This window comes from Giraffa tippelskirchi, chromosome 14, assembly GCF_054371585.1.
Source record: "Giraffa tippelskirchi isolate mGirTip1 chromosome 14, T2T-mGirTip1v1.2.pri, whole genome shotgun sequence".
Taxonomy (NCBI): Eukaryota; Metazoa; Chordata; class Mammalia; order Artiodactyla; family Giraffidae; genus Giraffa; species Giraffa tippelskirchi.
In genome coordinates, this window is record NC_137288.1 from 19,580,535 (window position 1) to 19,652,623 (window position 72,089).

At 42.0% G+C, this 72,089-nt stretch overlaps 3 long non-coding RNA genes across 3 annotated transcripts; 2 read left to right on the forward strand and 1 right to left on the reverse strand.

The window, feature by feature from the left end:
• Positions 1-361: 361 nt before the first annotated feature.
• Positions 362-42,323, forward strand: LOC145534720 (uncharacterized). Its single transcript, XR_014074901.1, has 2 exons — positions 362-506; positions 42,051-42,323. It is a non-coding gene; the product is annotated as an uncharacterized LOC145534720 (long non-coding RNA).
• An 11,426-nt stretch (positions 42,324-53,749) lies between these two features.
• On the reverse strand, positions 53,750-55,802 carry LOC145534722 (uncharacterized). The gene is made up of 2 exons (XR_014074903.1): positions 55,331-55,802; positions 53,750-54,268 (listed from the first exon to the last, which is right to left on the reverse strand). It is a non-coding gene; the product is annotated as an uncharacterized LOC145534722 (long non-coding RNA).
• Positions 55,803-55,876: 74 nt separating this feature from the next.
• LOC145534721 (uncharacterized) lies at positions 55,877-64,673 on the forward strand. Its single transcript, XR_014074902.1, has 3 exons — positions 55,877-56,074; positions 63,012-63,219; positions 64,455-64,673. It is a non-coding gene; the product is annotated as an uncharacterized LOC145534721 (long non-coding RNA).
• The last annotated feature ends 7,416 nt before the right edge of the window (positions 64,674-72,089 follow it).

Genomic DNA, 72,089 nt, shown 5'->3' on the forward strand with positions numbered 1-72,089 from the left:
ACACAACATTTTACGTATGTCTGCACCCATACAGCCTCTACTCAGGTAAAATACAGAGTTTCCAGCACTCTGGATGGCTCTCATACCGTCCCAGTCAGTACCCACCACCAAAACCAAACTCGTCATCTCACGTTAGTTTTACATTATTTAAAATTTTGTGTAATTGGAATCATAGATTAAATGCTCTTTTGTTTCTTTTACTCATATCTGCAAAATATTGTGCTATGCTATGTATGTGTGCTCAGTCATTTCTGACTCTGCCACCCCTTGGACTGTAGCCCACCAGGCCCCTCGGTCCATGGGATTCTCCAGGCAAGAATCCTGGAGTGGGTGGCCATTTGCTTCTCCACTCTTACCATAGGATCCAGAAATCACACTTCTTGATATTTACCCAAAGGAGTTGAAAACTTATGTCTGCATAAATTAAGCCTGCATGCGGATGATGTTTACAGCAGCTTTATTCATAATTGCCAACACTTGGAAGCAACCAAGATCTCCTTCAGTAGGTGAGTAGATACATAAACTGTGGTACCTCCAGACAATGGAATATCATTCATCACTAAAAAGAAATGAGCCATCTAGCCATGAAAAGACACAGAGGGACTTTAAATGCATATTGCTTAGTGAAAGAAACCAATTCTAGAAGACTGTATAGATTCCAAATATATGACATCCTGGAAAAGGCAAAACTATGGAGACAATAGTTTGCCCAGGGTTGCTAGGATAAATGGGTGGAGCATAGAGAATTTTTAAGGCAGTAAAACTACACTGTAGGATACTATAATGGTGAACACAAGCATGTGTGTGTGCTCAGTCATGTCCGAATCTTTGTGCCCCCTTGGACTATACCCCACCAGTCTCCTCTGTCCCTGGAGTTCTCCAAGTAAGACTATGGACGTGGGTTGCCATTTCCTATTCCACAGGATTGTCCCAACCCAGGGATCGAACGTGCATCTCCTGCATTGGCAGATTCTTTATCACGGAGGCCCCTGGAAGCCCATAATGGTGAATACATGCTGTTATATTTTGTCCAAATCTATAGACTGTACAACACCAAGAGTGAGCTGTAATGTAAATGATGGACTTCAGGCAAATGATGTGTTGATGTAGGTTCATCAGTTGCAACTAATGTCCACTCTGGGGTATGTGGACGGTGGGGGAGGTTGTGCTCGTGTTGGGGCAGGAGTGCATGGGAAACGTCTGTACCTTTCACTGATCTCAGTATTTTCTGTTACGTGCATGTCAGCTCTGGGTTTAGACTGGAGGGTCGTACTTAACGTTCCTGCACCAAGCATTGCTCTCCAAAGTTAACGGTGGCATAACTTGACACATTTCTGATAAAGCATCAGCTTACCTAAGTATCATTTTAAAAATAAGGAAAGTAATTTAATTGTCTATACATTTGTAAAATGGGAAATCTAAAGAAGTTTGATTAAAAATCATATTCTATTAAAAAAGATATTTAAAGAATGGATGGTTAAAATTTCCTCATGTTTGAAATCAGATGTTCCATGAAAGTTCCAAGATGATCTGAGAAGGAGCTAGAATGGTTGGTGCCCTGGTGAAGGATGTTCTCGTTTGAGAAGTTCCCCTGTTCTCAGCCCAGAGTTGTTTCTCCTATGTAAGCCCAGCGCTGGAAATCCAGTCTTTCACACTCAGAATGTACGTGGAAAAATAGATTCTGTAAAACAGATTGGAAGGGACCAAGAAGGAGTGCTTTTTTATTCAAATGACTTGGCCTTAAGCATCATGAAAATAAACGATAGGGTTTTAACTCCTTTTTCTTTTATACATCTATGCTATTGATCTTTTGCTTTCTCTGTGTTAGGAGCGGAAGTAATCTGTAATTCTTTATCCCTCGTTAATGAAACCATAAGACTTCCCTGACATTTCAAGCTGTCTGAGGTCCAAGGTGAAGCCAGCTCTCTCTCTATCCCCTGCTTGCTGTGAATAAATAATGAAGCATAAAAATCGTCTAGTGCTCCAATAGGAAGTGCTGGCTGGGATCTGTCTTATCTGTACTTGTATGTAATGAGACTAGCATCCCCATTTTCTGAAGACATGCCAATTTGTCACAGATCAAGTTTAATGGCATTTTTGTGGCCCATGTTATATGAAATTGTTTAAATGCTTTTAAATCTTTAGACGGTTGTCTTTTTAAGAAGGCTCGTTTTTGTTTTGCACTGTCTTTACTCTGCACAGCCTTCCTCACAGATTTTATTACAAATTAGATCCTTCCAATCAGAAGATAGTTTTAACTATTACTTAAGGTTTTAATGGCGTGGGAGAAGTGAAAAGAATAGCGAAAGGCAACTTCATTTTATTTAAAATTTAAATAGTGTCAAGAATCTTTGCTGAAGAAAGTCAGTTCAGATGGCATAGGGTCCAAAAATAGGAACATACCTTTTCCTTTATACTTTTTATGCCTGCAGTAACTTGCAACCTGCTAGGCAGGTTCTTTTCTAAGCCCTCTCTAGGTCTAAAGCACTTTCCTTGCAAAAAGTTAAAATAGATGCTAAAAAAGTAAACATTGTATTTTTTTCTGGAGAAATTTATATTTCTAACAAAAAAACTTCCTACTTTGTTTTAGCTAAAATTCTGATCTTCATAATGCAGTTAAGAACTAACAAGAACCGTGAACCTTTCATATAATCATATACAAATTATACTATTTATAAAAATTTTTATAGACTGTCTCTTCTCTTTGCTATCTGCCATTTCAAACCTGTATTAATTAGCCAAATGAGGAATGTAAATGCTATTCTGAGAATGATCGGTGGGTGATACATATATCCCCAAACCAAAGAAATTCTACATCTGATTATTATTTAATTTTTATATAATTTGGAATTTTAAAACTCATCTTTATCTTAAAGTTTATAAGATATAGGACTAATGAATGAATGACACAAAATCTTATTCCCTCCAGGTCACTCAGAATTGGAAAAACCAGCTAAACTGGTATTTATTTACTTATTTTAAAGCCCCTTTTTTTGTTGTTTGTGCTTTTATTTTTTGGCCACATGGCGTGCAGAATCTTAGTTCCCCAGCCAGGGACTGAGCCCTGCAATGGAAGTGCAGGACAGCCAGGGACGTCCCTAAACTGGCTTTTAAATATTATATATATATTTACCAATTAAATAAATGTCATATATATATTCTACTGATTAAATAAATGTTTATTGTTTTGAGCAGTTGGATTTGGGGGATGGTTCGTCATGTTCCATCACTGTTATGACCGATAACTGATACAGAATAATAATCACAACAATGGCCCCTCCTGAGGACTTACTACGTGCTGGGCTCAGCACTGAATCTTTTTTTAAACATCAGCGTTTCTTGCTGACACACCTGGGTAGAATCACCCAAAAGCTTGTCAGAATGTCCCAGAGCCACAGTTTAGCTTTACTTAGTGAGAAAAAACCCTAAGGGACCTGGGAACCTGCATTTTAACCATCTCTCCCTTGGGTCTTGTGCACCCTGACATCTGGGACCTGTTGGCACACTAAATGTCATATTTTTTTCTTTAAGAATAAAGAGACTGGGTATTACCATCCTTGTCTTCCTTCCCAAACTGCTAAGCATAACTTGGACACCTGCTGCGAGTCTGGGATGCAGAGAGGTGTGAGAGAAACTTCATCGTCATTGTAATGACAAGCACCAGGGTTGGCTCTAGGATGCAGATAACAAGGCAGCTCCCTATGGCCCAAAGGTGAAGAAGTCAGGAAGCCCAACCATCAGATAGACAGTAGTCACTTTCCTCATCCAGTCCCCACCCTGCTGAGAACTCACTATCAGCAGGGTCCTGTTCTAAGAACTTTATCTGTATTTCTCCTATAGTGATTTTAATAACCTGCTTAGGAAGGTACTGACCCCACTGCAATGAGGGAGTCACTGATGGCCAAGTCCACACAGTCAGTAATCAGTAGGAGTAGAACTGGGACTCAGACTTTATGTTGGAAGTAGAGTTTTCCCTTTAAGAAATGTAGTGTGTCTAGCGTGGGTTGGCTGGAGTCACAGCTGTGCAGAGGTCAGTAGAAGTTGTGCTGCTTCAATGGATGAATGGATGGAGAAAATGTGAGGTATTTATATTAATAATTCAGCCTTAAAAAAGAAAGCAATCCTGTCTTTTGTAGCAACATGGATGATCCTGAAGAACATAATTCTAGGTGGGATAATTCAGACCCAGAAAGATGAATACTGCATGATCTCAGTTATATGTGGAATCTGAAAATGCTGAACTCATAGAAGCAGGGAGAAAGAGGTGGCTGCCAGAGGCTGGGGTCAGGGAGATGCTGGTCACAAGGTACAAAGATTCAGTTGTTCAGGATGAATGGATTCTGGGAGCTGAGGTCCAGCAGGGTGACTGTAGTTAGCAATACTGTGTTATGTACTTGAAATTTGCTAGGAAAGTAGGTCTTCGGTGTTCTCACCATAGAAAGAAAGAATAGGAAGGAAGGAGGAAGGAAGAGAGGGAGGGAGGAAAGAAAGAAAAGAATGAAAGAGAAAGAAAGAAACGAAGAGAAAAAGAATATGACGTGATAGGTATGTTCATCATCAGCTTGACTCTGGTGATCATTTCACCATGCATTACATATGTGACGCATATGAAAACATCAAGTTGTACAAAACAATTCCCATTTGTCACATATTCCTCAATAAAGGTTAAAAAAACAATGCTTCTCCTCTCAAAGACACTGCATCTGCCTTTAAGGGTGGATTCTCATGCACTTTGGTGTGAATTGTGTCCATCTGACCACTCAGAGAACTACTGACCTGGAATCACTTGTTCTCTTTTTCTCTACTCTGTTAAAAATCACACCCCTGTCTTTCCCATTGCTCTCTAAATAAAATATCTGCCTTCTTACACCTTTGAATGAATGTAAACTTCTTGTCTTCCAGCTCCCTGTCTGCTTTAAAATAAAGGCACAAAAAGACTGAAAACAGGGTCTTACATGATTACTTCTGTCCATCTTGAGGATGCTTGTCAAAGTAGAACATGGAAAAGAAAGGTCAATTTTCAGGAACTGAATGCTCTACTTAAAAGAATAAAGAGCAAAGGAACTCTTGTGTTTTCCTTCTGTGCAATTGCAGCATTTGAACATTATTATTGACTTTTTTTCCTTTGAGGGAACATTGTGATGAATTGAATGATTAAAGAAAACCGTTTCCGTTTGTTCTGTTTTGCTCCTGATAATGCGAATCAGGATTGCATTCTGTAATAGCAAGGCTTAAAGGAATGCATTCTGTCTTGGCAATTGGTAGACTTCTCTCTTTTTTTCTTCCTAAGGAAAAACTTACCTAACAGCTCAGAGATAATGAGACAAAAGACCAAGGAGAACAATAGTGCTAATGTGTGTCTCATCCTTCACACTCTCCGTTCAAAGCTCCTGCCATCATGTGCTATTATCCTTGCTTTGCTGATGAAAAAATTAGCCTCAAAGGCACAAATGAGCCTCTCACATCAGTTTTCCTTTAAGTGATTTCTCTTTCTTCTGAAGTATAACAAAAGCATAGGAAAAAATGTTTGCAATTACCCTTATCCTCAAAATGCCAGATTTAGTCAACAAGCATTTACTGAGTATGCACTAAATTCTGAGCGGAGATAATTCATATGTAGATTGGAAGGAACTAGATACAGGGAGGTGAAGTGATGCACGGAGTGGAGCCGTGTTGGGGTGGTCCTGGGAAATTCTAGCTGCACCAGTCTGTCCTCCCTCGGCCCCTTGTATGGCTGAGACTCACAAACCATCAGGATGTCCTTGGAATACTGAACACAGAATGCTGTGTTCCGATTCTTCCAAATATTGCTGAGAAAGGGTTTCTTTTCTCCCCATCGAACCAGTGAAATGTAATTAAAAATTATCACATCACATTTAGACTGTGTGGGACAGATGAAAGACAAGGAGATTTGGTTCCAATTCTTACTCAGCCTACTGAAGCATGTTTTCAGAAATAGGCTGGACTCAGTGCTCTCGACTGTACAACCAAATGCTGATAATAGTAATAGTGGATTTTTTCATGGGTTGTGGGTTATGGTGGTTGTTATGTAAGATCAATGTTCATGAAAGTACTTGTAAACTCTACATCTTTAATGTTTTTATTACAGTTGCTGTTATTTTATTATTAAATTATGATCTAAAATCAACCTCATCAAAAACTCACTAAAGGGGTAAGAGGGCTTCCCTGGTGGCTCAGTGGTCAAGAATCCACCTGCCAATGCAGGAGACACAAGCTCAATCCCTGAGTCAGGAAGATCCCCTGCTGAAGGAAGATGGCAACCTACTCCAGTATTCTTGCCTGGAGAATCCCATGGATAGAGGAGCCTGGCGGGCTATAGTCCACAGGGTCGCAGAAGAGTCAGGTATGACTTAGTGACTAAAAACACCAAAGGAGTGGGAAGATTAAAGATGTGAGTTTTTTCCTGTTGGTGTGGATGCTAACAGTTGATTCTATAGAAATAGTTAGCATTGGGGGTTTTGTAATTTAAAGACATCACTTTACCTGTATTATCCCACTTCAATCTCACTTAACATCCAGAAGCAGATAAGAAAAGTACTATATGTTTAGCCCTATTTTGTGTGATTGAAAAATTAGGCTCCTAAAGGGCTAGTCTAAAGGAGTTCAATTTATAAATAACTGGTGAGTGCCCCCTGCCCAGGTTGGTTTTATCCACGTACATGCCAAGCTCTTCTCTAGGGTATCTGGTACCCTGTGGCTGACTTCCGGTGGCCATCTTGGATTCAAGAGGCTCTGAGGGTGTAGTCTTATTGGTTCTATTCGGCTCCCCACCTGGTCCGAGTGTCTCTGAAGGTAAACTGGATCTGGTTTTCAGATAACCAGTAGTGGAAGTTGAGTATATTCATAGGAAATTTTTTTAAAGGAATTTGTATGTTTGCTAAAACGAGGAAGAATGTTGACTCTTATTTGCTAAGAAAATTAGGCACTTAAAAATAGCATACTTTCAAAAACAGCTTTTTGCTTTGTTTTTTAATTTTTTTCATTTTTTTTTCTTTTTGTTTTTGCCATATAACAACGTGCATCAGCTGTAATTATACACACGTCCCCTCCCTCTCGAGGCTCCCTCTCTTTTCCCACTCCCACCCCTCCAGGTCACTACAGAATGCCGGACTGGGCTCCCTCTGCTATACAGCAGCTTCCTGCCAGCTATCCATTTTACACGGGATAGTGTGTATGTGTTGATGTCGCTTTCTCCAGTCGTCCCCCTCGCTCCCTCCTCAATTGGGTCCATACTTTTGATGTACAGAAAATTCTTTCATTAGTCCTTTAAAAAGGCACATCTATCAGTTGGGTAAATTAAATCACTAAGGCTTATGGTATGGATTTTATTTTCTGTTTTATCTCAAAGTGAGTTCTGCAGGCTTGAAGTCTGAAGTCAAGATGTCAGCAGAGCTGTGCTGTCTCTCAGGTTTCTAGTGAATGATACTTCCTTGCTTCTTTCTAGACTCTAGTGGTTCTGGCAATCCTCACTATTCCTTGGCTTGTTGCATTATAATTCCAGTTTATGTTTCTGCCTGCACATAATCACTTTCCCTCTGTGTGTCTGTCCAGATTTCTTTTTCTTATAAGGACACGTCACTGAAGTCGGGCCCTCCCTGACCCTTTATGACTTCATCTTAACTTGATTACATCGGCAAAGGCCCTATTTCAAGTAAGGTCATGTTCACAGCATCTGACACTTAGCACACAATTTAACCCATAACAGCTACAGTGTTAGAATTATCATTTTTTCCTATGGATTTTTAATATAGCCTCTGTATTGCAACCTTAACATCACTATTGTGATACTATATCTGTACATAAATATCCTGATTTTTGTAGCTCCAGGAATGTCAATTTAGGCATCAATAAATTCTCCATATTTAAACAGCTATTTTTAAGTTGTGCCTGTTATATAACACATCAGCCATCACGATGGAAGCAAGGAGTTAGTCACTCTGAAAGTGCATTTCCAGCCCTGATAATTTTCAGTTGTTTCCCATGGAGCTTTGTATTTCATTGTCAGAGTGCAAAAAACATCTTCATTTCCATCAGAGAATGAGTCTGTGTTGTGTTTACCAATGTGTTTTATTGGAGTCCCGAGGTGCTATAAGCAGCAGTGAAAGGAAAGGAACATGATAGCTGTTCTTACAGGAAGCAAAGAGGTGAAGAGACATGCTTCCATCAGCCAACCACACACTTGTGTGTGTATTAATACATGTCTACAGACTCAACCTTCAGCTCGAGAAGAGTCTCATACGCTCATACGACTTTTACTCTGTACCTGTACTCGTGAGTATATATACATACATGGTGGCTCAGATGGTTAAGAATCTGCCTGCAATGTGGGAGACCCAGGTTTGATCCCTGAGTCAGGAAGAGCCCCTGGAGAAGGAAATGGCTGCCCACTCCAGTATTCTTGCCTGGGAAATGCCATGGGCAAAGGAGCCTGACAGGCTATACCACGGGGTCACAAAGAGCTGGACACAACTGAGAAAGTAACACTTTTTAAAAATAGTTTAGTATAAGTATATAAAAGGCATAGTGTAGTTATACTATATATAATTATATATATAATATATGATAGACATATGTACATATATGTGTATATTATGTATAGTATATTGTATGTTATATACTATATTATGGGCTTCCCCGGTGGCTCAATGGTAAAGAATTCTGCCAATGCAGGGGATGTGCATTTGCTCCCTGGTCCAGGAAGATTCCCTGGAGAAGAACCCACTCAAGTATTCTTGCCTGTGAAATCCCATGGACAGAGGAACGTGGTGTGCTATATAGTCCCTGGGGTCACAAAGAGTTGGATATGACTTAGTGACTGAACAACAATAACAATACTATATTATGTATAGTATAGTGTATATTATGTATGTGTAGTATAATAGTGTAGTTGTACTAAATATATAATATACATCTGTATATATACAAATGCTATAATAATGCATAATAAACATATATATATGTCTAAGTATAGCATAGTTATACTGTATGTATGTGTATTATAATACCATAATATATAACAGCCATACATAATATATATTATATACTTATATATAATATATACTTATCCTATATATTATACTATTTATGTTGTAATTATATGGGTGGATTTTGAAATTAATTAATCTTTAGGACTTTGTAAAGCAAGATCAGCTGTTAGCAATTTCATTTAAACCATTTTTACCCACAGATTTTGAAGACCTAACCCAAAGCACTTTCAAAATTCGATGTATCCAATAATATTGTGTCTCCTCTCCCTTTATAATATTTGCTCTTCAGAGTCCTTTGGAAAATGTCATAAGTGGATTTTACCCATCCTATCTCCTGTCTTTCATGTCATTGATTCTCCCAGTAAAGTCAGCTAAGTACACAACAATATCAGAAAGATGTGATTTTTTTAAAGCTTTTACAGCTAATATGATGCCCTTTTCTAGACACCTTGGTGCACATTTTAGAGTATTCACATTTTTCTCAAAGGCAGCTTCCCAAATATCACTTATTTGTGATTTGTGCATTTCATAGACATATAATTTGGAGCTGGAAGGGGCCCCCATGATGAGCATGGGTAAGCAGTCTAGGTGCCCACTCGGTGGTGCCAGCCTGCAGTCCTGCATGTTATCTGCCAGGGACAGTGACATCATTCAGGCACTCAGCTTCACTTGTCATTGCTGTGGTCATTTTCAATGCTATTTTGTAAAATAAAAATAAAACTGGGGAGGGGGATCAGGGTAAAGTAAGGAAGGGATTAAAGCTGGAGGCTGACGGGCACTCTGGGGTCTGGGTTTGCCCCACTTCTGCCGCCTGTTTGCTGTGCCCGGTCACATGACATCTGTGAGCTTCTGCTCACATCTGTAGATTGTTGATGAGAATGGTCCCCACTGCCCAGGGGCCTAGGGAGTATGAATGCTGGTATTGATACTTCTGTAGTATTCAGAGCAGTGCCTGCCACATTGGAAACACTATATAAATGTTAGTCATTGCTATTGCTATTGTGTTATCACTGTATCTAAGAGAGGTAATGTTGAATAACTTAAAAAAATAAACACAGAAAAAATAAACGCTAAGTTGTCATTATAAACATTTCCAATGGTGACAGCATGTAAGGAGTGTGCAATGTATAGGGGGTGGTTTCTTTCTTTCTGACCACTCCTTACAGACAGAAAATCTCATTGAAACACTTGTACCACAGTTAACTGGTAACAACCACATCCTCCAAGGATGAACAGGACACTGGATTGAAATTGTCTTGGACAGAAGGTTTTATCCTGATGCTTTATTGACTGTTAAACATCTAGATCTGTTTTAATTCTTTAGTTATTGATTCTAACCACTGGTTTGGAAAACAAACCCCACCTTATTAGAACTGAGTATGTGTAATATTCATTCAAGGGAGAAATAATGATGGGCCACAGGACTCACATCTGTAAACTACAAATACATGCAGGTGATACATGGGCTTCCCAGGTGGTGCAGTGGTAAAGAATCCACCTGCCAATGCAGGAGACGTAAGAGACATGGGTTCAATCCCTGGGTTGGGAAGATCCCCTAGAGAAGGAAATGGCACCCCACTCCAGTATTCTTGCCTGGAAAATCCTACGGATAGAGGAGCCTGGCAGACTACAGTTCGTGGGGTCACAAAGAGTGGGACATGACGGAGCATGCATGCACACTTAAACCAGAGTGGTGATCTAAAGCAGAGATGGTCTATGAGGGTATGTAGGATATGTGACCTTTCAAGGAAGGCAATTGAAATGAAAGGTTCTATTGGATCAAGAGAAATATGTACTTGTCACATTATTAGATAATTAAAATCTTTTCCATCCTGAAAAGAAAACCCTATCATAGAAGGACAAAGTTTTGAGGTCTGCAAAGGAGAGGAATTCCCTGGCAGGGATAAAATGGACTCTTGCTGCTGGGGAAGCATGAATGTGCCCCACCCGAGGAGCGTGGTCATCTAGTTTATGACACACTCAGCATCGTTTCTGTGGCATAAAAGGCACTAATAATAGTAATGGTGATGGTACTCTAACCTGTGATGGTGCAGATGACTGAGGGGCTCTATATGTTTGAAAAAATCTAGAGAGGCAAACACTTGGCAAAGTGCCACTTCATGTTAAATATCCAGACTGAATCCAGATGAGTTTCAGATGACAGAACCTTCCAGAACCATGGCTGGGCATTGGGATATACTGATCTACTGTGAACTTAATTGAAGGAGAAGCAGCTACATAAACAGGATGCAATATTTCCAGTTCCCTCTCTGGTGATTTCTTTTTCTTTAGATGACTCACTTGATTTTGGGTGTCTGTGAAAAGTGTTGGGTAGTCATAGATGCTATATAAATTTTACACAGCTTCCTGGATTGTTATAAAAGATGCAGTACAGTTACAAAGACCATATAAAGCAGATTTTCAATCCCCATAATTCCCTTTATTCACTGGATGACCTTGGACTTCCATCAAGTGCCCCCTAAGTTCATCAGAATTGTACCTGGTTCTTCTTCCTCAGAAATGTGGGAAGTAGACAGAGGATGAGATGGTTGGATGTCATCACCAACTCAATGGACATGAGTTTGAGCAGGCTCTGAGAGACGGTGAAGGACAGGGAAGCCTGGTGCGTTGCAGTCCACGGGGTTGTGAAGAGTCAGGCACGACTTAGAGACTAAACAACACAACTTTGAATGGAAAGACATAACATGTACAACTCACAGGAGATTTTTAGCCAGATCTTTATATATGGATGAAAGAGAACTGAGGCGGGCCGTGTTAAATATCCTCTTGCAGTGAAATTTTCATTTAATGCATCATTGTGGTCTCCGACCCTGAATGGGGCAGTTATGAATACATTCTGTTCATGTCCATTTTTGCTGCTCCCAAAGGCAGACTCAGTCCCATTATTATATTTATTATGACATTACATAGTATAGTTCCTTCTATGCTCTCAAGGAATCAAAGGTTTCATTTCCTTTAGGGTGAAGCTAATTATGTTGGAAGTTTTCCATTCAAATTATTTTTAAAAGGATGATCCCTTATGACTTGCAAGGTGTGACTTAAGGAATAAAAAGCTAAGTGAGAAGAGATCCCATCCACGTGAAGGGAAGATAACTGCCTTTTTAGTAGCTGATCCTCTGATATATCTCAAGCACAACATTAGCAAAACAGACACTGGATTTTCATCTCCTAAACTGTTCTTTCTCAGTTTTCTATCATCCATCCCTTTATTCAATTTTTACTCTGAAATATGTACTGAGTACCTACTATGTGCCAAGACACAAGACAAACCTGTGTCTTCATGGAGCTTGTTTACTGACGCCGGAAACCAAGGAGTATACAGATAAATATAGCCCATAATGCTGAAGAGTGATAGTTACTCTGAAGAAAAATAAAACCATGTCAAGTTTCCTAGAACAGCATCTCTATAACCATTTGCTATTATAACATGGACATCTCTTTTTCTTAAATTCTCCAATGACTTCTTATAATCCAGAGCAAAAAGAATCCAGCATCTTTGTGATTTTGCCACATTTGGTATCAAACTCTACAAACTCCCTGCACTCGGTGGGTTCCAGCCACACTTTCTTCTTCCTGCTCCTTGACTTTTCCAAAGGTTTTCCTGCCTCCCCACCTTTTCTGCTGATTCCTCTGTCTGTGATCGTGTTCTGCACATTTTCACATGATTGCTTCCTTTTTGCTTTCAGGTCTCAGCTCCAATGCTGCCTCAAAAGAGGGGCATTCTTGACATCCTTGCTAAATTTACCCATCTCACCATGCTTACCTTTTTCTGTTTCACGTGTTGCTCATAGCTCCTGTCGTCTTGGCTTTCTTGTTTACATTGTATTTCCTCCCACCAGGATTTAGCATCGTGATCAATAGATCTCACCTGTGTTTATTCACTGCTGAATCATTCTTGCCGAGAAGAGTGCCTGGCATACAGTAGGTAATCAGCAGATATTTGTTAAATAAGTGAATATACTGTTTCTTTGAAAAATCTGGGTAAAATTTAAGAAGGTAAAAATCAAGTCCCTTCTGAGACCCAACTGAGAGGAATTTTATTATTTGTTAGACGATATATCAATTACACAGCATTGCTGTAGCATATCATCAAAGACGGATAAAGTTATTAAAATCAGGGAAGGTGTCTAGGGCACTGTTCAAGTAATGATTTAGGGGCTGAAGGTGCAGTTACCATCTCATACTGCACCTTAAATGCTTTGCACCTGAAGACTGGAATTGTGAAATGACTAGCTGGAGAAATCTAATTTGCTAGTTGTGTTGCGTTGTCGATACCAAAGACAGTTGTGCGAACACACATCTTCAATTCGTTCCAGTATTTGCGTTTCAAATGAAAACATGAAAAGACAGGTTGGAAGCAAATATTATTCTGAGAAAAGAAAAGGGAAAAAAAGATTTCTCAGAAAAAATTTTTTTTCATCAAGATCTTTGTGTAGAAAAAATGGTGCCATCATCATATAAGTGCCACTGGTTGTTACTACAAATGCGTTTTACATATTAATTTAAAATCAGCTCTAAGTTTGCCCTCAAAGCCGTATTTCCTTCTGCAAGCATGCGCAGGTAGTGGTGGTATTTTTAGACCCTAAGCGTGGGACTTGTGTGAAAACCTGGAGTGTGTCATGAGGTCTCTTGTGCTCTGGACACCTGACTGCATAGCAGGCCATATGACACATCTCAGAGGAAGCTTCTGGGCTCAAGAATCCAGGAGCGAGGAGTAGCCAGAGAGAGAATTAATATCTTCCGAGAAGGTGAGGCCTCCTTTGTTCTAAATCTTATCAAAGATCACTCTTCCATGAGGTTCCTTTGAAGCCTTGATTTCAGGACAAATGAAAGCTCATCCTTAGAAACCACAGAACCTCACTCAGTCACAGTTGGAGCTCGGTCGTTCGGTGTCCTTCCAAGACAGCCGTCTGTAGAGGAAAGCTTTGGCATCTGGATCATTTGTATCTGTAAGTCTTGAACATTCAGGCAAATAAGAGCACCTTCCCCTCCCTCAATGGCAGTTTCCCTGTTCCTACAGCTTGGACGTCTTATCCTCCTTTGAGAGAGCTCCTGTCTGCACATTTTTGCCCATACTATTGAGTCCCGGCCTGAGGACAGCTGGGTTCAAAGGCTTCCCAGGTGGCTCAGAGGTAAAGAATCCACCTGCCAATGCAGGAGACACGGGTTTGATCCTTGGGTCAGGAAGATCTCTTGAAGAAGGAAATGGCAACCCACTCCAGTGTTCTTGCCTGGAGAATCCCCATGGACAGATTCCCATAGACATGGACTACAGTCCATGGGGTCACTAAGAGTTGGATGCCACTGAGCGACTAAACCACTGAGGTCAGCTGGACCCCTGGGTGGAGATGCCTCCCTGGCTTACAGCACCGTGGCCCCGTGAAACCCCTGGACCCTAGGCAGGCTTTTCTCACCCCCCACACCCCGACTTATCGTGGGTCTGTGTTCCTATTAAACCAGGCTCTTGCTTCGGTTCAGTTCAGTTCAGTTGCTCAGTTGTATCTGACTGTTTGCAACCCTATGGACTGCAGCACTCCAGGCCTTCCTGTCCATCAACAACTCCCGAAGCTCGCTCAAACGCATGTCCATCGAGTCAGTGATGCCATCCAGCCATCTCATCCTCTGTTGTCCCCTTTTCCTCCTGCCCTCAATCTTTCCCAGCATCAGGGTCTTTTCCAATGAGTCAGCTCTTCGCATCAGGTGGCCAAAGTATGGGAGTTTCAGCTTCAGCATCAGTCCTTCCAATGAATATTCAGGACTGATTTCCTTTAGGATGGACTGGTTGGATCTCCTTGGAGTCCAAGGGACTCTGAAAAGTTTTCTCCAACACCATAGTTCAAAAGCATCAATTCGTCAGCGATTAGCTTTCTTTATAGTCCAGCTCTCACATCCACACATGACGACTAGAAAAACCATAGCTTTGACTAGAGACCTTTGTCAGCAAAGTAATGTCTCTGCTTTTTAGTATGCTGTCTAGGTTGGTCATAGCTTGTCTTCCAAGGAACGTCTTTTAATTTCATGGCTGCAGTCACCATCTGCAGTGATTTTGAAGCCCCTCAAAATAAAGTCTCTCACTGTTTCCACTGTTTCCCCATCTATTTGCCACGAAGTGATGGGACCCGATGCCATGCTCACAGTTTTCTGAATGTTGAGTTTTAAGCCAACTTTTTCACTCTCCTCTTTCACTTTCATCAAGAGTCTCTTTAGTTCTTCTTCATTTTCTGCCATAAGGGTGGTGTCATATGCATATCTGAGGTTATTGATATTTTTCCTGGCAATCTTGATTCCAGCTTGTGCTTCATCAAGCCTAGCATTTCACATGATGTACTCAGCATATAAGTTAAATAAGCAGGGTGACAATATACAGCCTTGACGTGCTCCTTTCCTGCTTTGGAACCAGTCTGTTGTTCCATGCCTAGGCTCTTGCTTAGAATCTGCATTTTATCTGTTAGGTGGGAGTTTGGATGCTGGGGTGCTTTTCTCTCTTTTAAAAAATATTTACTTCTTTATGTATTTGCTTTGCATTTTTTGTCTTAACTGCAGCATGCTGGATCTACTTCCCAGACCAGGGACTGAACCCTGGACCCCTGCACTGGGAGTGTGGAGCCCTAGCCTCTGGAACACCAGGGAAGTCCTGGATGCTTGTTTCTTAGCTTCTGTGATTCCCCCCTCTCCCACCTTGCACAGCCCTGTCCTTGCTCAGACGTTCCTCCTTCATATCAACCTGCTGGGCTCCAGGTGGGAGAGGGTGCACCATTCCCAAATCTCCCAGCACCTCCAAGGCACACTGTTTTTCAAGACACATTGGCTCTCTGGTTTTTCTTTCCCCACTTCCACTTCCTGTGGCTCAGCTGGTCCCCCACTCCAGGCTCTGCCTTGTTACCTCCGGCCGGGGCTCCCCTGCGGATGTTTCTCCTCTCCTCTGCCCCATCCTGTCTCACTTCTGCAGTTCTGGCTGCTGCAGCCACACCCTGCTGCCACCTTGTCCCTAAAGCTCACAATGGAACAGGGGGAGCTCTTCCAGAATGCGCAGCCAGGTTCCAGCTGCAAGTTCAGTCTTCCTGATGAGGATCCAGTTTTCCTTTTTGGAGATGAGGCTACAGATGGTTGCCAGGCCTTTTTCACTGTGAGGTGAAAATGAAAAAGAAGTCTGCCGACTTTAAATAATTAGAACATAAAGACATATAATTTCCAAAGCATTAAGATCCTGTTAATAAATGTTTCATATTCTTTTATAATTTACACATTCTCTGTAGATGAAATTGGTGGAGTTGATGACTTTAAATATAGACAAAGAAGATACAAGGCTATAAATCTGAAAATCTAAAATGGGCAAAACAATGAAGACAGTTAGAAGTTAGCTAATATATTTTTATTATAGTTCTGAAAAGAAAGTACCTGATACCTAATGCCTGATTTCTGTTTGAAGATTTTAATATAGACATTAAGCTTCATTATATGTGTTTCTAAGTAACAATCTACTTTTACCATTTTTTCAATCTAATTTCTGGAATTGAACTATAATTTTTGATAATTATGACATATATGCTTGAATATTACATTAAAAATGACTTGATATAAACTGAAACATTCCTCAGAGTCTATGTTTTGTCAAAGAGATGCTCTTATAACTAGAAGGAGGCCACAGATTCATGTGTCTCCAGGGGTTTTGCAAGAGCATAAATTGGAACCTAAGTACTTGGCTGTAGTGACCCAATATTGGGTCATTGTTGTTGTTCAGTCATTAAGTCCTGTCCAAATCTTTGCAGCCCATGGACTGCAGCACACCAGTTTTCCCTGTCCTTCACTATCTCCTGGAGTTTGCTCAAACTCATGTCCATTGACTTGGTCATGCTATCTAACCATCTCATCCTGCCACCCCCTTCTCCTCCTGCTATCAGTCTTTCCTAGCATCGTGGTCTTTTCCAATGAGTCAGCTCTTCACATCAAGTGGCCAAAGTATTGGAGCTTCCTCTTTGGCATCAGTCTTTCCAATACTGTAGTGACCTAATATTGGGTCATAGGGAGAGGTAAGAGCTTTGACAAACTAGAGGATGAATAATTTGTCTAAATGCTCAAATTAAATAAATTTTAAAACCCACCTGTTTGTCCTTGTTAAAAAAATATATATGAAAGATGCATCAGGCTAGGAGGTCACCTGTTTGCAAAAACTTTCTATTTTCAAAGCCACACATGATATAAATTTAAAATGTAAATATTTAAGACAAATTCTATCTAAAGCAATATTTTAAATAAGGTGAAGTTGAGAATGTAGCCAAATCAAAGTTTAGCATACTGTCAATATTTGTAGGAGAGGTGAAGGTATTTTATCTTTATTTGTACAACAAAAATAATCATGTTAGTTCTGCAGAGCTTGGAGAGTGTGCATGTGTGGAGAAAGAGAGAGGTTGATTTGGATGTACCGTTAATATTTGCCCGTAGTAGAAATGTTAAGGGCTTCCCTGGAGGCTCAGATCATAAAGAGTCCGCCTGCAATGCAGACCTGGGTTCAATCCCTGGGTCAGGAAGATCCCCTGGAGAAGGGAATGACTAACCATTCCAGTACTCTTGCCTGGAGAATTCTGTGATCAGAAGAGCCTGGTGGGCTACAATCCACGGGGCCCCAAAGAGTCAGACCTGACTGAGTGACTAACACATATACACAGAAGTGTTAAATTTCAGAGAAATTTTGGTGGGAAGCACTAATGGTCTAAAAAAGTGTCATAAAACACCTAGTGTGTAAATAAACAATTTGCTATTAACACCCGGTTTTCTGAGATCAGAGTTTTGTCCAGTCTCAAAGCATAATGGCTCTCTAGGTATTGGGCAAACCATGAGAGATACACCTTGGAACGTTAAAAACAAACACACAAACAAAAAACTCAGTACGTGTTTATTGCCTCCATTTCTCAGAGTTGGTTAAAAAAAATTGGCTGAAGACCAGAGTCAGGTTCAGCTTGTTAAAAGGTAGTATTGAACAAGTCTGTGAATTATTGAACAATTATGTGAATGTGAGTGCTGTTTTACATATGCAAATGAAGAAGAGAGACAGGTTAGAAATGTTTTGGTGCTCACAGTTTCAGAGTAAAAGTTATCCCTCCAAGAAATCTTTTAACATAGCAGAGTAGGTGCTGCTTTGTGAGAAGAAAGGAAATGGAAGAGGTTTCTTACTGTCAGCTTTTTAGGGTAGGGAACACTGCTTCCTACAGCTCCCATAGGCGGGAGAAGTTGTCTGTGAGGCCGCCCCCACCCCTTCTGCATTGTCCAGATCCCCTTCTAAGCCACAGCTCTTTATCTGGTTTCAGACTTTCTGGCTGTGACTGAGTCCCAGGTGAAAATTAGCAGCAACATCAATAACTCATCTCATGTGTATCTAGTCTGGAGTCAGGCTGCTTGGATTCAAACCCCGGCTCAAGTGGGTGCTTCTGAAAGCGTTCTGACCCCTCCGTGACGCCAGTGCTTAGTCTGAAAAATGGGAATGACAATAACTCGGTTGTTGTGAGGGTTAAATGTGTTCACTGAAGGCAGTGTGCAGAGTAGCTCCTCCTTGAGTATCAGCCATGGTTCTGTGCTTTTCGGATAAGATGTTTATCTTTATTTACTGGAAGTATCGTTCATGACCAGTGACCATGGATGCTAGAAAGGTGTTAAAGCAACTCTGTGGTTAAGAAACAAGCAAGGCACAATCATGTACCTTCCAGTTTTTGGTCATGTCAAGAACTGAGCTACTTTCTTTTTACAGCTCTAATAATGTGTTTCTTTAGCTTAGAATCCATAAATCCTGCTGGTTTTGGATAGCATAGGGCTGGCTTGCTGGAAGTCTATGACCAGATCTCACATCATTTCCTCTTGTGAGTTTCTTTCACTCTTTACTATGGCCACTGGATTTTTCCTGCACATCTAATATCTTCTTGGAATGGAAGACAATGCTAGGGGACAGGGTTCTGAGCCTTTCTGAAGAACCGAAAAGATGACGGAAGTGAAAGAGAAGAGAAAGCCCTTCTTGCTCTGTCGATGGAAATGATGAGGTGACTTTTGACAGGTTGCAAAGGTCACCTGAGTGGGAGGATTGTGCTGGGCTGGCTTAATAGTGTTCTAGGGACCAGGCTGTAACGTGAGTGGACTAACTCCACTCCAGGAAGGTAAGTTTGGCCTCAGAATGCTTCTGTGGCCTGAAGCCTCACTAAAACGACCAAGTGTAGCTTTAAGGATCTTAGTTGGGGTGCTGCTGGCTTAGCTGTGATGGTTGGGAGAGGGCATTGAGACCTGAGACTGTGGTCCTTAGAAGATCGGTGTAGTAGTGGGTGCTTTCGAATTGTGGTGCGGAGAAGACTCTTGAGAATCCCTTGGACAGCAAGGAATGAAACCAGTACATCCTAAAGGAAATCAACCCTGAATATTCATTGGAAAGTCTGATGCTGAAGCTGAAGCTCCAATACTTTGGCCACCTTGTCAACTTAAAAATTAGTCACAGCCTGAAAGCAGAGTGTTTCATTCAGTGGGAAAATCTTAGGACTTCAAGCCTGAGAGACAGCATCTCAGGTAGCCCTGAGAGACTGCTCCCAGGAGGTGGGAGAGGGAGTCAGGCTATACACAAGTTTGCAACAAAGGGGGCAGGCAGTCTGAACATCAAAGGTTATTGTTAATAAGGAAAACCAGACATCAAGTTAAAGAATTTAGTGTTCTATGTATGGGAAGATGCAGGAGTCTGGGATTATTGAAATCATTTCTTTCATATACATCTCAGCTATCTGGGGCCAGAATCCTGTTTTGTTTTTTTTTTATTTCTCACATCTCCTTCGCCCCACCCAGCTCCTCAGCAAGCACCATCTAGGGGTGGCCGGCATCTGCTGGATCGCGGGTATTGTTTTCCCTTTTGAGAGACTTCATTCACATTTGGAGGCCGGAAATTGCTGAAGGCTGTTACATCCTTGTGAACTGATATGGCAGGGGATGTTGCACTTCACAACTTGCTGTAAAGAGCTGACTCACCGGAAGAGACCCTTATGCTGGGAAAGATTGAGGGCAGGAGGAGAAGGAAAAGATGGTTAGATAGCATCACCGAGTCAATGGACATGAGTCTGAGCAAACTCTGGGAGATAGTGAAGGACAGGGAAGCCTGGCGTGCTGCAGTCCATGGGTCCCAAAGAGTCAGACACGACTTAGACTGAACCACAATAACAACAACAATGTAGCAGTGGGTGAGGCTGAGATAAGAATTTCCTGGATTTTGTAGCATTTCCTGGACGAAAACTGAAGTCTTCTTTTTACCCAGCACCTGTCCTGAATAGCGTGTGCGGGAAGGAGAAACGCTTGGCAAGGTTTAAGACTGAATCTCATGAGCACAGCATAATAATGATGTTCACAATCAGTGCACTTCCCTTGTTTAATTAGATGATAACCATATCTATTTAGTTTCAGCTCTTGTGTCATCAGCATTTCAGGTGGAGATACAGAAGAAGTAATTGGTCAAGTGGTCATTTTCATTTTTTCTACATTGTCTAGGAGCCAAGACCTTGAGGCAATTTCTTTTAAGTGATGTCCCAGATTCTCAGGTCTGCATTTGTAGCTGACAAGTCCCCACCATGGCCAGTGAGGTAAAGATATTCCTCCAGACTTGTGCCTTTGTCACTAGCCTTCCATGTCAGCAATTAAGAAGTACAGGGCGTAGTCTAAGCTTATAAGGAGTTGAATTTTCCTGGATGTGGGAAGCATATGTGTCATTTTGGAGCACATTATTTTAAATGATGGACAGGTCACCTCTGAGTCCAGGAAGGAGTTGAAAGAATTGGCAGCTAAGGCTGTCAATTGAAAAACGGACAGATTTCAACATATAGGACAAACATAGGTGAAATTAGCTTTTTTGCTAACCCAAGAGACTCAGTATCTGTTGGTAAATTCGTCCTAGTTTACGACTGCAGCACTAGAAACTAATGTGCATATGATGAAGTTTACGTTGCCATGTCAGGTAAATCGAGTGCATTAGAACAGGCCTAAGACCGATCCAGGATGGGTGTCTGGGGTGGACTCTAGAATGAGAAGGAGGAACATTTACAGAAAGACAGGTCATGGATGCATTCCAAAAGGCAGGGAGCAATGTATGAGAAGAAGAGAATTCACTGATGGGTATTTGATGTTAAAAATTGTTGAAATTGAGTGTTATGCATAGAATGTTGTGTGGGTACCAATGCCTTTTGCTCAGAGGGAGTCTTGGAGTGACCTTTATTAATTAATGACCTTTATGCAATATAAACGAGGTGATTTCCCTGGTGGCTCAGATGGTAGAGAATCTGTTTGCAGTGCAGGAGACCTAGGTTCAATCCCTGGGTCAGAAAGATCCCCAGGAGAAGGGAATGGGAATCCACTCCAGTATTCTTGCCTGGAAAATGTTATAGACCGAGGAGCCTGGTGGGCTTCAGTCCATGGAGTCCCAAAGAGTCAGACACAACTAAGAGACTAACACTTTCACTTTCATAGTTACTTTTAAGCCACAGAGGTTCTTATTTATTGAACTGAAAGGAAAGGGGGCCAGCATATCAACAGAGAGATGATTTTTTTCATCCAATCTGGAATAGTCAAGTAATTCAAACAGATAATACAAATCATTTAATGGATTCAGTTAAACATTCTCTAGTAATAAAGGCAATTTTTCCATCTGTTGATTCTTGTCATTCCAGAATGGAAGGAGAGTCTGGGAAACCTGGTGTCTCAAAGAATCTGAAGTGGATTGAATTTTAAATCCTACTCATCTTCCTACTCCATTGCCTTAATGTTGTTTGGGTTGGGGTGAGGTTTTAGAGCAGCAACTTATCAAAAATATTGCATTAGACCTCAATCATCTTTTCCTTCCTAGTGACTTATTCCATAAACTCTTAAATCACCTGGAAAAATGTGGATCTTGACATCCTTCTGATACAATTCTCCCAAATATTAATAATAAAACAGGTAGTGGTGGGAGAGTACAAGAGCTGCCATTATAAATCCAGCCAGGTGAGAAAGGACGCCGTGATTAACTGCCTGGCACCCAGGTGGATCTCTTGGGATGGCCATCGTGTGCAAGGTGAAGCGATTTCTCATGACTTCCTCATATTTATCTCCATAGATCAGAGTGTGGAGCCATCAATCCTGCGAAGGTTAAAAGGAACATTACTCAAAAACTGGCATGGAGAGGCATCGTTTCAAGAGGGTGTTATGTCATTGGGTTTGAAGCTTTAAAGGGGAGAGGAGATAGTTGTTTTAAATTTGATACCAATTGTCTCCCTTGTCGTTCCCCCCAAAGGTTTTATAATTATGGATCCTAATTCATCTGCTGGATCCTCTTTTTCATTTCCCAATTTTTATAATGAGTCCACAGAAGTACAAGTCTTTTTGTTGTTGTTTAGTGGTTCTTATAGAATTATATCCCTGTTTGAAATGGAAATAACAAGTCTTCAACTTCTTATATGCATTTGGTTATTTCTGATCAAATTAACATCGCAAAAAAGTCTGCACATAATCTACAGCAAATATTCTTCTCATCCAGGAATAAATTACAGTGGCTACTAGGCGGAAAGTTGTTTTGTTGTGCTATTTCCCCAAGAAAGGTCCTTAATGGAGAAGAACAGCACCTTTTGGATCCTTTGGATCCAGAGTTATTTTTTGATCTTTAGCCTTTTTACCGAATCAATGAACATGATTTTGATCACACTCTGGGAGACTGTGAATGACAGGGAAGCCTGGCATGCTGCAGTCCATGGGGTCGCAAATAGTCAAATGTGACTTTGCAACTGAACAACAACATTGTGCTTTACAGTTTAAACAGACAAAGGCTTCATTAATAAATATTCTTTGTGTCATCAGCATTGAGTACTTGTCTATAAACTTTGTTCTCAGGTTTTCTGAGAGTCTCTTGAAAATCTTTGCTGTTCTCTCTGGTTCTTGAAATGCCACCATTAGCACTTTGCTTGAGGCTCTTCCTCTGCTTAGAATGCAAATAACCTGACTATGCTAATACTTTACTCCTTACCTAGTCTTAATATGCAAGACTTTAAGGTGAATTAATCTATGAGATCATCTAAAACACATTTTAGTAAGAATGAGGTTAACAGCACAGGGTGGGCTGTGGAGTGAAGGACAACTTCATTTTGAAAAACAAGGTGGGGGTGGGGGGCAGAGCCAAAGAGAACCTGTTGCATTTGGTTATTTTTCTAGGAATTAGCCCTGCTTTGAAAATAAATGCCCTGCTTTACTCCGTAGTTTATCCTTTCTTTGCAGACAATTTATAGGATATTCTGAATGAATGAATGAGTGAGTGAATGAATGAAATTACCTTGACAGGCACCAGTTAAGAAGTTAGGGATTACCCTGATAGCATTTTGATTTTTTTTTTCTTGGAATGAGAAAAGAAGGTTTCCCTTACAATGAGCTCCTCTCTGATATAACAAGTCTAGAAAGATAAGAACTGTTTCCTATGGGAAGCATTTCCAAAGATGAAGTCAGGCTGAACCTTCTATCTTTCTATTTATGTTTTTTACAATTGCTTTTATTTCCACCCATTGCAGTTACTGCATTGTATAGTAGCAGGCTTGTCTCTCTTGTCTCTTTAAGCTTCTCTTGCTTATTTTGGTTTTTACACAAGTCTGAATTTCCTCTTCTGCATCCCTGGGTATGTGAGCAACAGTGGAATGTTTAGCTTTATTTCCAGACTATTATTTGTACCTTAAACTAAATTAATGCCCATTCTGCCACAACTGGAATACAAAGGTGAGACTTTCACCTGTTATTACCTGAACTGCAAAGAATCAGAAGCACGCTTGATTAGGGTTTTTCAGCTAAGTTTTAATTTTCAAAGTGTGGATTCCCCATCCCCGACACTTTAAGTTTTATCCAGAGGATTGCAGATTTGGGGTAAAGACTAGAATTTGGCAGAATTTACAAAGATTTAGAACAATAAAGTTCTAAAACCTGTAAAAATTATGAAGATGAACTACAGAACTCAGACATTGCTGAAGGTGGTTAGGAGACCTTTAAGAGACATCATAAGTATAAATTCTCTCCTGAATTGTTCAAGAAAAAATAGATCACTAATACGAAAACAGTATGCTATACTTTCTTTGGAGATAGTATGCTATATGGGAAATTTGATAGACTGGTAATGATCATATGCTGGGTACATGTTTTTCCTCCTCTCTCTCCACTGTGCTGTCTTGGACCATAAAGAGGAATCTCTTATGTGTCTCTGGGAAGCACTGAGGTGGACCCTTCAGTGCATCTTGTCTGCATCCTCCCCGTCTTTTCCCCCTCGGACAGCTGCTGATTTAATTGCCTGGCCTGACTCCCTGTCCTCCTCTCCCGGCAGCCCCTCTGCACCTTGTAGGTCTTGTTCTTTCCAACCTGTGGCCCCTCCATCCCCACCCCACCCCCAGGGCTGACCCTGTCCCCACAGCCTCTGTCTGCCTGACCTGGCAGGTGCACCCCTGGGGCAGGACATCTAGCACATGTCAGATGACCTGATTAGCTCCTGTAGAAGAAATGTTCCCTGAACTTCCCCTGATGGTGTCACGTCGCCTGATGCTGCTTAAAGGAAATGTAGGGGCTGGGTTCCGTGTCACTCAGCAGAGGTGACAGCCAGCTTTTCAGGGGCCGACAAACCACATGAGCACAGATGAATGGCTATAATGAGAATGCCTATTTACTTCTGATGAAAAATACTCTTGTAAAGACACTGGATGAATGTTTGTGTGGATTTACACGTTCTTTCACTTCGGTTGTGTTAGAATTCAGAGGTTGCTTGGGGAGAGAAGGTGAGAATCAACAGACTTGACTCGTTGTTCCGAAGGTGTGCGTCATCAGGCAGACGGTTCCATATTGGCGTCGGGGCCCCGGCCATGACCTTGGCAGTGAGTTGGAGGCTCAGGGTCAGGCTGGAGGAGCTGGGACAGCCTTGCCTTCCTAGCTCTCCTTCCATCACTCAGCGGTCATTCTCTCCTGTGGGCACACCCTTTGGGCTTTCGTGTGAATACCTCCAATCAGGAGAGTCAGGGCCCCGTCAGGGGACTTTCTACCTTTTTTGGGACACTGTATGAGCTCTGATCCAGCTATTGGAGGGCAAGGTTCCCCTCAATACTCCCCATCAGGAGGCCTTTTCCACTTTTGTGGACATCAGCTTCTGCTGTACTTGAACTCCCAGCAGCCACCACTTTTGGCTCTTTGAAGGGTAACAGCCACATATGTAAAGTTCTAGAAGACTCTGAGAGTCTAATTACTCCCTTCTCAACCAGTCGTGATGGGTGTGGACCGATCTTCTGTGGGCACCAGCCTCGGGTGGGACCTACACTAACTGCAGGGTCTCTCTGGCCGGAGCCAGCACTGGTCTCAGAGGGACTTTACCTAAAATCCCCCCGTGGCTCAGCCAGCCTCTGTTCCTTCTGGGTCTGGTTCCCCCTTCCCCAATCCTGACTGACTCTTCCTGGGACACATTCTCATAAATCGCTTCTGCATAAATCAGAACCTCATGCTGGAAAACCAGCCTAATTCAGACAGTATCCATAGTCCTTATAACTCGCTTTGTCGTGTCTGCAGTGGAGAGATCCCCTAGATTTTTTCCCCCATGTCTCTAAAGATCCTCTATAAGCCAAGAGGATTAGTAAATTGATCGCTAAAACATCCACTAATTAGCCTGATGCCTTTGTGTAGTTAACCAGAGTGGGAAGCGCATGAAAGCTCCCTGTGATGTGATGGATCAAGGATGTGGATCAGGGGGGCGGGTACCATGAGCCCAGGGCTGGGGTAAGAGGCCTGGGTCTCACCTCTGCTCTGAGTCCTACTAGTGTGGCCCTGGGCAAGCAGACTCAAGTCTGGGGGTGGGGGTAGTTCATTCAAATAAAAATGACAGGATGGGATTAGAAAATTTCTAAGCTTTCCTTGGTTGAAGAGAAAATAAAGCCCCTGGAACAATGTTTGAGTGTTGAGAGCAAGTTTTATGGCCAAACAGGGAACCCAGCGCTATGCAGACAGTGCACTCTGACGGATGCAGCTCAGCCAAGGGCATAGACAGGCCTTAAAGAGCTGAAAACCATTGTCCCTGTGTGAGTCAAGGGTCTCCAGGGACACAGACCCCCACCCTCTGGATGTATACACAGAGAGAGAGATTTATTTTAAGGAATTGTCTCTCACACTTGTGAGGTCTCTGAGTTTAAAATCTGCAGGACAGGCTGGCTAACTGGAGACACAGGAAAGACTTGATGTGGCAGCTTGAAGCCCCAAGGCTGCCTACTGGCAGAAATTCCCTCTTCTATGGGGGACATTAGCCTTTTCTCTTAACGCCTTCAACTTGCTGGATGAGGCCCACCCACAGGATGGAGGGCAGTCTGCTTTACTCAGAGTATGCTTGTAAGGTAGCATTTAACAGGAGGCTTCCTGTATGCTGTTTTAGGTCTTGCATAAATCCTTTTGTTCCTTAACAGCCACTGAATGCAGGTGCGAGAAGGGCTGACAAGCCAGCTCTCAGGAATAACAAGAATTTATATATCCCGTTTGTATGGAAAGTAGCCTTTCCATACCATGAAAAGTAACCATTTACAACTCTCTTCCCTTCTGATATGGAAAGTAACTTTTACAATCCCCTCTCTTGAAAATGATTCTAGTCTCAAGCTTCCTGAATAACTTGTAAGATTTTTTTATCCCTATCTCTGCTGAAAAGGCTATCTTGTAAGACAGTATATATATGCCCACAATATGTTAAATAAACGCCCTGTTCCATCAGAACTCGGACCCCGTGTCTTTCTTCATCTCTCTCTCTCTCTCTGTCCCCTTCAGGCTGCTCAGCCTCTTTTCTCCCTTCTTTCACTTTCTTATCGTCGACTCTGTACCCCCAAGTTCTGGTCCATTAAAGGACCACAACATCTGCTGAGTGCAGTGCTATTCTTATCTTGTAGCACCGTCACGGCAGCCTCCAAATCGGCGTTTGACCAGATCCCTGGTGCTGAGTCTTTGCCAATTTGACACCTAGCATTAGCCATCACACTCTTCCTCACTGGGAAGTCAGAATTTCTGTATGGTTGGCTGGAGATCTCTGGGCTAGTCAGTTAGGCCTGGAGTGAGTGCCGAGAGGTATCCAGGACATGTGGCTCCAGTAGTCCTTCCAGCACCACCGTGGGTCAGCTGGGCAGTGAGGCTGAGATTCTGAGCTTTCATCTTGACATTCTGAGACCTGCCTGGGAAATCAGTAGTGATTTATGGTTGCCATTTTGTCCTCCAGGGGATCTTCCCAACCCAGAGATCAAACACACGTCTCCTGCTTTGGCAGGAAGATTCTTTACCACTGAGCAACTAGGAAGCCCATGTATTAACGCTAAATACAAAAAAGAACAACTGTTAAGATCACATTCTTTTTTTTTTTACTACTATACATTGCAGGACTTCAGAATCTTGCCATTAATCCCATAAGATAAAAAACATAGTTTACACTTCAGAAGAGAAGATGGATTCAGGGATGGATTGTGGGTCAAGCATTTGTGTGATTGGTTAGTAGATAAGTTTAATATCTTTGAGGTCAGTAATGCAATTCTGAGGTCAAAACATTGCATAATAAATGAACAACTGCAGAAAGGCTGGGCCAGAAGGCCGTGGAGTGGCTACCCACTCCAGTGTTCTTGCCTGGGGAATCCCCATGGACAGAGGAGCCTGGCGGGCTACAGTCCACGGAGTCACAAAGAGTCAGACATGACTAAAGTGAGTTAGCACACGTGCACTACTTAAAATTACCCATTTCTGTAACAGTAATCTTACTTTCCACTCCCATCATGACAGACCCACAGCTCTTTATATCTTTTGTCGTCTGAAAGGCAAGACTACTGCTGAGTTCAGGTAATAGCTCCCATAATCTGGCATGGGATTACATTATGACCAAATGACTGACAGCATCTAAACTTGACAGATTTGTGTTCTTTCTGTTCAGATTTTTAGAATAACAAGGAGTTTTTAATCATGTGTTTGATTTGAAAGTCTGAGATATAATCAGAGATTATACTTCAGATTAAAATTCACATTTCTCAGAGGGGATGTATTTTTTCAATCTTAAATCTCCCATGTGCCTCCAGTTCACGTAACTACAATGCTGGGTGATCAACATTGCTCAGAAAAAAATAAATAAATCAAACAATCTTGTTGAGAGAGAGGTAAAAGGAAAGAGAGAGGAAGATACAGTGTAGCAAGTTAAAGGGAGATTTTTGAGCTTTGCTACAGGAATCCCAACATAATAATTCATATTTTAACATTTCATGGGAAATATAAGTTTCTAACTTACATGGAAAGTTCTAGAAAGTTTTTCTAACTTCTCTCCTTTCAGCCAGAAATCTATGCAACTCCACACACAGGGAAGATTTTAATTGAGAATCAATTGCCACTTTTTTCTTGTTTTAATAAAAATTAAAATACTGTGATAGTGGTGCAGTTATTCTTGAGATTTTCCACCATTGTTGGAAAAAAATAGGCTTTAACTGAGATGATGCAAAAAAAACAGATAATAAACAGTACATTGCATGTGTGATTTCATTATTATTATTACCTGATCAATGTTTCTATCAATTTATTAAGGTGTGAAAAAGATATGTTCTGAGACAGAGGAATAACTGTATGTCAAGGAGGCATAAAACAGTCAAATATATTTCAAAATGAATTGAAATAGATACTTTGTGATCCTATGGACTGTAGCCCGCCAGGCTCCTCTGTCCATGGGGATTCCCCAGGCAAGAATACTGGAGTGAGTAGCCATTCCCTTCTCCAGGGGATCTTCCCAACCCAGGCCTCTCGCACTGCAGGCAGATTCTTTACCATCTGAGCCACCAGAGAAGCCCTCCAAAAGACAAAACTAAATGAAAATCCCAATGCCTTAAGGCACGATAAAGCTATTTCTCTTTTGTTTTCTCAAAAATCACCCCGAGGTACAAGTGCAAAAAGAAACAAAAAACACAAAAATCCACCATCCATGAAACTAGAAAAGAACTGAACAGTTGAGACAGTGGTGTGTGTGGGTGGGAGGCGGGCGATGAGAAGCAGCTGGTTTGCCATGCAAGCCTTGAAGAGACTGGAGGACGGGAAGTCCTGGCCACGTGGCCTGTAGGCTCATAGGTGCAGAGTGTCCCAGATGCGAGTCTCAGGCACAGAGGAGGGTGGGCGAGAGGAGCTGAAGGAAGCAAGGGTGTTGAGTACAGTCTGCATGTTGGACAGTGAGCCTCCCCATCCCCCCTCCACCAGATGACAAACTAGTCAGAGTGATGCTTCTCCAGATAAGAGAAAGAGGAACTTCCTCTGGAGGCTGAAATACCTCAAGGAAAATACTCTACCAATATTGACAATTAGGGATCTCCGAAAATAAATTCCCTTGGGCAGCAAAGAGATCAAATCAGTCAATCCAGAAGGAAATCAGCCCTGAATATTCACTGGAAGGACTGATGCTGCAGCTGAAGCTCCAATACTTTGGTTACCTGACGCAAAAAGCCAACTTGCTGGAGTCACAAAGAGTTGGACTCAATTTAGTGACTGAACAACAACAAGACATAAATTCAGCCTTTTTTCTATTCAGTGGGTTGTCTTTTCATTTTGTTGATGGTTTTCTTTGCTTTGCAAAAGCTTTTAAGTTTAATTAAGTCTCATTTGTGGTAATGACAGCTAGTAAAGAACCTGCCTGCCAGTGCAGGACATGAAAGAGATGTGGGTTTGATGCCTGGGTCAGGAAGACCCCCTGGAGAAGGAAGCAACAACCTAGTCCAGTATTCTTGCCTGGAAAACTTTGCAGACAGAGGAACCTGGTGGGCTACAGTCCATGAGGTCACACACATATACACGCAGGTGCTGCTTATTTATTTTTGCTCTTTTTTTTGCCTTAGGAGATAGATACTAGTAACACTGCTGTAATTTACATCAAAAACTGTTCTGCCTGTGTGCTCTTCTGGGAGTTTTGTGGTTTCAGGTCTGATAAATTTAAGTCTTTAATCCATTTTGAATTTATTGTTTTGTATATGATGTGAGGAAATGTTCTAATTTTGTATATTTACATACAACTGTTCAGTTTTCCCAGTACCACTTACTGAAGAGACGCTTTTCTCCATTCTATAGTCTTTCCTCCCTTGGCGTAGATTAACTGACTGACCATAAGTGTGTAGGTTTACTTCTGAGCGCTCTACTCTGTTCTATTGATCTGTGTGTCTATTTTTGTGCCAGTACCAAGCTGTTTTGATTAAGGCAGTTTTGAAGGATAGTCTGAAGTTGTACAGAATAAATAAGCAACAAGGATATATTGCATAGCACAGAGAAATATAGCCATTATTTTGTAATGACTCAAAAGGGACATAATCTGTAAAAATATTGTATTGGTATGTTGTACACCTGAAACTAGTAAAATGCTGTAAATTCACCTGCATCAATTAAAAATGAATAGCCAAATAAATCCAGTTCATTCTCCATTTGTTCACCAGTCTACAACTCTGCCTGCCCTAGGAACTTCCAATCAGCATTTTGGAACAGAAGGATCATCTGATATGCAAGGAGTGATGTATGAAAAAGGCTAAATCGAAAGCAGATAAACAGACAAAGGAATGCAGAGGAAATAGGGAGCTGAAAAATATTTAACACAAAAGAAGATAAAAGTTGATCCATTCATGGAGCAAGAGGATGATGTTCTTTAAGTATTTGAGTGACAAAGAAGTACACTTCTAAATATAAAGATACAGATATAAAAGCCTAAATAAAATGTTTAAGAAAGTTCTGAGGCTTTAAACTAAAAAGTAGAAATGCATATTGGAGAGACTTCCCTAGTGGCTCAGACAGTAAAGTGTCTGCCTACAATGCAGGAGACCTGGATTCGATCCCTGGGTTGGCAAGATACGCTGGAGAAGGCAATGGCAACCCAGTCCAGTACTCTTGCCTGGAAAATCCCATGGACAGAGAATCCTGGTAGGCTACAGTCCATGGGGTCGAAAAGAGTTGAACACGACTGAGCGACTTCACTTTCTTTCTTTCTTTAACATTGGAGAGAAATGAAAGAAAAATAGAGGATTGATCCAGCTGGTCCAATATCTGATAGTAAGAGTTTTAGAGAGAATAACCAGAAAAATGTACAGAAAAATTACCAGAATGATACAATAAATATTTCCAGGATCAAAGACCAGTCTCTAGAATGAGGCAACCCAGTGAATACCCAGCACAATGAATACAAATAAAAGACCTATCGCAGGTTATATAATCAAAAATTTCAGAACAATAAGAAAAAGACTTTTTGACAGGTCAAAGAATCTAAAAACGGGGGATATCAGACTTATGAATAGCAACCCTGGAATCTAGGAGAGGAAGAAGAATCACTTCAAAATTCCTATTTTCCACTTAGACCTTAATATTTAAATAGATTTCTGTTCAAGGGCGAGGGTAGAATAATGAAATCTTGAGCTGTAAAGAGAGTCAAGTCGTTACTTCTTTAGCATCATTTAAAAAAATAACTTTATTTATTTATGTATTTGTTTATCTGTTTGTGTGTGTTGCATCTTAGTTTCAGCTGCAGAGTGTTGGTTGACACATATGTTGCAGCTCACGGGCTCAATAGTTGCCATGGCACGTGGGCTCTGAACTCCCCAACCAGGGGTTGAACCCACTCCCCCGGCACTGCAAGGTGGATTCTTAACTGCTGGACCACCAGGGAAGTCTCTGGAACCTTTCTCAGGAAACCACAGGAAGGCATATTTCAACAAAATGAGAAGGTGGGAACTAAGAAAGAGAAAACTCTTGGATTCTAGGGAGCAGAAAATAGACCACAGAGGGAAATGGACTTGCCAGTGACAGCAAAGCAAACCCAAAGTCAACAACAGCCACGTGGCACGCCCTGGAGTGATGGGAGGAGACAGAAACAGAGAGGAAAGTAAATGGAGCTGACGGATCTTCTGATGCATCTGATTGGATGGAAAAATGATATTGAGAGAGTTTTGCACACCTGCCAAAGGATGTAAAAAGATTTAGTAAATATTCCAAGAAAATGAAAAAAAATTGTAAAAAGATGTGTACATCAACTGTAGGTAAAGCAAAAGATGGCATAAAAATGGAAATATCATTGCAATACATATTGATTATAAATACTTACATATGTATAATGTATAACTATAAATACTAATGTGTGGTTAATTCAAAATTAAATAAGTTCATGTTGAAAGGTTAAAGAGCATTGTTGTTGTCTCTGGTGTGTTCAATCATGTCCCATTCTCTGTGACCCCATGGACTGTAGCCTGCCAGGCTTCTCTGCCCATTGAATTTTTCAGGCAAAAATACTGGAGAGGGGTGCCATTTCCAGGGGATCTTCAAAGCCAGGGATTGAACGTGCATCTCTTGTGTCTCCTGCATTGGCAGGTAGATTCTTTACCACTAGTGCCATGTGGGAAGACTCAAAGAGCATGCTAGTGTGCTAAAATTCTAAACTCTGAAATGTTAGATTAATATTGAGTAGCATTATTGAATCATAAGAAACATACTGTATGTGTGTGCGTGTGTATGTGTATATATATATATGTATTATATACACATATATAATTATCAGGAGAAGGAAAATGTTTTAAATGTTGAGTGAAGTTTTCTCTGGGGCAAAGAAAGAAGTGGAAGATCAGGAGACAAGGAATATTGTTTTTGTCATAAGCTTCTTAGAACTATTGACTGCTTAAAACCATCTGCAAATAGTACTTTAAATAAATGTTAGTAAAAAGTAAAGCTAAAAAATCAACCCAGCACTTCTAAAACCTCAAGACACCAAAACAGAACTGGTCTCGTGAACAATGGTTGATACGTGAAAGCCACATCCACTGTGGCTTCTGAAATCAGTGTGGATGACTTGGCATCAGACCACATCGACCGGCCATTGACCAGTGATGTTCAATAACAATGCAAACAAATGAATCCTTAAAGATGAGCTCAGATCACCATTGCGCTGCAGGAATCCTTTATTGCGGATTGCTTTTCAGTTTTTGTTTAGCCACCAGATGGGCATGAAGGGGAGATAAATTTTGCTATGAGAGAAAAGGCAGTATGCACCTGGAGGAAAGAGTCACAGCCTTATCAGCCCACCATCAGTCAGCCAGGTGCCCACGTGAACACAGACCACCCAGGGACTTCAATAAAATGCAGAAAGGAGGGTCAAAAGGGATGTGAGAATAAGAAAAGTCTCCTGGATTCCAGTCTCCAATGATCACTGAAATGTATGAAAGATAGCATAATATAAAGCAAATTCTACTTTCTAATTAAAGAATAATCTTCATAGAATCAAAGGTACATATTCTGTGACACAGCTGTAACTGCTGGTTCAATTGATATTTTTTTTTCTCAGCAATAATATACTTCTCTTCTCTTCCTCACTGAATGCAGACCTTTCAGAAAGGGTTGGCTTTTTATGACTTCAAATTAGAGTCTCTAATTTCCCCTATAAAACATGTGCAGAATATATATGGGCAAGTATCTTTTACCTTCACCATCAAGGGTTCCGCATTTCTGGAAGGCAGGGGCTCTAAACAGGAGGGGATCGATAGACAGCCTATATTTATCCCCTCTACCTGGAGCGCCGATGGCTCTTGTGATGTGAGTAACTACTGGGTACCAGACACCAGAACAATCCTGCCATCTGTTTATGTGCAGGTCACCAGCCAACAGATGGTAAACTTGGGTAAGTTTGCTTTTCTATTTTGAGATTTACTGAGGACAGGGGAGTTTATTCTCTGTTTCTCTCTCTCTCTCTGTCTAGTACTGGAAAAGCACTTTCGTTTTTGGATAGTGTTAAGTTCTAGAAAACGCTTGTTCTACAGCTGATATCCAGAGTCTTCTGTTAGCACAGACTGCTGTTATCGGAAGGCTGTAAGGGTTTGCTCAGGTGTTTAAGTTTGGCGGGAGACAGTAGTAAATGCAGCTGTCTGCCTGTGCCTTCAGGAGGTCAGGGCAGAGAGCCGAGGTCGAGTCAGCACCCAGGACCCAGCCTCCAGAGGGGGCTTCCGTGAGAGGAGCGGCAGGACTGTGCCCTGCTCAATCTGTGCTACTCTGGGCCTGGGATGGCCCTCCTGTCAAAGGAGAAGCTACTTGCTAAATTTAAATGGTACCATTTCCATAATCTATCAAGGACAGAAATGGTAGGGACCTAACAGAAGCAGAAGATATTAAGAAGAGGTGGCAAGAATACACAGAAGAACTGTACAAAAAAGATCTTCATGACCCAGATAATCATGATGGTGTGATCACTCACCTGGAGCCAGACATCCTGGAATGTGAAGTCAAGTGGGCCTTAGAAAGCATCACTATGAACAAAGCTAGTGGAGGTGATGGAGTTCCAGTTGAGCTATTTCAAATCCTGAAAGATGATGCCGTGAAAGCGTTGCACTTAATATGCCAGCAAATTTGGAAAACTCAGCAGTGGCCACAGGAGTGGAAAAGGTCAGTTTTCATTCCAGTCCCAAAGAAAGGCAATGCCAAAGAATGCTCAAACTATTGCACAATTGCACTCATCTCACACGCTAGTAAAGTAATGCTCAAAATTCTCCAAGCCAGGCTTCAGCAACACATGAACCGTGAACTTCCAGATGTTCAAGCTGTATTTAGAAAAGGCAGAGGAACCAGAGATCAAATTGCCAACATCCGCTGGATCATCGAAAAAGCAAGAGAGTTCCAGAAAAACATCTATTTCTGCTTTATTGACTATGCCAAAGCCTTTGACTGTGTGGATCACAATAAACTGTGGAAAATTCTGAAAGAGATGGGAATACCAGACCACCTGACCTTGAGAAACCTCTCTTGAGAAACCTGTATGCAGGGCAGGAAGCAACAGTTAGAACTGGACATGGAACAACAGACTGGTTCCAAATAGGAAAAGGAGTACATCAAGGCTGTATATTGTCACCCTGCTTATTTAACGTATATGCAGAGTACATCATGAGAAACACTGGGCTGGAAGAAACACAAGCTGGAATCAAGATTGCCAGGAGAAATATCAATAACCTCAGATATGCAGATGACACCACCCTTAAGGCAGAAAGTGAAGAGGAACTAAAAAGCTTCTTGATGAAAGTGAAAGAGGAGAGTGAAAAAGTTGGCTTAAAGCTCAACATTCAGAAAACTAAGATCATGGCATCTGGTCCCATCACTTCATGGGAAATAGATGGGCAAACAATGGAAACAGTGTCAGACTTTATTTTTGGGGGCTCCAAAATTACTGCTGATGGTGATTGCAGCCATGAAATTAAAAGACGCTTACTCCTCGGAAGGAAAGTTATGACCAACCTAGATAGCATTTTAAAAAGCAGAGACATTACTTTGCCAACAAAAGTCTGTCTAGTCAAGGCTATGGTTTTTCCAGTAGTCATGTACGGATGTGAGAGCTGGACTGTGAAGAAAGCTGAGCACTGAAGAATTGATGCTTTTGGACTGTGGTGTTGGAGAAGACTCTTGAGAGTCCCTTGGACTGCAAGGAGATCCAAACAGTCCATCCTAAAGGAGATCAGTCCTGGGTGTTCATTGGAAGGATTGATGTTGAAGCTGCAAGTCCACTACTTTGGCCACCTCGTGCGAAGAGTTGAGTCACTGGAAAAGACCCTGATGCTAGGAAGGATTGGAGGCAGGAGGAGAAAGGGACGACAGAGGATGAGATGGTTGGATGGCATCACCGACTCGATGGACATGAGTTTGGGTAAGCTCCGGGAGTTGGTGATGGACAGGGAGACCTGGCATGCTGCGGTTCATGGGGTCGCAAAGAGTCGGACACGACTGAGCGACTGAACTGAGCTGAACTGATTTAGTCTGAAGTTCTCAGCTTCACCTCCCTGGAGGAGGAAATGGCAAATTCCCAGGATTTTGCTGGGAAATCCCATGGACAGAGGACCCTGGTGGGCTACAGTCTATGAGGTTGCAGAGCACGTGAGCACGCATGTCTTAGCATCACCAGCAAGGAACAGAGAGTGAAAACTTGATGTCCTGCGACCCCTCCTCCCCTGAGCCTGACAGTGGAAAGTCCTGTCCTGGGCACGGCCCTGGGCGCACCCGAGGTGTTTGTCTGTGTCCACAGGAAACCTGTCCTCAGCTTCATGCTCAGCTCCACAGAGGAGTCCCCTCTCTGTCAGCTTCAGGTCCGTGGCTCTTGTGAAGTGAACAGTTCTGTCTTGTTTGTGGTTGTTGTGGAGGACGGTCTGGTTTGAGCCCCCAAATACTGAGCAGGTTATGTGGTGGCTCTTTCACCTCCCATGAACTGTGCCTAGTGAAGTCTAAGTTCCTAACACCCCACAAAGCCATGTGACCATCGAGTTACCCAGTCTTGACGGGTTGGGTTGGTACAGGTACTTCTGTGACCAGTGATGCCATAGGAACTGTAGCTTTACAGGGACGCAGGGTGCGGGGGCCCCGGCCACCCAGTGGGTCTAATACATGGCTGCTGCTTCAATCCAGCAGCTACGTCTGTCAGCCGAGGTGCCCCGGCTGCCATCGTTCCCGTGGGCACCTCCATGGGGTGTCTTTGCTGATCCTCCCAAGCTACAATATTTCCACGAGGGGGAATTTCCCTTCCTTCTGTATCACATTTAATCAAGGCTTGTCCCATAGCGGCATTTCTTAGCCCCACAAGTCGGCTCATTCCTTCAAACCTAGACACACTCTGCTAAAATGAACGGGTGGGGTGAATTTGGTGTTATGGTACCCAGAATGAACGTTTCCCCTTTACGGTCACGTCTTCCTGACTCACAGTAACTCTGTGTGAGGGACCCCAACATACCTCTGCTATCCGGATTTGGTTGTTCCCAGCTTCTGACATCTGACAATCATGCTGCTGTTGGTCTAAGCTCCAAACCCCAGTGATGAAATTCCACAACCTGAGTGTCCAGCTCCAAAGGAGGAAGATGTATATTCTAAGGATATAGATATGTGTGTAGTTGCTAAATCGTGTCCAACTCTTTGTGACCCCATGGACTGTAGCCTGCCAGGCTCCCTTGTCCATGGGATTCTCCAGGCAAGAATACTGGAGTGGGTTGCCATTTCCTCCTCCTATATATATATGCAAGTCTACTGCTGGAAACACCCAGATACTCCGGCAAATAGATTGTGGAGGGAGGCATGATGTCTAACTTCTTTCACAGAAAAGAGAGGAGGGTAATTCTGGGCGTATCTTGTCAAGAAACAGGAGTTCCAAAACCGATTTTGGTGCCAACTGTGAATGTAATAAAATGATCACCTTGAGACATCAACATTGGCATAGCAGTTTATAGTTTACCAAGCTATAGAGAAACCATAACCTTTCTTTCTAAATTCAGACTTTTAAAATTTCCCCCCAAAGTCTAATAGCATCATTTCTGTTGCTTTATTTAAAAAATCCTTTTAGTTAACTCATTCTCGGCTCCTCAATGTAAATTCCATTCTTACTCTGGTATTACTGTTGTGTTAAATCTGATCTGGAGTATTCTCAGGGTAGGCATGCATTGATTAATAATCAAGATATTTCTTTCTTGCAGGTTCACAAAAAACCTTGCAACATTCTCACTAAATTCAGGTAGTCAAGGCTGGGGAGTGGAGGCTGATGCCCAAGGCACTCTCAGATGGGCTCCTCTAAATATATTGTCAGTGACGCATGGGTTGTCTCTGGGAATAAAGCTGATGATATCAGTTTAACACGTTTGAGATTGTTACATGATTTTAAAATGTGCCCGAAGAGTAAAAGCCTTGTCCTGTTAAAAAGCTAACTCACAACTTCTTTTTTTTTTTTTTTTTTCCATTCCCCCATTTAACTGTGGATGTAGAATTACTGACTTTTAAGGATCAACCTCTGCATGGAAATGCATTTGTAATGACTATAATTTCTTGCTCTGGACTTTGAGTACCCTGGGATCTGAAAGTAGCATTTGCTGAAGGTTAATGCAGGAAGTAGGGTTCCATATTTTGAATGCTGTAAGATACAGTCTACAGTGATAAAAATGGGTCTGCTTTATAGAATTTAAATGAATTTCGATCTTAGTGCTTCTTGACTAAAAATGAAAAAAATTGCCTTGTGAGAGTCTAGAAACGTATTTGTCATCATGAACCAGTGGTCAAGCCTATCCTGGGATTTTTATGAAAATTGCCTTGAGCCAATTCCTGGGGAATTAGGGACATAGCCCTCTGACTATGATGCATAGTTTAACATGAAGCCATCTCTTGGGCCTCTAGCAAGCAATGGATGCTAAAGAAACAAGGTAAAAATTCAATGAAGCCAGTGTTACAACCTGGCCCTTCCAGAGAGAACTCCATCACAGTTCACAGTCTTGAGAAGGAGCTCAAATGCCCAAGGGCCTGCTTTGTCTCTCGATAGCTGTATAAACTTAGGCAATTTATTTAACTTATTGGCACTCGGCGTCACCACCTGTGAACAGCTCATCTTTATGCTTGTTTGTGATTTTTTTTCCCCAGAGACCAAATTTCTTAATTTTTATGGAGTAAAACACTTCATGTTCTTTTCTTAACATGAATGTTTGTTTTAGGTGTTAATTTTTAAAATTTTATTTATTTTTAACCAGAGGATAATCGCTTTACAACATTGTGTTGGTTTCTGTCATATATCAGCCTGAATCAGCAATTTGTATACATTTGTCCCCTCCCTGTGCAAATCAAAACTACAAAGAGGTATCACCTCACACCAGTTGGAATGGCCATCATCAAAAAATCTACAAACAATAAATGCTGGATAGGCTGTGGAGAAAAGGGAGCCCTATTGTTTTAGGTCTTATTTAAGAACTCTTTTCCTTCACATCTAACCACATCTGGTCATTTTTGATAGATGCTGGAGGTTTTACTTCAGAACAGAGGGCTAAAAGACAGACTCAGACTAAACCTATCATCAAATCAATAAATACTGCTAGGATGGTTGCATATGCATATGTAAAAATTAAATTAGATTGTTTCACAATTCACCCAGAAATGAACTGTGGATCGAGCATAGATCTCACATGAAAAAATGAAATATTAAAGCTTTTAGATGATAATATATGGGGATCTCCTCATCATGACCTCTACCCAGGGAGTGAAAGTTGCTCAGTCATGTCTGACTCTTTGCAACCCCATGGACTATACAGTCCATGGAATTCTCCAGGCCAGAATACTGGAGTGGGTAGCCTTTGCCTTCTCCAGGGGATCTTCCCAACCTGGGGATCGAACCCAGGTCTTCCACATTGCAGGCAAATTCTCTACCAGCTGAGCCACAAGGGAAGTCCAAGAATACTGGAGTGGGTAGCCTATCCTTTCTTCCCAACCCAGGACTCCAACCGGGGTCTCCTGTATTGCAGGCGGATTCTTTACCAACTGAGCTGTCAGGGAAGCCCTTTACACATAGGTTTGGACAATGTATAATCACTAATGACATATATCCAATATTATGATATATACAGAATATTTTTACGCCCTAAATATTCTTTGTTCCCCACCTATTCATCCCACACCATCTCCAACTCCAGATAACCACTGATCTTTTTCTTGTCTCCATACTTTTGTCATTTTTAGCTGAAACCATAGAGCATGTAGCCTTTTCAGATTGGCTTCTTTCACTTAAGAATATGCATGTTGTTTTAGCTATTATGCCACTTTGTATTTCCAGATAAATTTCAAAACTAGTTTTTCAGTTTACACACACACACAGTCACCTGCACAGTACCTGTTAGAATTTTTATTGGGATAGTAGTAAATATATAGATTAACTTGGGGTAAGTTGCTATATTTAGAATATTGAGTCTTTTAGTTTTGTCCCTTTATTCATTTATATGTTCTTTGATTTTTTTTTCCATAATGTGTATACTTTTCTTTGTAGAGATGTTGCACATTTTAGAACAATTTTGTTTTCTAATTCTTCTTGAATTAGCTTTGGTAAATTGCATTTTACTAAAAATTGGCCAGTTTCATCTAAATTTGAATATTCATTGGCACACATTTGTTCAAAACATCATTTAAAAATCTTTTCAATGTGCTCAGTTTTTTTTTTAACATTCTTCTTTTCATTTACAGTTTTGATTACTTGAAATTTATTTTTTTTTCTTTATCATTACCATTAAAATTTTTTCTGTTTTATCAAGTTTTCAAAGAGGCCAGGTTTGACTTGTCATTCATCTCTCTTGTATTATTTGTTCACAGTTTATATTTCTACTTTTACTATTTCCTTTTTCCACTTTCTTTGAATGTCCTTGGCTGTCCTTCATGAAAGAATTCTCCTTAGCCCATTGATTTTCAGCTTGCCTGTGATGTCTGCTGAGATGAAATTTCCCAGGTTTTATTTGCTTGAATAAAGGAGAAATGTTATTTCTCCTTTATTTGTCCTGCATATGGTCAATAGTTATAGAATGCTAAAGTGACATATTTTCTAGTATCTCTTATATCACACACACATGTACATACATACATATTGCTAGTAATAGCAATATTACTGGAGTGTGATCTCAGATTTTTAGAGAGCCTTTACTCAATAAAACTGCCTTCCTTAGTTGAAGCTCAGACTATGACCTTGACCTCAGCACCAAGGGCAGATGCAGTTCACACCCAGCACCACCACCCAGCAGATAAGACTGTTGAGAACCATGAAGGAGAATCACATGGCCTTACTCTTCCTCCTTTACTGACATTTCCCCCTTCTGTCTTTCCTCCTCTTCCCCTTTTCGTCTTCTCGTCACTCTTAGCCCATTATTTTCCAGATTATCAGAAGATTCACTCTGTGCCTAGAAAGTTAATTGAATCCCAACCAAGCGCCTATTTTGTTAGTTCCTTGGCTCCGTAGTACCCATCCAAGGGCCCACCGGCCAAGTTCCCACATGTGTTCGGTATGATTTATTGGCCAGATCACACTTTAGCACTAGGTATGCACTTTTTCTCAAAAACAAATGCATGAAAAATGGCATGGTATATAAAAATAGTTCAGGGCTGTGGCTGCCAAGGCTCGCAAGAGGAGCCAAGGCAACAGCAGCTGGGACCGGAAGCAGGATGAGTTGCCGTGCAGGGACGCTGCCTAATTTAGCACCGCAGGGTGGGCGGGCTGCCAGGAGCAGGCAGAGCAACCTGCAGGCTCTGAATCCAATGACACAGGACGGGGAGCCAGACCTCAGGGGCACAGACGGGCTTCAGCACCCTCAGGCCCACAGACCCCTCAATCACGTCAGTGTCAGCACCTGCTCCTTCCTTCTTTCTAGCATGGGAAAAAAAATGTTTCTCTACTGGTATCTTCCAACATTTTTTTCTGAAGCCTACTTTCTCCTTCACTTGCAATCTAATATTTTATCACTTCAGATGAGAAAAAAAAGATATTGGTAATAAAAGGCAAAGGACCATTTTCTAGGTAAGGTGGTTTGAAAAAGTAAAAGAGACGAAAAGATCTGTCTATGAGAAAAAGGCTTCCCTGGTGGCTCAGATGGTAAAGAATCCGCCTGCAATGCAAGAGACCAGGGTTCGATCCCTGGGTCAGGAAGATCCCCTGGAGAAGGAAATGGCAACCCACTTCGGTGTTCTTGCCTGGAGAATTCCATGGACAGAGGAGCCTGGCGGGCTATAGTCCATGGGGTCAGAAAGAGTCAGACATGACTGAGCAACTAATGCACACACCTCCATGAAAAAAGAAAGCTTTAATGGTTTCTAGCCAATCTTTGTGGGTTTGCTTTCCTCACCACTCTTGTTTGAACTAAAACAATGTAATATTGTATCAGAAAAAAATTCCTGAGCCGTAACAGTCTGCTTAGTACTATATCACTTCTTAGATATTGGTCTCAAAAATAATGAAGTGCTACCATGTGATTGGGATTCACTCTCCATACTGTTGTGAGACAAACCTCTAAGGGGTATGGTATAAGCTATGTTGAGTAGCAAAAATAATTCTAGAAGTTCTGTCTAATCTCAGTCAATATTAGAATTTATTTTCCTTTATATATGTGGGCAAATGATCTCCTATAATTGCACATCAAGCTAAACAATGCTCTTTCTTTTCTTTTTTTTTTTTTTTATTCCCCACCGCCCCCAACAATGCTCTTTCAAACGTGATCTCCTTAGGAGCCTTCGTCTGGAGATGTTTTAGTTCAGAACGCAACATGTAGGAGGCCTTCTGGGATGACCCTCAAAACATTGTCATGTTTTTTCCAATATTTAGAGACACAACAAATTTTCATCATCAGAGACCAAATCTGAAGTCTGGAAAGACTCAAGAGAAATAACAATAAAACCAACTCTACTGAATAATGAGAACAATCAAGACAAATATGATAGTGTTTGATTAGTAACAGTGAACAAGTATAAATAAAGTTAATAAAATTGATGTTTTTATTATGTAGTTTGTATCTTGTTCCATAAAGAAATTCTGCAAAATGAATTTTTATATCCTAAATGAATTTTTACACTTGAATAACTGTATAGCATCCACAGTGGGCACTCTTAAGGGGAAAAAAATGTTTCACGTGGTCTTATACTGTGCACTGGGCGGTTGAAGCAAGAACTGTAGAGTTAGGGAGGGTCATGTGTGTTAGTCATTTGAATGCACTTTTGCCAGTGTTTCCCTGTCTGTGGTTGTTTTTCACGATGGTCACAATTTAAGCAGAACCCTTCGAAACCCATTTGTCAGTACGTTGGACAGGAACAAGATCCCACCCTTTTAGCAGAGAATATCTTCTTTAACCTTCTGAGCATCTTTTGTCTTTTTTTAATATTTATATTTATTTGGCTGTGACAGGTCAGCACACAGGACCTTCCTTGATGTGTGCGGGGCCTTTAGTTGTGGAGTGCAGTCTCTCAATTGTGTCATGTGGGATCTAGTTCCCCCACCAGTGATCGAACCCTGGCCCCTGGCACTGGGAGCTAGGAATCTTAGCTACTGGACCACCAGGGGAGTCTCCTGAGTATCATTTGGATGTAAGAGAAACAGACGCTCTCACGTTGAGAAGAGACATTAAAATAACTTCCAAAGCTCCTGTAGGTGTGTGATTGTTTTCAATAAAACCAACAGCAGCACTTCAGGGACCCCCACACAGTTTGAACTCAAATCAAAAGCAGATCATTATCAAGTGACCTTTGGTTCTAAGGACAGTAGAGCTAACCTAGGGCTACCACAAGGGTCTCCCACATTAACATGTGAAGACTCTCAGAAAATAAGTGTGGACCTAATTGTTAAGACTAACCTAGCACAGAAATTTACTAGTAGAATTCGTTCAGAAAATGCTCTTTTCAGAAAAAAATTAATCATGCACTTTCAGGAGAATCGAAAAATTCATATTGTGTAGTGATTAGAGGCAGACAAAGCAATTCACTTTCCCTGTGTGTTTTGGAGTGCAATTTACTCTAAAAGATGATCCCACATTTATAATCTGGATGTTTTATTATTAGACTTCACTAGGTTTTTATACAATGCACTGGATATTTGGTAATTATCTTCTCTTCCTCTTAAGCTCTTCAGTGCTTCTCAATCCCTGCCCCCATGTGACCTCTGAAGGGAGGTTGGCTGGCAGCCAGTGAGTGGGTATGAGAGTCAGGACACAAAAATTACAGCACAAGAGACCTGTGTCCTGCAGACTCACCCAAAATGGAATCTCTTAAATGCGTTTCCCCCTGTTGCCTTTGGGATCTGATTCAAAATCAGTATTTTGTGCTTCAAGCAGGTAGAAAGACAAAACACAAAGTTAATTCTAGTATTTTTTCAATTAAATGGAAAATTTTAATGCCCATTAATATAAGCAAACTATGCACATACATGGGTTTCCCAGGTGGTGCTGGTGGTAAAGAATTTGCTACCAGTGCAGGAGACATAAGAGACATAGGTTCGATCCCGGGTCAGGAAGATCCCCTGGAGGAGGGCATGGCAACCCACTCCAGTATTCTTGCCTGGAGAATCCCATGGACAGAGCAGCCTGGTGGACTACAGTCCATAGGATCACAAAGAGCCAGACACGATTGCAGTGACTTAGCACGCACCCATGCAGACACACATCTCTTTACAAGGTAATTTTGGAAGAGAATACCTACATGAGGGACTAAGCTATGTTCTACCTCACATATCTTGGGGTGCATAAAGTATAAATAAAATGCATAGCCATTATTATGTTAATACAAAGAGATTGCCAATAAACTATTGCTTCATGTAGGTAATTTCCGTTGGTTTCTGACTTCAGTGGGTAATAATAAAGATCTGAATAAAAGATTGTCAGACCCACACACTTAATTAGTATACTTTGTTACTCCTCCAAGGTTCTTACAAAGTAGAAGTGTGTATTTTTGAAGAAACTATTAGTTCTTACCAAATAAAATTCTTTTATTTTTGCCATGCTAAATATAGTATATTGTAAATGGGTTTACTAATCCTTTTAAGCTCCAATACCTGAAGATGAATTTAGATTCAGAACGTGAAATGCCATTCCTTCAGAGACAACACATATTTCTCTAAGGACTTGCCTCAGAAATAAAAGAAAAATTCTTTTATTATTTCACAAGTTATTTGCAGTGTAGGAAGCAACAGAAGAGCAAAAGCCTGTCTGAGGCTGGTCCAGGGGGTCACACAAGTTTTCCCTGCTGATGTGGGTCGGGGAGAGCCCCTGAGAGAACTGAGTCCCAAACGTCAGAGTGGGGTCAGGCAGGGTGTCTCAACTTAGGAAGTCAGGGCCAAGAACAAAGGAAATGCCTTCTGAACTGGAGCAAAAAAAAAATTTGTGCAACTTTCCTACATTGTTATAAACTTTTCCCTTTCCTGAAAAATAGATTATCTGTTGTTTAATTCTTTGGCTGCACAGGTCCTGGGGATAGAATGATGGAAGAGGGAGCCTTGGACCTCTGCTAGTATGGAACTCCTGGGGCCCAGTGTGTGAAAGGGTTTCAGACAACTGAAAATCAGTGTAAAAAGTTCTGTGTTAGTCTTTCAGTCATGTCTGACTCTGCGACCCCATGCACTATGGCCTGCCAAGCTCCTCCGTCCATGGAATTCTCCAGGCAAGAATATTGGAGGGGGTAGCTATTCCCATCTCCAGGGGATCTTCCTGACCCAGCGATTGAACTCAGGTTCCCTTCGTTGCAGGCAGATTCTTTACCATCTGAGCCACCAGAAGGCTCTATCTTGATCTAGGAAAATGGTCCTGATGAACCTATCTGCAGGGCAGCAATGGAGACGCAGACGTAGAGAACAGACTTGTGGACACAGCGGGGGAAGGAGTGGGTGGGACACATTGAGAGAATAGAATGGAAACATATAAATCAGCCAGTCAAAATTTCCCCTATGATGCTCAAATCTGGTGCTTTGGGATAACCTAGAGGGGTGAGTTGGGGTGGGAGGTGGGAGGGAGGTTCAAGAGAGGAGGGGACAGATGTATACCTATGGCTGATTCATGTTGATATATGGCAGAAGCTGACACAATATTATAAAGTAATTATCCTTCAATTAAAAATAAGTAATTAAAAAAATCTATCCTTGGGGATAGAAATTAAAAGACATTTGCTTCTTGGAAGAATAGCTATGACAAACCTAGACAGCATATTAAAAAGCACGAGACGTTACTTTGCCAACAAAGGTCTTATAGTTAAAGCTATAGTTTTGTCAGTAGGCATATATGCATGTGAGAGTTGGACCAAAAAGAAGGCTGAGAGCTGAAGAATTGATGCTTTTGAACTGTTGCTGTTGGAGAAGACTCTTGAGAGCCCCATGGACAATCAGGAGATCCAACCAGTCCATCCTAAAGAAAATCAGTCCTGAATATTCATTGGAAGGACTGACGCTGAAGCTGAAGCTCCAATCCTTTGGCCACCTGATGTGAAGAGCTGACTCCTTGGAAAAGACCCCGACACTGGGAAAGATTGAAGGCAGGAGGAGAAGAGGACGACAGAGGATGAGATGGTTGGATGGTGTCACCAACTCAGTGGATGTGAGTTTGAGCAAATGCAAGGGGATAGTGAAGGACAGAGAAGCCTAAAATGCTGCAGTCCATGGGGTCGCAAAGAGTCAGACACGACTGAGCGACTGAATAACAGCAACAATCCAGGGGGAGGGGCCGAACGTCCTGAGAACCCAGGGGAGAGGCCCCCAGCCTCGCCTCATCTTGAGCAAGAGGATGGAAGACCAAGTTTAAGTTCTTAGGGGAAGTCATCAAGCAGACACATACTTTAGTCCAGTAAAAAAAAAAGTGAGGAAGAGTGTTCCAAACAGAGCAAGACAAGAAGCCTAAGAGCAAGGGAATGGTTTCTTGAGAAATGGAATGAATTTCAGCATGTCTGGAGTCTAGAATATATTGGGGTTGGTGGCTGAGCAGTTTCAGGACAGGGGCTGGGAATGGAGAAGCTGTAAGAGAATAGAATGTGGAGGCTGGTGAGGCTACATCTGAAGGGCTTTTGTAAGACAAGGAAAGAAATATAAAATTACTCTGAGAGGTGGATAACTGGAAGGGTTTTCAGCAGGAGAGTGAGACAATTAGAAATGAATTTTAAAAGCTCTTTCTTTCAGCCTCTTATCAGGAATCCTTCTAATGTTTGAAGACAGCTAGCACACCCTATTGCCACTTACCATTCTTAAGTGGGGTGGTTTCCAAGGAACTTTCAAAAAGATTACCTTCTTTTGAGCAAATCTATGTTCCTCTGAAAATAAAGAATCTGAAGCTGAACAGAATGATGCAAATGGGATATAAACAGTGTAGAGCAGAATAGGATCCTGCTACCCTCCTTTTCTTAGCTGTTACTCTCGTATTAAAGCAGATTTCGGTTGCTGTGGCATATTGTTTATTCATTTTGAGGTTTATAGTAGACTAAGGCAAAACAGACATTTTTTTCCTAACTAAAATTGATGTTTAGTCAAATCCCCCCTACATGTGTAAGTAAAAGTTTAAGTATCCCTGTCAAATGTCATGGTGATGGTTTTGGTCCATCCTTCATGTCTATCAAGATTGTTTTGAATCTTGCTTGTGTCATTTGAGGCCCTGGCCATCTACCTTAGCTTGTGTCAGCTACAAATTTTATAACAATGATACCTGTGTCTTAGCCAACCAGCGATTTCTCCATGGAGTTTCCCCTTCTGATAGACAAGAATGATGTTTTTTACCTTTATTTATTCAGCCAGATAGTTCAGTTCAGTTCAGTTGCTGAGTCATGTTCGACTCTTTGCAACCCCATGGACTGCAGCACACCAGGCCTCCCTGTCCATCACCAACTCCCTGAGTTTACTCAAACTCACATTCATTGAGTCGGTGATGCCATCCAACCATTTCATCCTCTGTTGTCCCCTTCTCCTCCCACCTTCAATCTTTTCCAGCATCAGGGTCTTTTCCAATGAGTCAGCTCTTCACATCAGCTGGCCAAAGTATTGGAGCTTCAGCTTCAACATCCGTCCTTTCAGTGAACATCCAGGACTGATTTCCTTTAGGATGGACTGGCTGGAACTCCTTGCAGTCCAAGGGACTCTCAAGAGTCTTCTCCAACACCACAGTTCAAAAGCATCAGTTCTTCAGTGCTCAGCTTTCTTCACAGTCCAACCTTCACATCCATACATGACTACTGGAAAAACCATAGCTTTGACTAGATAGACCTTTGTTGGCAAAGTAATGTCTCTGCTTTTTAATATGCTATTTAGGTTGGTCATAGCTTTTCTTCCAAGGAGTAAACGTCTTTTAATTTCATGGCTGCAATCACCATCTGCAGTGATTTTGGTGCCCAAAACAATAAAGTCTGACACTGTTTCCACTGTTTCCCCATCTATTTCCCATGAAGTGATGGGACCAGATGCCATGATCTTAGTTTTCTGAATGTTGAGCTTTAAGCCAACTTCTTCACTCTCCTCTTTCACTTTCATCAAGAGGCTTTTTAGTTCCTCTTCACTTTCTGCCATAAGGGTGGTGTCATCTGCATATCTGAGGTTATTGATATTTCTCCCGGCAATCTTGATTCCAGCTTGTGCTTCATCCAGCCCAGCGTTTCTCATGATGTACTCTGCATATAAGTTAAATAAGCAAGGTGACAATATATAGCCTTGATGTACTCCTTTTCCTATTTGGAACCAGTCTGTGGTTCCATCCAGATAGAAATCCACTCAAATATTTTCCAAACCAAATCTTGTAAGGTTCAAAATAATATCATAAAGAATGCAGCCAAATGTCTAGATGAAATCAATTCATATGATTTCTTGGATCTTATCCATATCTTCCAGTGTAGTAAACCATTTAAAAATGGTTAGTAAGCATCTTTCCACCTTTATAACAGTCAATTAAAAAGCACTTCACACGCTAGTAAAGTAATGCTCAAAATTCTCCAAGCCAGGCTTCAGCAATACGCGAACCGAGAACTTCCAGGTGTTCAAGTGGGTTTAGAAAAGGCAGAGGAACCAGAGATCAAATTGTCAACATCTGCTGGATCATTGAAAAAGCAAGAGAGTTCCAGAAAAACATCTATTTCTGCTTTATTGACTATGGAAAAGCCTTTGACTGTGTGGATCACAATAAACTGTGGAAAATCCTGAAAGAGATGGGAATACCAGACCACCTGACCTGTCTCTTGAGAAACCTGTATGCAGGGCAGTAAGCAACAGTTAGAACTGGACATGGAACAACAGACTGGTTCCAAATAGGAAAAGAAGTACGTCAAGGCTGTATATTGTCACCCTGCTTATTTAACCTATATGCAGAGTACATCATGAGAAATGCTGGGCTGGAAGAAACACAAGCTAGAATCAAGATTGCCAGGAGAAATATCAATAACCTCAGATATACGGATGACACCACCCTTATGGCAGAAGGTGAAAAAGAACTAAAGAGCCTCTTGATGAAAGTGAAAGAGGAGAGTGAAAAATTTGGCTTATGAATGAATTTGCAGATGGTTGCTTTCTGTTTATTATTTGGCTAATTTCTCTGAGACCTCAGGTTAGTCTTATTACCTCTTTGAAAATAAAATTCTAGTCTGATATGAGGATGATAATCATCTCCAGTGTTTTTTTCACAGAGGATCAAATACAACATTACGACAGATTTGCTTGCCCACAAATATGGCTTGGGTCATAGGTACATATTGATGCTGGAATGACTGAGCTTGAACACGGCCATTTTTAAACACAAGTAACAAATGCAGATAAACAGCTTTTCTTACACAAAAGTAGACATAGCTTGGTTTTCCTTTTTTTTTTCTTCGTAAAATCATTTCTGGTTATTCACCAACCAAGTCAGACATCTTGATGGTTTGTCAGTTTTGAGATAGCTATGAAATGGAAAATATGGATTTTGCTTGGAATGTCTATAGTTATAAGTGATTTTTCATTTTAATTCATGCATTATAGTTGAATTTGCCAGTTTTTAATTCTCCAAAATACATCCACTTGGTAGATTAAAAACTGTATTTTAAAACATGCATAAAATAAATAATAGATACACTTTTTCAAAATAAATTTTATTAAACTAAATATTTTTCCTTGTGTGATTCTGCCAGAGCTGGTCCATGCAGTAATTCTTTGTACTCTGTTTGTGTAGGGAGGATGTTCTCATACTAAGGAGATGATGAGAATGCAAAAGAGAGTCACTATGAAGTTAAGTTTGAGAAGAAGTCTGCGCTCAATCAGAAGGGAATGTTGCCCATTCAAGCTGTCATAAATACAGGGTCGTGATGGTGTGGTGGGGCAGGAGGTCTGAACACTTCTGAAAAACTTGCCTTCTGCTCCATCTCTAACATCACTGACCTGGTTTTGGCTTAATTGGAGGAGCTATTGGGAGAATTAAATATATTGCATACAAGAGGCAGGCACACAACTGGGACCCTACAGCTGATCAGTAGAAGTGCTGACTGCTTCTAAGACCTCCCTCTGGCTTGGATAACCTAAAGGGAGAGTTAAACAGACTAAGCAAAATGCACCAAGGGGGAGAACTGACACCCTAAACAGATCAGTTCCTTGGTTATTATGATAGATTTAAAACTGAAAAGAATCTTAATTGAATCCTATGTCTTCATTCCAAGAACTGAGTCTAGGAGTTGGAGAACTCAGAGAGAGTCTTCGTATAGAAATTTGAGAAAGCTGAAGCTAGCGTTGGGATCGAAGTTTCTTCTGGGCCACCTTGCCCCATGCACCGTGGAACTGATTCATCTTGGGTTGGTGTTACTGACTTCTCACGTGGCGCCATAAGCCATGCCCACAGTTGGCATGTGGGGCAAATGCCGTTCCTTTTTTGCCTCGTGTGTCAGCTGTGTCTTAGCCAGGGCTCCAGGGAGTGGAAGTTCTGTCTGAGGCAGCACTGAAGTTGCCGGTGCAGATGTTCAGAGGCGTCAGAGGCGTCAGTGAGTAGCAATCAAGTAGCTTTCTTATTTACCTCTAGTCCCTGGCTGCAGTCCAGCTGCCAACTGTTGCCAGTTGTGTTAAAACACTTGGAGGGATGTGGCATTCTTTCTGCCAGAGATTTCATTTATTCATTTTTCTTCCTTAGAAATGTCTGAGACTGAAGCCACTTCAAAAGAGGAAGTAGGTTGGGCATATGTGTATGTGTGTGTGTTTGTGTGTGTGGTGTCCTGTTTAAAAAAAACAAAAAACAGAACAAGCTAATCGTTACCAGAAGAGAGGATCCTAAACAGATTTTTGTAAGGAGGGCACGTAGTGACATCTGTTTACCTACCCAAAACCCATTCTTCTTTCTTCCTTGCAAACAGATTGTTGCCGTTATCTGGTGATTCACTTTTCTTTGTAATGCAGGACATGTATGCTGCTGCTGCTGCGTCGCTTCAATCGTGTCCGACTCTGTGCGACCCCATAGACGGCAGCCCACTAGGCTCCCCCGTCCCTGGGATTCTCCAGGCAAGAACACTGGAGTGGGTTGCCATTTCCTTCTCCAGTGCATGAGAGTGAAAAGTGAAAGTGAAGTTGCTCAGTCGTTTCCAACTCTTCGCGACCCCATGGACTGCAGCCTACCTACCAGGCTCCTCCATCCATGGGATTTTCCAGGCAAGAGTACTGGAGTGGGTTGCCATTGCCTTTCCCGGCAGGATATGTATAATAATATTTAAAAGGAAAAGAAAACAGCACGGCACTTCAACCCTCTAGGAGAAGAAGAGGAAAAAAAATGATACCGAATCCCCCTCAAAGATATAATGACATTTTGGGCTGTAGTTGGCGAAATAACCTCCCCAAAGACATCCCTGGAATCTGTGAACGCGTTACTTTACATGGCAAGAGAGAATTAAAGCCGCTGTTGGAATTAAAATTGCTTATCAGTTTTGTAAGAGGGGCAGAGGACTCAGAGTGATGCGAGGCTAGGCTCACCTCTCCACTGCTGTTTCTGCATGTGGACGGGGGGCCACAAGCCAAGGAGTGCAGGTGGCCTCTGAGACGGGAAAAGTTGCTTCCCTTTGCCTCCAGGAGGGAAGGCAGCCCTGTTGACACCGCAGTGTTAGCCCAGTGAGACCCACCTTAGATTTTTAACAGAGGTGCAGGATAAATGTGCTGTTTTAAGCCACAGAGTCTGCAGTGCGGGTCACAGCCGCTTCCTCCTGACAGGCTCACTCAGTGTGCCCTCAAGGCAGGGCTTTCTTTCTTTCCTTTGTTATACAGTCATCCTTGTGGATTATCCATTTTAACCATAGCACTGTGTACAGGCAACCATAAGTTCGTTCTCCAAGTCTGTCTCTTTCTCTTTCTCTCGCTCTTTGTAAAAAAATTGTTTTTATTGTGGTAAAAGTCACACAGTATAAAACATTACTGTTTTAACCATGGGATTGCCTGGTGACTCAGACGGTAAAGAGTCTGCCTACAGTGTGGGAGACCTGGGTTTGATCCCTGGGTCAGGACGATCCCCTGGAGAAGGAAATGGCAACCCACTCCAGTATTCCGGCCTGGAGAATCCCAAGGACGGAGGAGGCTGGCACGATACAATCCATGGAGTTGCAAAGAGTTGGACACGACTGAGCAACTTCACTTTCTTTCATTTTAACCATATTTCACAGTACAGTTCTGTGGCAAAACAGTCACATTGTTGTCAAACTCTCACCATCATCCTTCTCCAGAATTTTTCACTTTCCTGAACTGAAACTCTGGCCCCAATAAACACTGAGTCCCTGGTCCCCTTCTCCACCCTGCAACCCCAGGGCCCTCGCCTTTGCCAGTATACCTTCTGACTATGAATTTGACTGTTCTAGGTACCTTGAATAAGTGTCATCAAACAGTATTTGTCTGCACCTAATATACACTGGAATGCATTTTTCAGGCTGACGTAACATATATCCCAGAGACAGACCGCACCTTCTTTCTTTTTCCCTGTGCTGTACAGCAGGTTCTCCTCAGATGTCTGTTTTGTACAGAGTAGTGTGTGTGCGTCAATCCCAATCTCCCAGTTTTCATCTCCTCTTCCCCCTTGGTGTCTACACGTTTGTTCTCCACATCTGTGTCTCTGTTTCTGCCGTGAACAGATTCATCTCAGGCAGGGCTTTCTCTCCCTCCCAAAGGCCCCTCGCTGCCCCGTCCACCCCCCAGCCTGTGCTTGGCTGCTTCCCCTACACGTGGCCGCGTCTCCATCCTTCAGCCTCCGCTTCCCCACTGAACCTGGAAATGCTTTCTCCAGCTCTTTACTTTGGCTTTCTCTTGCCTGTTCTTTTCTCTACCTTGTGAACTGAAAATTTAAAATTATATACTATTATTTTCTTGTTTTCTACGTATCTTCACTGAGGCCAGGAACCGTATCTCCTTTGTGTTCTGCTGTGCACCCCGGGCCAGCACAGAGCTGGGTACAGAGCTGTGCACAGTAAGTATCTGTCAACTTTTAAGAAATCAATATATTTGCATTAATTCTCTTTCTGAGTTACTGCTTTTATATTTATCAATCTGCAGCTTTGTACTTAATCATAATAATGTTAAAAATAGCATTATCTAACGTTTAGCATGTATAACATTTAGAACACTCCTGATACTAATTTTTAAAATTTTCTTTGCTCCTCTTGACAGGTGTGCTTTTTTCATATCGCCTTGATAATCATTCTGTGATATTCTCCAAAACTCACATTAAGATTTTGATTGGTATTAAAGTTAATGTATAAAATAATTTTTAGAAGAATCTTTATCCTTCCAGTACGCTGCCTTCTCATTAAGTGTCTCAGTGTGGTTCTCTTTTTATTTAAATATTCTTTAACCTCTCAGGAAAGTTTTATATTTTTAAGTGAAGTTTCCTAATTCCTGATTTATTTTTTTGTTATGCTTGTCCAGAGGTATTTTATTTTGTAGGTGGTTATTACAAATTATTTTACTATTATATGTTCTAATTGTTGATTGCTGATATTCTAAGGGTTTATTTTTAATAAATTCTGTAGGATTGTTGGGAATATTAATGATGTACATAAAATGGTTAGCCCACTATATTTTATAGATTTCAAGCTCTCAAATATTTTTCTTCCTCTCCTTGTCCTCTTTCTCCTCATCCTTGTTATTACATATTATTAATTTCTATATGTATAAAGGCCTTTCTGTTGGGCTTTCCTGGTGATTCAGTCAGTAAATAATCTGCAATGCTGGAGACATGCGTTTGATCCTTGGGTTGGGAAGATTTCCCTTGAGAAGGAAATGGCAACACACTCCAGTATTCTTGCCTGGAGATTCCCATGGACAGAGAAGCCTGGTGGGCTGTAGTCCACAGGGTCACAAAGAGTCAGACATGACTTAGTGACTAAACCGCCACCACCAAGGACCTTTTTGCTATCTGCTTTCCAACAGTTATAGTTCTTATTTTGTTTTGCATATTGTTACATTAGTTAGAAACTATAAAAGAATTTTAAGTAATCAGTGCTATTCATTAACTTTTATTACCAGCTAATTAGAGGAAAGGGTGGGTGCGGGGGCAATGCCTTAGGCGCCTAAGAAGCTGGGCTTGCAGGCAGGAGTGGGGCTACCTGGCCTCCTGGGCGAGGCTGGAGTGGACTCTGGGCTGGCCATCAGGGGCGGGGTGGGGGAGCGCTTAGGGGGTCAAGCCCGTCTGTCCTCCCCACAGGCAGAGCTCGCATCACTGGTGGGGAAAGACAGTGTTTGCCACTGATTTTATTCTTTTCTTCATCCATTTTGATTCGCTTTGGATTTATTGCAAATTCCTCTGATTCTAACAGATGAACTCAGTTTAAGTGCTGGCTTTAGTTTCTTTGTTTTGTGGACAGACTTTTGTTTTCATCCTTAAATGTGTCTTCATTGGTACCTCAGTGACCTGTTGGAAACGCTGCATCGGGGCCACCGAAGTACCACCGGTTTGGACCTGGATTTTAAATCATCCAGAATGCACCCACTTCCTCACAGGATCTGGTGAATCTGTGTCCTGCAGAATCCAAGTAAAACTCAGGAACCAGCTTACAATTCTGTCTCTTCACTTCACAAACCTGGAACCATTCTAGAAGCATATACACATCTAAAAATAGGCTTCATTTATTTAGAAAAAAAATCAGATGCTATTTTAATGTAAAGGGTTTCCCTTTCCTTCTTGTTTCATAGAAACCAAACACAGTTCATTTTGTAATGTAAATGCTCCTTTTTGTTTTAAGAAATTATGGAGGATGTTTCAAGCTTCTTTTATAGCATCAAAGCAACATTGCTCCAGACACACATAAAGAAGACTTTACTCTTGCTGTTGCAACAGAGACCAGGGGCCAGAATTCAGCCTGAATTCCATGAAAACACGGGCTAGGCGGATTTTAAGAGCTGGGGTGGGAGTGGGGACCTAGGCCACTGTGTTTGTTAATCGGCCTTCCCCAAAGGCAAAGTCAACTTTGTCATAGCTTCAGGACAGAATGTGGTTTTACCCCCTGGACTAACAGAGGGATTCGGAATCTCTTCCTTGAAGACCCCACTTGCCAGGCGTGGCTCCCAGGTCCTAGAGAAAGACAGTCCTAAGTGGTAAAACCAGGAAGAGGCTTTTCAAAAAGATGTGTATCTCAAAGGGGCAATGGCAGTGACAAGTTTTCCTAGAGCAGGTGCTCTCAGGGAAGAGAGGGCAGGGCCGGGTGACAAGAAGCCTGTCCAAAGTCTAGTCCTGGCAAGGGGACACCAAGCCCTCTCGGTCACTAGAAGTCATCAAGTCAAAGAGCAGACAGAGGACAGCAGGTTTCTGTACTCAGGGGCGTGTGTGTGTGTGTGTGTGTGTGTGTGTGTGTGTGTGTGTGTGTAAGACAGACCTTGCCCCACTCTGATCCTGTCTCCGCCTAAGGCTATTCTCTCCCGGCAGACAGCTCCTCCTTCACTCTTGCCTTTCTGCCTCCTCTCCGTGGGAAGCGTCCCCCAGACCTCCCCTCTTCTCCTGGCTCACTCTGCTCTGCGCTGGTCTTGTCGTGACTACATTTCCTTTTCCTTCTATTCATGGTACATAACTCATTCACGAACTCACTGAATACTAAGAAAAGAAAAACGGGACTGAGCACCAACGTTCGCCGTGCATGATTCTAGACCCAGCAATGCAGGGATGAAGTCCACACAGTCCTTGGTCTCGAGAGGTTTACAGTACGAGTGGGGCAGCCACTAAACACAGACTCGGAGCCTGAGAAGCTGCAGGAGAAAAGCAGAGCGCCCAGGAGAGGTCAAAAGAGGCCCTGGTTTAGGCTGGCGGCAGGCGGGAAGAAGGTACCCCTCTTCCGTCTGGGCTGAAGGTGCGTGGATGAGCCGGGGAGGGGGCCGGAGAGAACAGTGTGTGCCGATGCTCAGATGGTCCGTGGACAGGAGGCCAGCGTGGCTGGAGCTTAGAGATCAGGAGGAAGGGAGGGCAGATGAGGCCGACAGGGACGAGGAACTGAGCTCGGATTGAGGTTTGACCTCAAGAGAAATTTACAGGCGCGAATGAGGGCTGAAGGGGTGCCTGCTATGACGTCATACAAGGCGGAATGAAAGAGGGGCGTGTCTGTTCTCCACTCCCTCCCCCGCACTTGCGGGTTAAGCCATACATCAAGGGAGATTAATTCTATGTTTTCCTGGAAGGCCCAGTTCTTTACACAGGCCTACTGGGTTCGTGCCTATTACTGCTGTGGTCGGCTTTGGGGAGACTCCCAGGGGTGGAGACTCCCAGCTCAGTGACGCGGCTCTTTCTCTGGACCTCGGCTGGAATCCATATTCGCATTTACTTGGCCTGGGAGTTCAGGTATTAATACTTCCACCATTCTCATGTGCCTGCTAACGTCGCTTCAATTGTGTCCAGACTCTTTGCGACCCTGTGGACAGTAGCCTGCCAATCCTCTGTCCATGGGGTTCTTCAGGCAAGAATACTGGAGTGGGTTCCATGCTCTCCTCCTGGACATCCTCCCCATCCAGGGATCAAACGTGCTGTCTCTCAGGTCTCCTGCGTTGGCAGGCAGGTTCTTAACCACTAGGGCCACCAGGGAAGCCTCTCCATCATTCTTAGGTGTGATAAACATGGGAGCCCCTTCTTTGGACTCTACACACTCAAGAAAGTTTCTTTGTTTGGAAGCTTAAAACCTGGTTTTCATGAGATTGATGAATAACGTTGCATTAGATGCAGTCATCTTTTTAGAGAAGATAATGTTCCAACATTTGCATCAGGATAGGACTGCTAACCCTAGAACCCCTAGACATTGCTTATGTTAGCCCCCAGATTTACTGTGCTGAAAGTAGCTTGGAAGTTTCCAGAATGTTCTCCTCCAGCTGTTTCATTCACCAGCACAAGGGTCCACCCCTAGAATGAGTAGGCTCTTCCCACACTTTCTGCTATAATCTGGCAGGTCTGCTGTGGCAATCTTCTTGACCCCTTGCCACCAGCTCAGGAGTGAGTGTGCTGTTTGTGGAGGAGACAGCGCATTTGGCTTCATGAATTCTGCTTCACGCAATGCCTTTGCTAGGAAATGGAAATAATTGCTCTCCCCTCATGCGTCTCTCTGTTTTCCTGCTGTCGCTTCTCACAGTCTATTGATGAAAAGGAGCTTGTCAGGAAAATCAGACTCTAAACCCTTTAATGGCAAAGGAACACAATACGGAGAAGTAGCTGTAAATTCCGCAAGTTAAGCAAATGCCTGCTCTGTTTTTACGTGGAGACAGACAGAAGGACAAACCAAATGCTGACCAGACGAGACGTCCTGGGACACCAGATGCTCCAAGTGCTGAAGACGTTCATCTAGTGTTTCTGCAGCTCTTCACACAGGGGCAGAATTCTGTTCATTTTCACCAGTGAAGTAAAGGGCAACGGGCCACTGAGCAGACTTTCCTTGGTGGGAAACTGGGGTTCCATGCTGTTCTCCCAGTAATAAGTTGAAGGGGGCATGGGCCAGCTCCGAATTTAAGGCACTTTTCTGTTTATTTGCTTGTTTTTAGGAAACATTTAATTCAGAAAGTGAAAAGTGAAGTTGCTCAGTCGTGTCTGACTCTTTATGACCCCATGGACTATAGCCTACCAGGTTCCTCCATCCTTGGAATGTTTCAGGCAAGAGTACTGGAGTAGGGTGCCATTTCCTTCTTCAGGGGCTCTTCCCAACCCAGGGATTGAACGTGGGTCTCCCACATTGTAGGCAGATGCTTTACTGTCTGAGCCACCAGGGCAGTCCTTTAATTCAGAGCAACCTGATAAAATTTAGCCTCCTTTATGCTACACACTGTGTGAATTGTAGAGAAATGTTGCTGAATGGGCATTGACCCGACCATGAGGAAACAGAGTTCAGTGGTTGTAATAAGCAAGATACAGCACATTGCAAAGTGTCCTAAGCTCGATGAATATAAGCAAATACGAAGGATTATTTTCTTCTTCTGAGGTCACAACCTTTGACCTGTGCTTCTAAGGTTGTTTAGAGGTTTAGCATCACCGCAGGATAACCTGAGGATGTAGGTGGTGTGGTGTGGTGTGGTAGCTGCTGGCCCATTGTGGAAGTAAAGTGTGGTCAGTGGGACTTTTGCCATCAGATCAAAGTGCCCTTTCAGAGATGCCCTTCTTCTTATCCAGGTCACTGGTCTCAAACTCTGCCTCTGCTGGGCTTCTACAGAAAAAGCAGCAGGTGGGCAGGGGCAGGACAGTCAGGGGCTGCTTTTACCTCTGGTCCTTTCTCCATCAGAGTGACTCTCATCAAAGTAAAGGGCTTTCTGGTCCACAAAAAAAGATTTTGAAAAAGGCTCACATTATAAACTATCATTTAAAGAAAGGATTCCACTGCTAATAAAACCACTGATTTAGGGAAACTCAGTACTTTCTTAACTGGGACAAAATGAATAAAAAGACTTTCTCTGTGGTCTGGTTATCAAGTCTTCAGATACAGAATAGGAGAGGGAGTGGTTAGTCAGAGTCTGTACTGACACATGGAGGGAGAATTCTGTAACTAAGGGTTTAGAATAGCAGTTTCAATTCTCTACGACTGTCACAATCTCAGAAAGTGCAGTCAAGCTAAATCTGGTCTTGAGACTCGTTGCTAGTCTTATATTTCTGGCAGAAAAGTCGGGGTGTAGATAAAGACCGAAGTAGTAAATATGTGTTTTGACTTTCCCTAGAGGCAGATTTAGCTTCTGGCATCTAGCTTTGGTTCTGCTGCTCTGTCACTGAATGTTTAAATCAGGACTGTATGTCTCTGAGCAGATGTGACAAATCTGACCAGACGTTATTAGCAGAACTGAAAGGAAGCCTGACCACAGGCATCAGCTCTAGGTCTTCAGGGTTGTACGGGAGAAGCTGAGACCCAGGGTTGGTTCAGGTCTGACCATCAGGGCAGCATGTCAGCCTGGTAAGTCCTGCAGAGTTTGGACCTGGTTCAGCCACTTTCTGTGGCTTGAATGCAGGAGAGGATAAAACAGACTGTGGGTTGGTCTTATCTTGAGTCACTTATAATAATAACTTTTTCATGTTAACCAAAGGCACTTGCAATTCTATATACTTCTCTGTGCATTTACACCCTACACATCCAAAAAGCCATGGCCAACATGGTGAAAGTTCATAGCAGCCTCTCTGCCTTTGTTCCCTGTTTTCTTCGCAGTGTGAAATAATTTTTTGGGTTTTTGATATACAGAAAACTCAAGCATTTCACCAGTGAGTGAAAAACCTACATGTAACAACTTCCCATCAATCCCTGCTTGGCTTCCTCCCACTTTGCATTTAACCATTTATTTTCCTTTCTGCAAGAGGATGATAATATTTCTACATCCTCTCTGGTTTCAGCAGTTTTGCTTACAGTTATTTGTGGTCAGGGATTATTGCTGTTATCCAAAATATTTCTCTGCTATTTGAAGATACTGGGAAGAGGGTTTTAAAGTCAAGGAATGAAACTACTAATGGTATATGAAATGAACTGGGCTGTTCCAATGGGTAGTGAGCTCAAATACAGTGTTTGTGATCAGGATTGGAAAAGCTTTTGGGTTGAAAAACACACAGCCTCAAGCAACACAGCATAATATTCTTGCTCTACTCTAGTAAGTGAAACTGTTAGTTGCTTAGTCATGTCTGACTCTTTGTGACCCTATGGACTGTAGCCCAGGCTTCTCTGCCCATGAAATTTTCCAGGCAAGAATACTAGAGTCATTTCCTTCTCCAGGGATCGAACCCAGATCTGCCACATTGCAGGAGGATTCTTTATAGTCTGAGCCACTAGGGGAAGCACAACTCTAGTAAGAGGCACAGCTCTAAAAAATAGTGGGCTCTTCTGTAGCCATAGTGAAAAGACTTGTGGACATAGTCAGGGAGAGAAAAGGTGGAACAAACTGGGAGAGCAGCCTAGAAACATATGCATTGCCATATGTAAAATACACAGCCAGTGGGAATTTGCCATATGACACCGGGAGCGCAAACCCTGTGCTCTGTGACAACCTAGCGGGGTGGGATGGGGTGGGAGATGGGAGGGAGGTTTAAAAGTATACCTACGACTGATTCATGTTGATGTATGGCAGAAACCAGCACAACATTGTAAAGCAATTATCCTCCAATTAAAAAGAAAAAAAAAATTGGACTCTCCTAAGTGCTCCTAAAGAAGAGGAACTGGGCCCACACTTTCCTTAAGGATGAGTGGCCAATGACAATGATAGATTTCTTTGGTGATGACTGCTGAACATGGCCTGGAAATTGCTGGTGGTTTCACAAAAACAGCGAGATATCAGCCTCCTTAGAGTGGAAACATGGACTTTGAAACTCGCTTGGATTTCAGTCTCTGTCATTTTTCAGCGGATTTAGTCATTTAGCTCCTTTGTAGCATCCTTAGAACGCTACCTGGCCCTGGAGTTGTGTAACCACATAAGTATGTGATTTAATAAAGTCCTGGGAAGTGTTGGCTGGATGAGAAATCACAGCTTTTTATTGAACTGAGGATGTTCTTTTGTATACTGTCCCTCTCTTCTTCCTGGTTTTGTTCAGTTCAGTCGCTCAGTTGTGTCTGACCCTTTGCTACCCTTTGCAGCACGCTAGGCTTCCATGTCCATCACCAACTCCCGGGGCTTACTTAAACTCATGTCCATTGAGTCGGTGATGCCATCCAATCATCTCATCCTCTGTTGTCCCCTTCTCCTCCTGCCTTCAATCTTTCCCAGCATCAGGGTCTTTTCCAATGAGTCAGTTCTTCGCATCAGGTGGCCAAAGGATTGGAGTTTCAGCTTCAACATCAGTCTTTCCAATGAACACTCAGGACTGATCTCCTTTAGGATGGACTGGTTGGATCTCCTTCCAGTCCAAGGGACTCAGTCCAAGAGTCCAACACCACAGTTCAAAAGCATCATTTCTTCGGCACTCAGCTTTCCCTATAGTCCAACTCTCACATCCATATATGACTACTGGAAAAAGCATATCTTTGGCTAGACAGACTTTTGTTGGCAAAGTAATGTCTCTGCTAATTTTTAATATGCTGTCTAGATTGGTCATAGCTTTTCTTCTGAGGAGCAAGCATCTTAATTTCATGGCTGTGGTCACCATCTGCAGTGATTATGGAGCCCCCAAAAATAAAGTCTCTCACTGTTTCCATTGTTTCCCCATCTATTTGCCATGAAGTGATGGGACTGGACACCATGATCTTAGTTTTCTGAATGTTGAGTCTTAAGCCAACTTTTTGACTCTCCTTTTTCACTTTCATCAAGAGGCTCTTTAGTTCTTCTTTGCTTTCTGCCATAAGGGTGGTGTCATTTGCATATCTGAGGTTATTGATATTTCTTCCAGCAATCTTGATTCCAGCTTGTGCTTCATCCAGCCCAGCATTCCTCATGATGTACCCTGCATATAAGTTAAATAAGCAGGGTGACAATATACAGCCTTGATGTACTCCTTTTCCCATTTGGAACCAGTCGGTTGTTCCATGTCCAGTTCTAACTGTTGTTCTTGACCTGCATACAGATTTTTTACCAAGCAGGTCAGGTGGTCTGGTATTCCCATCTCTTTAAGAAAGACTAGAAGTAGAGCAAAAAGAAATAGAGGAAAACAATAGAGTGGGAAAGACTAGAGATCTCTTCAGGAAAATTAGAAATACCAAGGGAACATTTCATGCAAAGATGGGCACAATTAAGGACAGAAATAGTATGGACCTAACAGAAGCATAAGATATTAAAAAGAGGTGGCAAGGATACACAGAAGAACTATACAAAAAAGATCTTCATGACCCAAATAATCATGATGGCGTGATCACTCACTTAGAGCCAGACATCCTGGAATGCAAAGTCAAGTGGGCCTGGGGAAGCATCACTACGAACAAAGCTAGTGGAGGTGATGGATTCCAGTTGAGCTATTTCAAATCCTAAAAGATGATGCTGTGAATGTGCTGCACTCAATATGCCAGCAAATTTGGAAAACTCAGCAGTGGCCACAGGACTGGAAAAAGTCAGTTTTCATTCCAATCCCAAAGAAAGGCAATGCCAAAGAATGCTCAAACTACCACACATTTGCACTCATCTCACATGCTAGCAAAGTAATTCTCAAAATTCTCCAAGCCAGGCTTCAACAGTACGTGAACTGTGAACTTCCAGATGTTCAAGCTGGTTTTAGAAAAGGCAGAGGATCCAGAGATCAAATTGCCAACATCCATTGGATCATCGAAAAAGCTGGTTTTGCTATTTGGCTTTTTATTGTTCACTTGAAAGATGGTGTTGAGAGGATGGGAAAAGGTTTGACATGTAAGTGAGTTTAGTTTACAAGCTGGGCTTCCCTGGTAGCTCAAACAATAAAGAATTTGCCTGGAATGGGAGATCTGGGTTTGATCCCTGGGTCAGGAAGATTCCCTGGAGAAGGGAATGGCTCCCCTCTCCAGTATTCTTGCCTGGAGAATTCCATGGACGGAGGAGCCTGATGGGCTGCAGAAAATGCTCATGTTTTTGGAAAGCAATTTTCTTATCCTTTTATCCTAGTCTGTCATATGATAGAGATTTTGGAAACAAAAATATAGTGAAAATACCTGGGTAATAAATCCACTTCTTTAAGTGGATGTAAGATTGCTCCTGGGCTTCTGTAGTGGCTCACCAGTAGAGAATCTACCTGCAATGTAGGAGCTACAAGAGACTCCAGTTCGATGCTTGGGTTGGGAAGATACTCTGGAGGAAGGCATGTAATCCTTTCCAGTATTCTTGCCTGGAGAATCCCCATGGGCAGAGGAGCCTGGTGGGCTACAATCTGTAGGGTTGCACAGAGTTGGACACGACTGAAGCAACTTAGCATGCATGCATGCATGCGGATGTAAAAGCAATAGAAGTTTGGATGGTATTCCATATTTATTATTTACTCAAAGACCATACTCTTGTTTTTCCTAAGAATTCATTGTTTGTTAATGATTTGCAACCACCTGCCAAATCATGCAAATGTGAGTCTCTTTCAATCAGAGTTCCACAGAAGAAAAGGTAGCAAAGAGAAAAAGGAAACGTAAGAAATATCTCATTTTATGTAAAAACGTGTGTTTCTGAAAAACTGAGCAACACTTGGGTAATAAAAGAACCCATACCTTAAAAAAGAGAGAGAAAGTTTTGTGTGTCCCCTACATCTTGACTCTGTCCTGTTGATGGTTCCACTTGTTGATGGAGGAAGAACCGTCTTCTAAGCAGGCAGAGAAGCAGGGTGGGTTGATTTTTCTTAAAAGTCGACTCTGCAAACCATATATTAGCTACCACTTCGGTTTGTTCCTTTCCTGCAGGGCTGTGGGTGAGTCATCTTGGTTCATTATTCTTTAAAAATAACCCAGAAAGACGCGTTGACGACTGAAGGAAGCCCACCTCTGGCGTTTAAGAAACCTGCCTAGTCCCCTCCTGCAGGGCTGGGAGGGGCTCCGTGCTGGGCAGCGCATGCGCAGTCTCCAAATAGCCGTCTGCTCACCTGTGAGGAAAGCTTCGCCCCAAAGGACGGTAAGCCTTCAGTAGATTCTCACAACCCGGCTCTGTAATGCACTTTGCTGAGCTTTTCATGAAAGGAGTCATTTCTTAATTTTCCTGGCGATACCGTGTGAAAATATCAGCATCTTTATGCTCAATTTCCTGAATAAATCAACCCCCTGTCAATTTAGTTGTGGTAGAAAGGCAAAGAAAAGGGAAGAATCCTTTATTTTGCGCTTGACAACTTAAATGTTAATATGCGGAATCATCCCTAACTGCATCCGCCTGCCCTCACTCCTTCCTTCCTCCTTTCCTTCTTCGATATGTATTAAATATTCAGAAATTTTTCTGGGTGCAGGACATAAATTGGTTAAGAAAAGCATATATATCCAAAGAGGTAATAATCTAGCATGATGTGTGTGGTAGAAATATATTTTGAGCCACATATATATCCATTTGCATTTTATAATAACCATATTTAAAAAAACTAAAGAGAATCAGGTAAAATGAATTTGAATTATGTATTTGATTTGATTAAATGCTATGCATCCAAAAAGAGTATCATTGAAATCCTTTCCTTTTTTTGGTTCTACATCTTCAAAGTTTGCTGTATATGTTTTTTCCCCAATTCTACTAATTTAAATCCATCTTTTGTGTTTCTTCTAATCTTTGTTTCTGTTGCAGACAACTTTGAATTCTGAATTCTGCCTCCTCCCCCCAGCTTTATTGACATATAATTTACATATAATGTGATGTGACTTTAAGGTATACAACAAAGTGAGTTGATACACTTACATATTGTGAATTGATTACTACTATTGGGTTTCCCAAGTGGCTTAGTGGAATAAAGAATCTACCTGCAATGCAAAAGACACAGGAGATCTGGGTTTGATCCCTGAGTCAGCAATATTCCCTGGAGGAGGAAATGGCAACCCACTCCAGTATTCTTGCCTGAAAAACTCCCATGGACAGAGTAGCCTGGCAGGCTGTAGTCCAAAGGATTGCAAAGAGTCAGAGATGACTGAGCTACAAAGCATAACACACAGCGTCTCTGAGTCTAAATCTGTACAGGGGTAGTTAACACCTCCATCACCTTACACAGTTATCTGTTTATTTTTGGTGTACTGTGAACATTTAACATCTACTCTCCTAGCAAATTTCAAGTGTATAATACAGTATTTTATCTATAGTTACCATGTTGTACATTAGATCCCCAGAACGTATTCATCTATTTTTTTCTTTTTTTGGCTGCTTCTCATGGCATACAGAACTTCCCCGACCAGGGATTGAACCTGTGACCCCTGCAGTGGAAGTGCAGTCTTAACCTCTGGACCACCAAGGAAGCCTTCATCTTATAACTAGAGGCTTGCACACTTTGACCAGCATCTCCCCATTTCTCCCCGTCCCCAGAATCAGGCAAGCACCACTCTACTCTATTTCAATGAACTTGGCCTTTTCAGATTCCACCTGTAAGGAAAGTCATATAATATTTGTCTTTCTCTGTTTGATTTATTTCACTTAGCAAAATGCTCTCAAGGTCCATCCATGTCACATGTGACATGATTTCTTTCTTTCTCACAGCTGAATAATATTTTATCATATATATGTGGCATAGTAAGTAGGAGATGAAGAATGTTCCAGAAGGAAGGAGTACTACACAATAGAAAAGTGATAAGAGAAAACATTCTTTGCCAAACAATTAGAAGAAGCTCTGAGTGACCCAGTTCAGAGTGTAGAGGTTTGGGATGGAATTATGGTGAGATTGAGGTTGCTAACAAACACTGTGGACCAGGAAAAGGACATCCATCCATGATTAGCAAAATCTGAAAAATTGTACTTTAATAGTTTTGCATCATTGCTAATTTTCTGATTTTGATAATCATGTTATGGTTATGTACAGTGTTGTCTGAAAAGAAATTGGTAGAGTTTTTGGATCTATTGGAACTCAGATTATTTTTACATGTTTAGGTCTGAAAAATGAAGAGCTGAAAATGAAAAAGTCCACTAAACCACCTTAGGGACTGACAGCTTCCTATCACTCTTTCCCTTGAAATCCGTATCCAGAGCATCACTTCAGACCATTGGAATCAGAAAAGAGGAGAGGCAGGAAATGATTAGTACACTCTTGAAATAGTCAAGGCAGAAGTGAGGAAGGGTAATTTATTTAGGATTATGGATGTTGGGAAAAAACACATAGGGGGCAGAGAAAAGAAAACGGGAGCACCACAGGATCGGCTCCTCTCTCGTGAGATGGTATTAAACGTGGTTTCTGCATCAGCAGCTCCTTTCAAAATGAATAATTGAGTTCACATACGACCTACTAATGGCACCTTGGGACGTTTATCACAGGAAAATGAAGACTTGTTATCAAGCGGGAAACTGTACACAGATGCCTGCATCAGCTTTATTCATGATAGCCAATGACTGGAGAACCCCCAAGCATCCAGTGGGTAAATGGTTGATGGACTGCAGAGCTCCCATAATGTGGAAAACTGCTCAGCAGTCGAAAGGGATAAACTGTTGATTATCACTTGGATGAAATGTTAGTGAAATTATGCTGAATGGAATAACGCCAATTTCAAAAGGATACCTACTGCATGACTTCACTGATGTAACATTCATGGGATAAAATAACTTTAGGGATGGAGAATCAGTGACTGGTTGCGGGGAGTTGGGGTGGCGGAGGAGGGGCTGTGTGGCTCTAAAGGGACAGAGGGAGGGTGTCTTGCTTGAGCCAGGTAAAATGATGGTCACACAAGGCTGTGCGTGCTCAGTCGCTTCAGTCACTTCCGACTCTTTGTGACCCCATGGGCTGTAGCCCGCCAGGCTCCACTGTTCATGGGATTCTCCAGGCAAGAATACTGGAGTAGATTGCCATGCCCTCCTCCAGGGCATCTTCCTGACCCAGGGATCGAGCCCACGTCTCTTACGTCTCCTGCATTGGCAGGTGGGTTCTTTACCACTAGTGCCACCTGAGAAGCCCACACAAGGTTATATATATATAATAAAATTCCATACACACATACACAAATACATGAGTTCATGTACTGACAAGAAAACCTGAGTAAGTGCTGTGGATTGTACCGATGCCACTTCTTGTGTTTGGAATGCTACTACCATTATTCAAGATGCTCACGTTGTGGGTGGCTGGGGAAAGGTGCAGAGGACCTCCCAGTGCAGTTCTTTGCAGCCTCTTGGGAGTCTATAAAAAACAAATCCAAATAGAAAGCTAAAAATGGCTTCTGCTCTTGCCTTTGTTTGCTTTAAGGAGGATCCAGGAATAGGCTGCAGTACTTTTCACATGAGTACAATGAAAAAACACATTTCCTGACTGTAAGTGCTTTATGGTCGGGTTTTGGTCCTCAGAGTTACTTATTAACTCATGTACAGTAGGTGCTGTAGACAGACATACAGTATGGGGGCTAGCGTGCACCTTCAGGTTTGTGACTGTCTGGTGATCAAGCCTGGCCCTGATCCCCTTCAGTCTGAACTTGTGAAATGTGCAACAGACACTAGCTTTCCCTTCTCTTTTCATCCCCCACCCTCTTAGGAACACCAGCTTCCTCGAGGAGCTCCCGGAAGCTCCCTGCAGGGTTCAGTGGCTCTCATTTATACAGAGACAGCTGCGCACAGAGCACACACCTGAACCGTCCGCCAGCATCCTCTCTGAACCCCCTTTTCCTGGTCCATCTAAGACGTGTGATGATAGAAATGGATCCGAGGTCCTGTGCTCCTGGAAGTTTTTAAACACACATGATGTTAAGGGTACTTAGATGGCTGTCATAACCCGGGCGTGCCTTCCCACGTCCACTGAAACCACCAGTGTATGCGTGTCCTCTGCTCTGTCTTGCTGCAGCCCGGGGCACAGTTCACTGTCCTTCGTTCTTGGGATAGTTCCTCTCTTTGCTTCAGGGGGACGCAACTCCCTGTCTCCTTCCTCTCCTGTGCTGGCTGTCTGTCTTCCTGCCACCAACATTTGAACTTATGATCCATGAAGGATCTTGTTTGCCTTGTTCGTGGCAGGGTCTCTTGTGCTTTTTAAAACAGGGTGAATACGTGCATTCCAAACTGGCTGGATTTCTACCCCCACTGTTGACTTTTGAAGTAAGTGTGAAAGTTTTTGGCCATTTTGGGAGGAAAGTAGCTTTCTCTTATATAATTTTATCTTACAATAAATTTGATTACCTAGTTGGCATCAATATCTTCATCAACATCTTGAAATGTTTGTAGACAAATCAGTTGGTTTTTGCTCCTCTTGTTCTGTCACTAGTTTATGGCAGCATTTGTTCGCTGTTGTAAACTAGTTACATGAAACTCTCCAAGGAACTCAGGGTCAAATGCACAGGGTGTGAGGTAGTTGGAGATTCCAGCAGTCTGCCCTGGGCGTTTGCAGGGGTGAGGATGTTCTTCAGCAACGCAGAGCAGTTGCTTAGGGCCTCAGGTACAGGATGGAAGACCAAGTCTGGGGACTGCAAACCCACACAGAACAGGAGGCCGCAGTCTAAGTGATACTGATGTCACCTAATGACATCATGGCGGCTGCAGTACGAAGTTTCTTGAATTATAGGTCTAACTTTGGAGAAAGCTGGAAAAGCAAATGAAAGCCTGTTTTTTTTTTTCTCATTAAGAAGCCATCTCATCACCTCATTGTTTAGGGGCCACTTTATTGCTTTCTCATGGCTAGAATAAGTCTGCGGGATGGAAGTAGAAACTTCGGGAATTAGAGCTGCCACACAATTAGCCTTATGTAATCCTGCCCGGCCGCCCTCTGCCTCTGAGCTCTGGAACAGCAGCGCACGGAAGTGGGTGGGAAACTGCCTAATAGCTGCGAGGAGAAACTGATTTGCATTTATGTCTGTTCTGCGAAATTATTTTGGGAGAGTTTTAATTGACAGCTTCCCCACAAGCAGCCTCACTTTTAGCTGTTTAATGGCCACTCCTGTGCCGACCAGACGTCTGGCTGCACAGGCCAGGCTGGACCCCACCGGGGTTGGGGCACACATGCCCTCAAGGGCCGGTCATTGGCAGACCCCCGGCTGCCTGGACTCTACTTGCCAGCACACCTCCCTCCCACATGACTTTATCCTGTTAATCATTTATATGCCTCCACAGGCTACCCAGTCCGATATTCCTGGGCTTCCCTGGTGGCTCAGATGGTAAAGAATCTGCCTGCAATGTGGGAGACCTGGTTTCGATCCTTGGGTTGGGAAGATCCCCTGGAGGAGGGCATGGCAACCTGCCGGGAGCCAGCTCACGAGATCCCACCCATGACAGAGTCATGAGGTAGAGGGCTGATTGAGCATGGCTTCTCAGCCCTCAGGGATTCTCGGAAGGCTGCCTCAGCACTCACCTTAAAGATGATATCTGTCTTTCTGATGTTTGCTACAATAAACCTCTTCTTATTTTCTGTGACTTAGAAAAAAGGCTTTTCCTGATTCTCTTCTAAAATAGATCAATCTGAAATCTCAATCGACAAGGCTCCTGAACGGTAGCACCCTAAATAAAATTATCTGGGATATAAAATATGCTAATCTAAATTCCTCTTGCTAGCATATTGGTTTGTTTAGTAAATGTACCTGTGCCTTTGGAGCTAATGTTCTTGACTGCCCCTTAACAACAGAACAACATTGAGAGCCTCCACACAGAAAGCCCCAATGGGCACAGAGCCCTTTGTAGAAAAGAAAGGCTTGTTAGAAAATATAAGAAATGTTGCTTTATAAAACTGTAACTTAGTCTATACTTACTCATTATGCCTTTTCTACTCTTAATGTATTTAGCCTATATAATAAAAACATAACAATTAGAGATTTGTATAAATAAAAGTTTAGCTTTAATACAAATAATAAACAATCGTTAATTCAGCTGGTGGTTTTGCTAAGAACTGACCTTTGTGCTATATTGTTTCAGCTTGCTGTACTATGACTTTATGGAACCACATTCTTTTCTGTTAAGCTCAAGGCATAGAGTAAATTACCGAAAACAGGTTTTACCTTGAAACTTTCTATTAATGAATTCTTTCCTGCTGTGCCTGATAGAAAAGTGTCCTGGCTGATCAACCCTTATCAATAAAAGAGTCACAAGATGTTAGCAGGCCTCTGGGCCAGAAGATGATGTAAACAATTTTAAACCTTTTATAACTTAGAAACACAAACAGTGTTCTGGTTCCGATATGGATCAAAAACTGCTGATCCATCGAGCTGATCTGGCATGACTCTATACTTTACATTTGTTTCTATGTACCACTAAAAATATAAAAGCTGTCTTAAAAACAATAAAGTCAGAAGACACTTGGAAACACCGAGACTCGCTGTGTCTTCTCATTCGTATCGCCGACGCCGTCCATCCTGAGGGAACCCCTGGACCTGCTGGAGCTGGACTCCGGCAGCAACCCACTCCAGTATTCTGGCCTGGAGAATCCCCATGGACAGAGGAGACTTGTGGGCTACAGTCCATGGGGTCGCAAAGAGTAGGACATGACTGAGTGACTAAGCACACACAATGTCCCCAAGTAAACATGGGGAGTCACATGAAATAGTTGACTGTGTCTCATTGCTGGCTTCTTCATTATCACCAGCTACCTCCAAACGAGAGAGCAAGCTGGCTGCTTGTGAGCAAGGAGGAAATAACCAGAAAAGATGAGCTCACCTTGGGACAGGAAAGGAGAGTATGTGTAAGTGCTGAAACACACATGCACACACGCACCCACACTCATACACATCTTTCACATATGTAAAACTCTATCTCACCCTGGATGTCTAGCTCTTATACTTTGAAGCTGAAACCTCCTAAGAGGGTTTCTCTTACTAGCAAAAGGAGTGATCAGTTTCAAACAAACAAACAAACAAAAAGGAATTCCTGCTTGATATAGTGTGATGATGAATAATAACAAAAAGTTTAATTAAAGAAAGTGATTGAAATAAAATTTTGTAGACATCAAAGAACACAATGTACTGAAGTTGTTACCTGTAAAAATAAAGTGACATTTAGAATCAGCTTTGGTGAAATAAAATTACACAAATAAAATTAGACATAGTGTTAACCTATCTTGATGTGTTATTCCTAAACTGAAGACATATATACACACACACACATACATATATATATTGGAGAAGGAAATGGCAACCCACTCTAGTATTCTCGCCTGAAGAGTCCCATGGACAGAAGGGCCTGACGGGCTGCAGTCCATAAGATCGCACAGAGTTGGACACGACTGAAGCGACTCAGCACACACATATATACAGAGTTAGAAGGGATTCAACTCAAGTTTTTCTGTGCTTCTGTCTTTATTCCTGTTTTACAGTGTTAAAAATCTGGCCAACAAAATATTTTTTTCCTAGAATTGTTTTCTGCTACTTTTCATATAAGCCGTAGACCAAATTTGCTACCCACCTGCTTGGGTCCGATATGAATTTTGCCTCCTACAGACACAAAAGCTAAAGGACAAAACTGCCTCTTAAAATCTTTATTTCTTAGAGTTTTTCCCATAGAAATCATGTCCATTATATTGGTTTTCCTTTGTCCTGAAGCTGGAGTCTGTACATTTCTGAGAGGTTTAAATTTATTCCTTATACCCATTCTTAATTTTCTAGGGGTTGATTCTTGAAACTGAATTCATAAAGTGTTCCTTGGGTCCATAATATAACACTTCAAAACCCATTTAAGCAGAACTTATAAAGGTTTTGAAAATGATTTTCAAAAGTGAATTCATTGAACTAACACTTAGGAGTGTATAATCCTGACAATTTCTTTAATTTCCAGAAGAGTATTGTTAGATTCTGAACAATTTTGCCATGTAAATTGCACTGGCTTTCACGTTACTGCTTCAGACCGAAGCATTAGTTTTACTTTTCTTCTAAAGTAATCTTCCTACTTGGTCATCACTCATGGTCTCTAGAGTGCATCCGGTCATTATGTGAAGAGAGGCAGAGGGAATGTAGAGGAGACTTGAAAGGCAGTGAGAAGTTACTGCTCATTGTCCACTCTTTATTCTAACACTTCAATGGAAAGGTGAAAGAAATGGAAGCAAAAACTTAGAAGAGCAATTGTCCTTTCCACGAGACCATTTTTACTTTTATCCTTCTCTTATTACTAGAAGGTATTTTTATGTGTGATGATCAAAAGTGATCAAATATTGGACAATGATAGGAAATTCATTTTATAATTTCCTTCAGTGAAATAGCTTTTTGCTCACTTGGATTAGAAGAATGAGCAAATACCATTAAGACCATGAACGCTTTCATGCTGTAAGATTTTTCATCTATTATAATATCCTCCTGCAATTCCTTGACAGTGTCTGGCAAGAAGTTTAATGCTCTATTTGTAACCATCTGAAAAATGGAATCATTTTTTATATTATATATTTTATATTATTTTATATATATAATATTTTATATTATATTTTTATATTATAAAGAGACAGAATATGCTTATTAATGCACATAAAAACTTTAATTTCAGTGAAAAATACTGCTTCCTAACCATAAGGAGATATCATCTCACACCTGTTAGAATGGCTATTAGGGAAAAAACAAAATAACAAGTATTCTCAAAGATAAGGAGAAAAGAGAGCCCAATGCACTGTTGATGGGAATGGAAATTGGTAAAACCACCATGGAAAATATTGAAGTTCCTCAAAAAGTTGAAAATAGAACTACCATATGATCCAGAAATCCTACCTGAGTGTGTATCCAAGGGAAACAAAATCAGAATCTCAAGAGCTCTCTGTTCTCCCGTGTTCACTGCAGGGAGACAAGATATGAAAACAAGTCAAGTGTCCATTGACACAGGGGGGAAGCTGAGGAGGGTGCGGTGAATTGGGAGAGCAGTACTGACGTGTACATTACCGCGTGTGAAATCGACGGCACGTGGGAAGCTGCCGTGTAGCACAGGGCGCTCAGCTCAGT